A 60,948-nucleotide genomic window follows, 5' to 3' on the forward strand; every position below is an offset into this window, starting at 1 on the left:
TGCCGCGGAGCGGCTGGGTCCGTGCGCCATGGCCGCTGAGCCTGCGCATCCGGAGCCTGTGCTCCGCAACGGGAGAGGCCACAGCAGTGAGAAGCCCGCGTACCACAAAAACAAACAAACAAACAAAAAAAAGAAATGCTGATTTTTTTTTTTTTAATAAAATGAGAAGGAACACGTGTAAGGATTGGGGCACACCCTTCCTACAATGGGTTGTAAAAAGGTTGGAGCAACTCTGGGATCTGGTCTCTGCATCTCCTTTTTCCTTCACTGGCTTGGAGCTCAGAGGCTGGAGTTCAGGGAGGAGGAGGAGGAAAGGGCGAGGTTTCCTGCCTGGGCTCCCCCTGTACCCACAGCCCCAGCGCGTCCTGTGATGACTGTCTGTGTGTTTGTCTTCTCAGGTCGTTCACTTTGCAGCCTGGAAACTGAGGATGGAGTCAAGTTATGATTTATTTTTCAAACACACCTGCTGAGTGCCAGGTCCAGTTCTGGGGTAGCTCTGCCTTTCAGGTGTTCTGTGTAGAGCGCCCACCTGGAGAGGGGATGACCAGGCACCCCCGATGGGGAAAGGGCTTTTCCATGTGACAGTCCCTCTTCTGTCCCCTGGAGCATGCGCTGAGTCCAGCTGAGGCCTTTCGTGTGTGTCTGGGTGCCTAGGGCAGGAGCTAGAGGCAGTCTTCTTTCTCTCCCAGTCAGGCTGTTTGCTAAACACCACCCCCACCTCAGCTCTAGGGGCTTCCTTCAAAGGCTTTCCTCAGAATCCCCTGGACAAACACCTTCTGGCAAAGAGGAATCCCCAGGCCGAGGCAGAGGCAGGCAACAGGGCTCCACGGCACCTTCTCTTCATGGGTCATTCTCTTTGCTTCCTACTGTGGAGCCCCGGAGGGCGACCACATCTGCGCCGCGGGCAGTGCCCCGAGGGGCCACAGTCCCTTCCGCACCCCCCGCAGTGCGGCCCGAGCCCCAGGGCGCCCGCGGACATTCCTCTTCTCGGGCCCTGCAGGCTCCCTCCGTGCTTCTGCCCTTTCCAGCTCCCCAGGGGAGGCGCGGGAGCCGGAATTTGCAGGACCCGAGGAAGCAGCAAGCCAGTTACAGACTGGAAGGCCGCCAGCTTGGGGCCTGCGTTCCCCTGCCTGGGGAGCCGCCCAGAGAGGGCAGCGGGCAGGCCCGGGGCTGCTGCGGGGTCCCGGCCCCTTCACGGCTCCGGCCGACTCCGGGCAGCTGAGCGGAGGGCGGGCTCGGCCAGGACGGCCGAAGGTACACAAGGGCCGAGGTGCTGGGCGGACGCTCAGGCTCCCGGTCGCTTGACTCGCCGCCCCCGGTCAGAGCCGCCCGGGCTGAGGGGATCCAGACGTGGGCAGGGCCGCTGCCGGCAGGCCTCCTGGTCACCGGGTACCTGGCGGGGGCGGGGGGGAAGACAGAGAGAGAAAAGGGACAAAGGGAGCCCACCATAAAAGCAGCCGCAGGTCTGTGATCGCCAGAGCCTTTGTTTAGAGCTGGTTTAAACAAGCTGGGAACCTTAGGAAGGGGAGGCCATAAACTGAAGTGAAAATAAAAGTGTTTACAGCGAGGAACAGCGAGCTGCCGGGACCAGTGGGGCAGCCGTGGAGGAGCGCCGCGCACAGGCTGCCTTCCTCGGCCTGCGGGCGGGTCCGCACATCACGGGCTCCACGCAGACGGAGGGACGGGATGGGGGGGGAGGGGTGCCGCCCGCCCACCGGCCCGCATTCCAGGCGGGGGGCGGGGCGGGGGGAGAACAGGGCAGGGTGCCAGGTCCCTGTGACATCTAGAGATTCATCGCCGGGGGCTGGGAGATCTCAGAGTCAGCTTTTCCACTCCTCTAGGAATTCCTTCATAATGGACTTGAGGGGTTACACTAATAAGAGGGTTGGAGGGCAGTTGTTTCTGGAAGAAATGCCTCTCAGGCCCGACTTATCAGCCTGGAAAAGGTGTCGGGGAGGCAGGTTTCACCGGAGGGGACAACATTCCTCAGGGGAGCTGCATGCAGCTGTGGGTGGTGAGGTGCAGGTGTTTGTGAAGGTGAGGCGTCCGGGGGGCCTCAGCCCTGAGATGTTTTTGCGGACCCTCCATTCACTCAACACATGTAACCGGCACCTGTCGTAGGCCGGGCATCCAGGCAGGGGCTCGCCAGGAAATGGTGTACATATATACACTGCTGCTTTTTAAAAGATTAATTCTCCCCAAGGACCCATGTAACAGGATACTTTTGGAGAATGGTAGTACCAAAGAAAGCTAAGGCGATTCTTGGAAGTATACTGGGCTGAGGTCAGAGGGCATCATTTGTTGTCTGTGCTTAGAGGGAAAGACTGACAGACTTTTTTTGCAAAAAGTCACACTGAGCTCACCTTCCTACTAATAAGGAAAATGAGTAATCAGAGGCTCCTGGGCAATGCGTCAGGTTTTTTTTCCCTGTAAAATTTCGTGCTGACTCTGGCTGGTAACGTGTGGAAGTGGTGCTAAGCTGGGTCCTCCAAATGCAACGCCCAGATGGAGAGAGCTCTCAGATGGAGACTGGGGTTGGGGGGTGGATGCCACCACCAAGAGAGTGTGAAGGCAGTCAGCTCTCCCACTCAGGAGATCTTAAGAAAAGTGAGTCCGTGGGGATCCTGTGCCCTTGGTCCTGAAAAACCAGTGCTTTGGGCAGGGGGAAAACAGGGCAGGGAAAGGGTGTGGGCTTTGCAGTTAGACAGTTGGTTTTTGAACCCCACCTCCTCAATGTAGTAATTGGACAAATGGCAACATCTCCAAGCCTCTGTTTTCTCATCTGTAAAATGAGGATAATAATATCCCCCCCTCCACCCAGGGACTTGATATGAGGATTACGTGACATGGCATAGGTGGAGCTCCTGGCGTCACTTCTCCTTCCCTCTTCCCAGTGAAGCAAAATTTAGTATCGCCCCCCTCCAAATTCTGAAAAATGAAAAATTATAATAACAGAAGTACCAAAAAAAAATAGATGCGTTCTCCTTGTTTGAAACATCTCGAATTCCTTCACCAGTGACACGCACTTTCACTGTCCATATATCCTGATGACATTGGTTTAGGACTTTCAGTTCATTCATGTAGTACCTATCGTGTGCTAGGACTGGACTAGGCAATGGAGATACAGAAATGAATGGCATGGTCCTTAGCTACAAGACAAATAACACAGGAGCAGATAATTTCAAAGGCACAAAGGACTGGGGGGAAATACAGCAGAGCCCTGCTTTGCCTTGCTTGGGGGTGGGGTTGGGAAGAATGTGGTTCCTGGTTAGGTAAATCTGGAGAAAGTGATCATTTCTCTAGAAAATAAATCTCTAAAATTTCAAGATATGTCAACCAAAGATCAACAAAAGTAATTGAGAAATAATTAGTGGTAGATTCAATGATTATTTAATAAGCATTATTTGAATAAGAAGTTCTCCTGACAAACATTCATGGGGTGTCTATTTGCAAAACTGCACAGATATGAAGATACGATGCATGAAAATGAGCAACAAGAAGCTGGAGTCCTAACAAGTAAAAAACTGACTCTAATCAAAGCAGCTGATGCTATGCTGGGAGCACGTCAAAAGCACGATGAGAATGTGTGGCTTTTCATTTCCAAAGCGCCAGTTTTTGAGCCACTAAATTACTTTAGAGACCATCCTCCTCCACAGGTCAGTGTTCCTTTCCTGACCACTGCCCTGACCACCTTCATGGTCCCAGCTCTGGGGCCTCTGAGTCAGCGCCATCACCCCATCATTCAGTGTGCCTTAAGCATCACAGGGCACACACGTCAACAGGGATCAAATGTGGAAAGTGACTTAAGTGCTGAATGATGTGAGAAGCACAGAAATTCCAGGGGATTCGGAGAAGGAGAGCTCAGGAATCACAAGGGCACGGAGAGTGAGGTGGTGGTCTGGGGTGTAGTGTGTGGGAGGACAGGAGAGAGGCAGGCAGGCTGCAGTGGGGAGAGGACTGTTTGCGGGGGATGAACGGCTACTGGCAAATGGGGAAGCTGGGCATGGAGTCTGGATTCGATGAGGGGGGCAGTGGGGAGCCACGGCTGCTGTAGGAGTAGCAGAGGGTCAGCAGCGCGAACTCTGGAACAAATAGCCAAACGCGAACCTTGGTTCGGCCACTTCCTGGCTGTGTGATCTTGGGGTGTTACGTGGCCTTGCCGTGTCTGAGTTTCTCCATCCATAACATGGTCCCTAAGTGGCAGCTCTGTGGTGAGACCAGTGAGCACTCAGCGCTCTGTGGGTCGGTCACCAGGTGCAGTTGTGGAAGTGCTGGTGGGAGAACAACACAGGGACCAGAGGCCGGAAGTGCCAGGAGTCTAAGACTTCTAAAATTCAGTCTAAATTACATGACGTGCCATTTGCTTGCTTCATATCAACTTTTAAGTCACACGTAGCTGGTAACTGTATGTCTGCTCGGCTGCTGTAACAAAGTACCACAGACTGGGTGGCCTAAACCACAGACATATATCTTCTCACAGTTCTGCAGCTGGGAAGGCTGAGATTAAAGTATCAGCAATTCTGTTCTCAGAAGGCCTCTCTCCTTGGCGTGTAGACGGCCGTCTTCCTGCTGCAGCTCACAGGGTCTTTTCTCTGTTCCTGTCTGTGTCCTAATCTGCTCTTCTTACAAGGACACCAATCACATGGGATTAGGGCCCAGGACCTAATGTTAATTTTTTGTTGTTGCTGTTGTTTTCACTCTCTCTGGGGTTTCTTTTTTCTTTTTCTTTCTTAACATCTTTATTGGAGTATAATTGCTTTACATTGTTGTGTTACATAATGTTAACTTAATCACCTCTTTAGAGAACTTGTCTCCAAAGACAGTCTCATTCTGAGATACTGGGGTTAGGACTTCAACGTGTGAATTTGAGGGGGACACAACTCAGCCCCATAATTCAGAAACTATAAACTCTTCTAGGTGCATCCACTGGTGTGTGGAGATCTGGGGGCTAGGGGAGTGCACTGCGGGGGACTTGCCAGCCCTGTCCCTCTGCCTGGCCCGGACGCTCCCCTCTGCTGGACAGTTACCGCCCGGTGGGCTCCTCCAGCTCCAGTTCAAGTCTTGAAGCTCCCCAGGGCAACTTTTCTGAATCTGCTTTTCTGAAAAGTTGTAACCTGCACATCCCAACTGCAGTCAAACCAGCAGCCTCAAAAAAAGAAATAAAAAAGAAAAGGGAGAGAAGGAAAAAGAAAAGAGGGAAGTGATTGGGGTTCCTTGGTCTGTTACAGCGCAAGATAAGTTTGCAGAGACGCTAGAGCCTTTATCAAACCATCCTGAGTAGGAGAAAAGTTGTTTCTGTTCGTTGTGCGTTCTTGATGAGCCATTCTAGGAGACAGATACGAAAGAAGGGGAACAGAGCAAAGACTATAGCCCCTCAGGCTTGTGAAACAGACGCTTGAGCAGCTGGCCCAGGTGCGGGAGGAGCTGCGGGAAGGGGCACAGGACATGCCCTCTCAGGGGGAAGCAGTGCGAACACCGGGGAAGGTTCAGGGCCAGAGCGGATGCTGGCAGGGGAGGGGGAGCGGAGGTGGATGGAGAAGACGGGGGAGGAGAGAGGGAGTGGGGATGGGAGGGGAGTGGGAGGGAGTGAGGGGAGGAGGTGGGAGGCCCAGCTGGGAGCAGAGGGAGAAAGTTCAGTTTCTAGCAGATAAAAGCAAAACTGAATTTTTGGCATCTTCTATTCTTAAGGCTGCTTTGACCTACTTTGCCTCATCTGTAATCTGCTCCTGGTATCTAAGTAATGCATCTCAGCGCTGAGCTGAGATTGTTATCCAGGTAGTTGAGATCTGTTATCTTGTGATTGGAAGATGCTAGATGGGTTTCCTGTTCTCTTACCCACCTCTCCCTCCGCGCTGAATAGTGCTTGGTCATCCTGTTGGGGTCAGGCTCCGTGCAGGGTCCCACGTGCCATGCCGGGCTCGGAAGGTGGCTTCCCACAGGGAAGCACATGGACCACCCAGCTGTTCTGTCTAAACTCCCGGGGTTTTATAAAGAGGTCTTCCTCATTCATTTGTACGGCTGCATAGCTTGAAAGTACCACGTTTTATTCAACCAGTCCTCTCCTGGTGGTCATTTGGGTTCTTTTTAGAGTTTTGTTACTGCAAGTAGTTCATATATTTTTTCCTGTTTTTGCCAGTGCACTTTTGGGCGATCCCTTCATAGAAGGGGAATTGCTGGGTGAAAGAGTAAAGGCACAGATAACTTTTCTAGACATCGCCCAGGTCCCCTCCCACTATAAATGTAGGAGAGGCATTTCCTCACAGCCTGGTTAACATTGTATATTGTCAAACTACTGCATTTTTGCCAACCTGCCAGCAGAAAAACTGTATATCAGCGTGATTTTACTTTGGGTTTCTCTCGATACGAACGACGTGGGGGACTTTGTCATGACTGAGGGCCTTTTACAGTTCTTGTCTTGTGAACCATGTTCTAGTTTCTCATCCATTTTTCCATAGGTTTCTTGACCTTTAAAACCCTCTGTGATGTGATGCAAATGTTTTTCTTAATTTGTCTTTTGTCCTTTTACTTTGTAACAGGGCTCTATGCCATGTATAAAATATTTCCTTATTGTTGTTCTTTTATTTAAGCAAATTTATTAACTCCTTCTTAATTCTGATTTTGAAAACATAGTTAGGGAACTTTCCCCCATTTCTGGTTTATGGATTTGAGCTGTCTCCTTTATTGTATACTAAATTCTCATGTGCAGTTGGGTCAACTTCTGGACTTTCTTTTCTGGTCCATCTGTCTGCCTGTCCTTGGGCCAGAATTAAACTGTTTTAATTATAGAAGCTTTGTAATACCCTCTCGTGTGTGGTAAGGCTAGCCTTTCTTCTCTCCATCATTGCTCTTTTCCAGGGTTTTCCTAGTTCTTGCTAGTGCACAAACCATATTTTAAAAAATTTAAGGCGAATTTACACAATTACAATACATAGATATTGTTTAGATCCTCATTCAAACAAAAAATTATTTTAAAAATGGTTTGTATCAAAACCAAGGTAATACCCATACTATGTATTTGATGAAATTAAGGAATTATTGTAAATTTATGTGTGTGTGTGTGTGTGTGTGTAATGGTATCGAGGGTTTGTTTTTTTTTTTGAGTCCTTATCCTTTAGAGAAATATAGTGAAGTATCACACATTAACTCATAATTTATATTTGCTTCAAAGTAATCCTGGTGGTGGCTGGAGGAGATACAGATGAAACAAGATGACCATAAATTGATAATTATTGAAGCTGGGTAATGGGTGCTTGAGGTTCATTTTACTACTCTATTTACTTTTATATATGTTTGAAATTTCCCATAATAAAAAGTTCAAAACAGGGAAAGGGATTTCAAGTTCTAAAGTTTTTTGAAATGTGGAGCAATATGAAACTTTTTTGAAAAATAAGTTTTAGCAAAGAGTGGGTACTTTGCACTAAGGAAATTTGCAGTCAGAAGCCGGTAGTGCAGAGGACAGAAGTGGGGAGAAGATGTTGGCTGTGGTTACAGGACTGACTTGGCCCAGGGCCCGGTGCATAAGCTGGTCATTTTCTCCATTAAACATTTACCTGTAACTGAACTACATCCTTTTCTGGAATTAAAGGTCCAATATAGATAGGTGTGCCCTGATTTACACACCAGATGAGGTGTGTAATTTTTGTTCAGGGTTTAAAACTAGCACTCAATCCTGCGGCTTGATCCCCTCTCTTGTTTGAGTATCTTAAGACTGCTCTCCAGAAGTTAGCACTTTTGCAGTCCTTTTTAAAACTTAAGAGACTGTGAGAAAAAATACAGATAGAACTGGGTTGTTGAGGTGTGAGGGAGGAGGAAAACAAATATATACCCTTTATTTTAAAAAAATTCAGTACTGGCTACATATATTTCCTGTTAAACTACTTGGGGGACTTCCCTGGTGGCGCAGTGGTTAAGAATCCGCCTGCCAGTGCAAGGGACACGGGTTCGAGCCCTGGTCCGGGAAGATCCCACATGCTGTGGAGCAACTAAGCCCGTATGCCACAGCTACTGAGCTTGAGCTCTAGAGCCCGAGAGCCACAACTACTGAAGCCCGTGTGCCACAACTCCTGAGCCTGCGCTCTAGAGCCCACGAGCCCAACTACTGAAGCCCATGTACCTAGAGCCCATGCTCTGCAACAAGAGAAGCCACCGCAATGAGAAGCCCGTGCACCGCAATGAAGAGTAGCCCCCGCTTGCCGCAACTCGAGAAAGCCCGAGTGCAGCAACGAAGACCCAACCCAGCCATAAATAAATAAATTTATTAAAAAAAAAAAAACTACTTGGAAAAACAGTTCTTCTCTGACTGAAGGTAAAGAGAAATGACCCAGATATCAAGCTCCTAAAATACCCTTCAGAGAAATGCATGTGCCCCTGGACACAAGTACAAAAGAATATGCCAACAAGACTGTTCCCAACAGTGAAATATTGGAAACAATACAAGTGTTTAGCAGTAGCTAGACAGATAAATACGTAGCTGAGTACTGATGCATTGGATAATCATACAGCAACGAAGAGGAATTATCCATGGCTACATTCAGTAACATGGATGAATGTTACAAAGGCGTGCAACAAAAAGACAAACAAGAATACATACACATTGTTTATAAACTGTGTTGCTAAAGGATGCATACATAAATGTTAAAATAGAGAAAACAGCAATAGAAAGAGTGACAAATATAAGTATGTTAAACTCAACAGTCAGTTGGTGGATCATCATAGAATGCAGGATAGTGGTTATCTTAGTGGGAAGGAGAAATAAATGAGAAGGGACACATAGGAACATCTGGGGTTCTGGAAATGTCCTATTTATCAGCCTGATTGGTGAACACACAGGTACAGAATGTAAACTTATTTATTTATATGCTTTGCTGGATAGGTTTTATATTTCTCAATTAAAAAGTTTAAAATAAAGTTAATTAAAGGGCTTTTAAATATTTATGGGAGGGATTTCCCTGGTCGTCCAGTGGTAGAGAATCCACCTTCCAATGCAGGGCACGCGGGTTTGATCCCTGGTCAGGGAACTAATATCCCAAATGCCGCAGGGCAAGTAAGCTCATGCACTGTAACTACTGAGCTTGTGCTCTTCAACAGGGAGCCCACATGCCTCAAACTACAGAGCCCACATGCCACAACTAGAGAGAGGAAACCCGCATGCCACAACTAGAGAGAAGGCCTCGTGCCGTGACAAAAGATCCCTCATGCCTCAACGAAGATCCCGCCTGCACAACTAAGACCTGATGCAGCCCAAAATAAATTAAATATTTAAATTAAATATTAAAAAAATAAATAAACATTTGTGGGAAACATAATTTCCTTTGTATTGTCTATAAAAATATATATCACTTGTAAAACAGCCATTGTGTGCATAATTGTCTGTAACGTCACTAAATTTCTGAATCATATAACTCATACTTATGTAAAGAATGTTGGAGAAACGAGAGATGTATAAGGGAATGAAACATCTAAATATGTCATTAGCAGTGATTTTTCACTGAATTAACAGTTTGGAAATACACATCTGTGAGTCCACGTTAAATCATGATTTATAAGGGAAAACATAAAATGGAGAAAATAGTAGCTCACGGGGAGATTGAGATGGTTTAGGAAACAGCAAACCTGAAGTATATTGATTGTTTTTCTACTTAGAATAAAAGTCCTCTATTACACTTTGGTATGTGTTTGTAGGGCAAGGAAGAGGGGACTGTTCTGAGCAGCGAGGGGAAGTGACTTTAATACTGCAACTGCAGCCTCTGGAGGCCCTTACGGATTTGCCATGTGGTAGGCAGCCAGCAGAGCCCTTTCAAGACTCAGATTTTCACAGCTATCAGCCAGTCAGAAACTCAGTTTAGGATGCCTTTCTAGATTTTTGTTTGTTTGTTTGTTTTTTTGCGGTACGCGGGCCTCTCACTGCTGTGGCCTCTCCCGTTGCGGAGCACAGGCTCCGGACACGCAGGCTCAGCGGCCACGACTCACGGGCCCAGCCGCTCCACGGCACGTGGGATCTTCCTGGACCAGGGCACGAACCCATGTCCCCTGCATCGGCAGGTGGACTCTCAACCACTGCGCCACTAGGGAAGCCCGCCTTTCTAGATTTTAACATTGGTTAATATAGTACATACATATTCCCTGCATTGTGGATTGTTACAAAAAAGCTATGTTGTACTTCACATGGTACTGAGTTTGAGAAACGAGACCCAGTTGCAGAAATACAACAAACAATTCCATGTTATCAGCATAAGTAACAATCACTCTGAGCAAAGAGAATTGAGGAGGGAGCACCCGATCTTTATTGCACGTCTGGTACTGTGCCAGTCGCTTTTACATGTAATCTCACACAATCTTACTGGCAGTGCTTCCTGCAAAGCAGGTACAAACTCCAAAGGATGGACTGTTCTTCCCCATTTCACAGATGAGGAAACTGGGATTCAGAGTGGTAAACCAACACGCACAACATAAGTGGCAGCGCCTGGGGAAAGTGTGAATTTCAATAAAAAACTTAAACTGTAATAATAGACAAGATATCAAGAAAATGTAGATGCTTTATCTAATACATTTATTATATATGAAGACTAAGCACTCAGCTTAAGTAAGTAAATATTCAAAATGTGATCCATTGCAGTCTTTCTGACTTCAAGACTTATTATATAGTTACAGTAATCAAGAGAGTGTGGGACTTCCCTGGTGGCACAGTGGTTTTAAGAATCCACCTGCCAATGCAGGGGACACGGGTTTGAGCCCTGGTCCGGGAAGATCCCACATGCCGTGGAGCAACTAAGCCCATGCACCACAACTACTGAGCCTGTGCTCTAGAGCTCGAGAGCCACAACTACTGAGCCCGTGTGCCACAACTACTGAAGCCCGTGTGCTTAGAGCCCATGCTCCACAACAAGAGAAGCCACTGCAATGAGAGCCCGCACACTGCAAGAAAGAGTAGCCCCTGCTCGTCACAGCAAGAGAAGGCCGCACACAGCAATCAAGACCCAGTGCAGCCAAAAATAAGTAAATAAATAAATAAATAAATTTTAAAAAAAAGAGTGTGGTATTGGTGGAGGGATAGCTATGTAGATCAATGGAATAAAATAGGGAACACAGAGATAGACCTATACAAATACAGTCAACTAATTTTTGAAAAAGTTGTAAAAGTAATTTAATGGAGGAAGAATAGCTTTTACAAAATATGGTGCTGGAGCAATTGCACGTGCATAAGCAAAAAAAGGGATCTTGACCTCATTCTCACACCTTATACAAAAATAAACTTCAAATGGATAATAGTTATCAATGTAAAATGTAAAATTATGAAACTTTTAGAAGAAACACGGGAGAAAATCTTCAGGATCTAGGACTAGGCAAAGTCCTTAGACTTGACACCAAAAGCATGATCCATAAAAGGACAAATTGATAAATTTGACTTCAAAATTTAAAACTTTTGCTCAGCGAAAGACCCTGTAAAGAGGATGAAAAGACAAGCTACAGAGTGGGAGAAAATATTTACAAACCATATATACAACAAAAAACTACTATCTAGAATATAAAGAACTCCTAAACTCAACAGTAAAAAACAAAAAGTCAAATATCTAATTAAAATACAGGCAAAAACCATTTCACTGATGAAGATATACATATGTGAAATAAGCCCAAGAAGATGTGTTTAACATCGTTGGCCATCAGGGAAACGCAAATAAAACCACAATGAGATCACACTCCACGCTTACCAGGATGGCAAAAATAAAAAGCAGTGCCAACACCAGGTGCTGGTGAAGTTGCAGAGAAACTCAATCACACATACATTGCTGGTGGGAATGTAAAATGGTACCACCACTCTGGAAACAGTCCAGTGGTTTCTTAAAAAACTAAACATAAACGTACCACACGACCCAGAAATTGCACTCCTGGACATTTATCCCAGAGCAATAAGGACTTGACATTCACACAAAAACCTGTACACAAATGTTCATTTGTAACAGCCCTAAATTGCCACCAACTTCAGTGTCCTTCAGTGAGTGAAGAGTGAAACAAACTGGGGTCCATCCACACCATGAAACATTCCTCCACAATGAAAAGGAACAAAATGCTGATACACAGCACAACTTGGATGGATCTCCAGAGACTCACCTTCTTGGGTGAATGACTTATCTTCCATCTTTGCCATTTCCTTGGAACCACTGGACTTCTACAGTTCTTCATTCTTTGTACATCACGTGTCTTCAATCAAAGGCTGATTTAAGGCTTTGGCCTTAGAGGGTTTCATGAACAGTTTGAGGAAAATCCCTATTGTTGTCCAAACGTTCAAGTTAGCCTGCAGTCTTCAAAATTAAGGCTTAGAGCAATGAGCAATGTTTACAATTAAATATTTTCATGTCTTTCTAGTGCAGCAGTTCTGAAACTTTTGGATCTCAGGACCTCTTTACATTCCTGAAAGTTATTGAGGACCCCAAAGAGCTTTTGTTTACGTGGGTTATATCTACCCATATTTACTCTATTTGAAACAAACACCCAGAAATTAAAAAAATATTTTATTAATTCACTTAAAAATAACAGTAATAGGGCTTCCCTGGTGGCGCAGTGGTTGAGAGTCCACCTGCCGATGCGGGGGACACGGGTTCGTGCCCCGGTCTGGGAAGATCCCGCATGCCGCGGAGCGGCTGGGCCCGTGAGCCATGGCCGCTGAGCCTGCGTGTCCGGAGCCTGTGCTCCGCAACGGGAGAGGCCACAACAGTGAGAGGCCCGCGTACCGCAAAAAAAAAAAAAAAACAGTAATAAATCCTTTATCTGTTAACATAAATATTTTATTTAAAAGAATTATATTTTCTGAAACAACCAAACAGTGAGAATGGTACCATTGTTTTCCATTTTTCCAAATCCCTTTAACGGCTGGGTTCCCACGTTTGCTTCAATCTGTTGTAATCTGTTGGTTGAGGTGAAGCATATAAGAAAGCCCAGCCTCCCACAGATATGCAGTTAAAAAAGGGGAACCCGGGAGACCCCCTGGAAATGTCTTGGGCCCCCCAGGGATCTGTAGACCCACTTTGGGAATTACTGATCTAGTGGATTTCCTCAGATTTCATTTAAGTTCTTTCTTCAAGGTTTCAGAAGACATGCAAAGCTTGACTTTTTGTTCAAGTCTTTGGAGGACTTAGTCCTTGTAGACAATTTAGGGAATAGTAAACTGAAAACAGGATAACGAAGGAAGACAGCGTCTCCAGAAGGCTTTTGGGGGGAGGCGCAATGAGGTCTGTTTTTTCTTAAGAAGAGTACTCGAAGTCAAGGTCTCAGTGAGGGCCAGCTTTTGGGGCCCTGAACAAAGCTCCTGACCCAGCCCCAGGGCCCACGATGCACAGGTGACCCAGTCCTGGGAAAATGGGGCATTTCCAGCAGCTCTGGAAAAGCAGCGTCTCTCTTAGCTTTCCTTTTAATGAGATTAGTCTTGCTTTTCCCCTCGTCTTTATTTCACTGTCTGCGGGCCACCTCTTGGCTCTCACGGTAATGTGATTAGCTGGCCTGTGGCCCACACGGAGGCCACTGTCACAAAGATCTCTGCTTACTTGAGTGCACCTCTTTCCTGAAAGCTCATCTCGTGTTTATAATCACAGGGGTATTGTGAACACTCGGGTTCCAATAGAACAGGATATTTATGACACCCTCCTACCTCCCCCACCCCCATAAAAGTTGATTCAGGGAGACAGGGAAGGAATAGACAGAAGACAGATGTGTTTCCTTCCCAGATGCTGAGGAGCTTCAATTGTTCTGCATATGTAATGGCTTTTTACTGCTCCCTGCAAATGCCTCTTTTGACTTTTAAAAAGGTGCCAAAGTCAAATACAGGTAGTTTTGCTAATCTCACCGGATGCTCCAGCTGGCTAGAAATCCTCTATCAGAGGACACACAAAAAGCATACACCCCTTTCCCGTTTTTACAGATGTAGGTGTGATTCCTTGGTATTTATGTGTAAGACTGTTCAGGTACACACAAGAAGCGATAGTGTCTTATTTGGACAACAAATGTCTTTCATAAACATTTAATGATTCAATAATTGTTTTAAAGGCAATTTATGTAATTATAACAAAAAGAAAATGAAATTAATGGAGAATGTGGACCCTCATATGAAATTTTTTACAAATATTTTTACATATTTTTACATTTTACAAAAAATACATTTCTGATCTTGTATATAGCACTTTGCAGTTTACAAAACTTTTTGATGTGCAGTTAACTCATTTGATCTTTACAACCACATTGTTTTCAAGAAACTTCTTTTTAAAAATGTTAAATTATTTTTATAACTGAAGTATAGTTGCTGTACAATATTATATGTTACAGGCATACAATATAGTGATTCACAATTTTTAAAGGTTATACTCCATTTATAGTTATTATATATTGGCTATATTCCCTGTGTTGTGCAATATATGCATGTAGCTTATTTTATTTTTATTTTATTTTATTTATTTATTTATTTTTTTTTTGCGGTACACCGGCCTCTCACTGCTGTGGCCTCTCCCGTTGCGGAGCACAGGCTCCGGACGCGCAGGCTCAGCGGCCATGGCTCACGGGCCCAGCCGCTCCGCGGCATATGGGATCCTCCCAGACCGGGGCACGAACCCGTGTCCCCTGCATCGGCAGGCGGACTCTCAACCACTGCGCCACCAGGGAAGCCCATGAAACTTCTTTTCTTTTAATGCAAATCAATACATATGATAATCTCTGAAGGACAAGATTGGTTTTGGTGATTTTGATACTTTAGGTTGAGCTGAACAGGAAAACATCCAGGACTGGAGAATTCTGTCTGTGGTGCTGCATCTGATCAGCTTCTTGCTGTGCTCCTCTCACTTTAAAGACGGTCTGCTCAGAGTTGAACTCACTGGATTTGATCCCAGCGCACAAGGTCATCACTGTCACAGCCGGTGTGATTTCAGGGGGACGTGCAGAAGGGTACTGGGTGCCTCACGGATCTGCTCCCACTGTCGTTTCTCCTCCAAGGCCTGGAGCTCAGAAGCAAATCCCTGACTGACAGAAAAAAATGGCAAAAGAGAGCAGAACCCACGAGGAGAGACTCCCCAGACACAGACATTCTTCTTCCGCCTGCGAATCCCAGTTCAAATATCGTCTCATCTGTGAAATTCCTTGGTACCCTCCATCCCCAAATGCTCTTTTCGGGGTTCTCATCTCAGGCGTGCTCAGTGGTCTGCTGGTAAAGTTTAACAGCCAGCTCTTTGGGGGGAAAAATGAGCCTGATTTGTAGTGTTTGTGATGCCGTGGTGTAAACACTCCCACCCTGGCTGACTTCAAGCCACCACCATGATGTCACTGCCACTGGAGCTGAGAAGAGATGCATCCGACAGGCTCTTGCCCACCGCTGCACCAGTTCCTGCACCTCTGCATGCACTTCTGCTGCTTCTGCTTAATTATGCGTTAGGTGTGCACAGGTTTGTCTCTCCAGGGAAATCATAAGCGTGGTGAAGGCAAAGAGAGTGTCCTATAGGTTTTTACATCAGCTGCAGGGCCTGGCTCAGTGTCCCACAATAGCAAGTCCCCCATAAGTTGTCACCAAATTGCAGTATTATTACTAGTTTTTTAAATTGAAGTGTAGTTGATTTACAATGTTGTGTTAATTTCTGCTGTACAGCAAAGTGATTCAGTTATACATATATATACATTTTTTCACATTCTTTTCCATTATGGTTTATCACAGGATATTGAATATAGTTCCCTGTGCTTTACAGTACGACCTTGTTGTTTATCCATTCTATAGATAATAGTTTGCACCTGCTAACTCCAATCTCCCAATCCATCCCTCCCCAACTCCCCTCATTATTACTATTTTTATTGTTGCTGTTGTTAGTTAATACATTTTTAAAAATTAATTAATTAATTAATTTTTGGCCGTGTTGGGTCTTTGTTGTGGTGCATGGGCTTCTCATTGTGGTGGCTTCTCTTGTTCCAGAGCATGGGCTCTAGGTGCACGGCCTCCAGTAGTTGTAGCACGCAGGCTCAGTAGTTGTGGCTCGTGGGCTCTAGAGCGCAGGCTCAGTAGTTGTGGCACACGGACTTAGTTGCTTTGCAGCATGTGAGATCTTCCCGGACCAGGGCTCAAACCTGTGTCCCCTGCTTTGGCAGGCGGACTCCTAACCACTGCGCCACCAGGGAAGACCAGTTAGTACATATTGAATTTAAATTTACTCTTATAAGAGCATCACATTTATTGTCTCATTTGCTGATGATGGAAGTAAGAGTGTATTAGAGACTATGGAAAACAGTATAGTGCTTCCTCAAAAAGTTAGAAATAGATTAACACTATTGAACTATATACTTGGAAACTTGTTATGATGATAAATTTTATGTGGGATATTTTAGCCACAATTAAAATTCTTTTAAATATAGCATTACCATGTGATCCAGCAATTCTTCTTCTAGGTATGTATACTCAAAAGAATTGAAACCACAGACTTGAATAGATATCGCTTCACAGATATCACTACACCCATGTTCATAGCAGCGCTATTCATAGTAGCCAAAAGGTGGAAGCAACCCAAATGTCCATTGACAGATGAACAGATAAACAAAATGTGGTCTATATACAATGGAATACTTATTATTCAGCCTTTAAAAGGGAATCCTGACACACGCTACAACATGGATGAACCTTGAGCATATCCTGATAAATGAAATAAGCCAGTCACAGAAGGACAGATACTGTATGATTCCACCTATATGAGGTATCTAAAATGAGTCAAATCCATAGAGACAGAAAATAGAAGAAAGCCTGCCAGGGGCAGGAGCGGGTGGGAATGGGGAGTCATTGTTTAAAGGATATGGGGTTTCAGTTTTGCAAGATGAAGAGACTTCTGGGGATGGATGGTGGTGATGTTTGCATAACAATTTGAAAATATTTATTGCCCCTGACCTATACAACCTAAAATAATTAGGATGGTAAACTATGTTATTTGTATTTTACCACAATTTAAAAAAAATTTAAAGACTGTATTAGAGAGGATGAATATATTTGTTGAAAGAGTTGTTATCAGAATTATACTCATTCAGTGTCTGGAAACCAGCGAGTGAAGTTTTTGTTTCCTCATCTCTCCTCCTTTCGATCTTCCCCCTCCTCCGAGCACGTCTTTCTCCCTGTTCCCTCTTCTCACACTGTTCCCATCTCCATTCTTTATGATGTATGTGTGCGCACAAGCATTTGCAAATAATTCTCAGTCATCAGAGTGGTACAATTTTTCATCTTACCTACAATTATCAACATCACCTCCCTGAAAAAACACGTCTCTTGAGGCTTCTCTTATCAAGTTCCCTTACAAGGAGTTAGGGGAAGCCAAAGAAAGAGCTGCCTCAAATAAAATCTCAGAATCCCAGGACAGCAGACAAAGGATGGTGGGTCAGCAGTCAGAAGGGGGTTGGAAGGACCACATTTCTTTCAGGCCTGCCGCCTGTGTAGGGTCTCAGAAGAGTGTCTGGAGGCGCCTCCGAGGTTCTGCAGAGGGCAGCTTGAGCCTAGACACTTGGGGTATCATTTTGGCTTAGAAATCTCTCAACTACAGAATTGTGTAACTTAAGGCAGATCATCCCCCTTATATTCATTCAACATTTTAAAAAAACTTCCATATTCTAATTTGTTTATCTATAAACTGGAATAACACACTTTCTTATAATTTGGGGGGTAAAGTTCAAATATATGAGGTTGTGCTTTTTAAAAGCACAAAGTATGACATATGCTCACATATGTAGAGAGTGTGAGAGCCCTAATTACATGTAATGTGTAAGCACATTCATATGAAGTATTATTTTTTCTTTGGACCTTAGACCGGTGATCTCATGGCTGATACAGACCTATAGGTATTTTACCACACTGATCCAAATATATAAAACACTTATTGTTATCATTAGCATCAAACATGTTTATTTGTTAAATGTTCATTAAATGTCCATTTTGGTTATGCATTGGTCCCTATTGGTCTGGGTGATTATTTGTCTTTGAAAATGGTGACCGGAAATCAATCCTATTTAGCTAAACCTATTACTAATGCCTAGGAAATGCTCTCAATTCCTGGTCCTATAGGTGATGTCTCATCTAACATCTCCCAAATTTCTGGATTGGGCAGAAGTTATAGAAATTTTCAGTTTCTGTTAAGAGTTTTTTCCCTGTGTTTGTATTAATTTAGGCTGTTGTTTCCATAATACATAAGTTTATCCTGAGAAGTGAAATCTGATGAAAATATAGATGGAAACATTTTAATAAGAATTTTATTCCAACTATAGCTATTTGTCTATAGTTATTTGAGGCATATATCAGAGGATTGTTTTCTACTTTAGGTGAAATATCATTTAGCCAACAACTTCTTGTGAACGAATAACATTCTAGGATTCATGGCTAGTCCCCCGCAAGGTGCTGCTAATAGGCCGATTTGCTCAGTTCTTCATTCTGGGAAGGAGGTCCAGCTTCACCCCTCGTCCTCCTCATCCACCAGCCTCAGAAGGGGACTTGGACTAATGGTGTTTACAGACAAATGTACAGCCTGTGGTCCAACGCTGGACACCTGCATAAACTCATAGAAGAGCCTGTGGTTCAAACAGTTTTACATTCTTGGCCGATTGTGGAAACTCCACCCGCACTGCACTGGGGCTGGGGGAAGTTCAGATAAAGCATGTGCACACCCCCTGTCTTACTGGGCTGACAACCTCCCCAGGAAAGAAGCGGAGCGACTACTGTGTTAGGATACCCATCGCACAGGGGAGCAGACGGGGGCACAGAGGGAGCAGGTCCCGGCGGGGATGGCTCCGGAGCCCCTGGGGGACCTGGGCAAGCTGCAAAACCAGACACTTAGTCCATTGCTCCCCGCACCCTGAGACTCACAACGTGAGATGAGCTGAGAGCTAGATCTCCGAGAAGAAAGGGGACATTTAAACCTCATCGATTAAGCCCAGCAAGAAATGCTTCCTCCTCCAGAAACTAAAACGCATTTATCATCCAAAGATCTTTACACGAAGGCAGTTATGTCAATACGCCATCTGGGCACAAAGAAAAGGGTCCATTTGAATGTATGTAAATGCTGTCAGCATTCAGGTTGTTCAAACTGTGGGTGACAGTTGTGTTTCAGCCGGTGCCACCTGCACCCTTACCTCTCCAGTCCCTCTTGGAAACCAATTGCTGCATCTCAAGGTTGCTGTTTCTCCTGACTACAGGAAAGGAAGTTATGAGGCTGGCTGCTTTTTCAGGCTTCTCAGGTCAGGAAGAAGTGATTTAATTTTTCTTGTTCAACCGTTTACTTAATATCTACCATGAGTAGAAGGTACTTATTTAAATATAGCTTTCCTGTAGTGCTTTTCAAAGGGCAGATTTGAGTGCCCAAATCCAGGATGGCTTCCAAATTAATGATTTGTTTGTTTGTTTTTTCAAACGTTTTCTCCCAAGATCAGAGGTGAGGGTTCTTCTGAGAAGAGAATAGTTTCAAAGTCTAGGTACTTCCTTACTGGAAAAGCAGGTGGTGAGAACGGAGGCTGGGAGCAGGTCTGGAAGAGTCTGTATGGAAGGAGACCAGGAAGACGGCAGGACCTCCTCTGAAGGATCCCAGCTCATTCCAACAAAAAAGTGCGAGTGGGAGATGGAGAAAATGTTTTTGTCTGGTTATATTTTTAAATGAATGGGCCCTTGGTGAAAAACATTAAGACCTGTTGTCATTAAGAACTAGATATTATAAAAAATAAAACTTAAAAAATCTCCACACTTGACCGATAAAAGGGCCAGTGCAGTTACCCAGGGTGAAAAAGAACATTTTTAGTCCTTTGATAAAGCACTGCCAGATGTATGAATCATCCATACATATCCTTGGACATGTCCTTTGATATTGGAATCTGAGTTTTATGATCTGCCTGTAATTAAAGTTTTGGGTTAAGTTTTTAATGGAGAGAAAATTAAACACTTTAAAAGCCAACACCTTGTTTCTCAAGATGTAACCCGGGGCGGATTTTTATGGCTGCACTAGGCTTTCAGTCACTGGCTGGCACTTGCTTCCTAATTTTCAAACTGCTTCTAGCTTTTCCTCTTTATGGCAGGGGCTGTGCTTCCGGCGGGGCCGCAAGTGCAGACCTGCCCATTCATCCCCTGTAGACAGGCTCTGCAGCCACAGCTCCATCCTGGTCCCAGGGGCGGGCAGGACTGTGATGAGGGGCAGGGGCTGACACCGAAGGGGGTGGGCCAGGCCTAGAGGCAGCCAAATTAGAAGTTGAAGGAAGTCGAAATGGGAAACAATCACTGTGTCTGAAAGGATAAAGAGTTTCTCTTAAATCACGGCTACCTTCACTGCCACACACGCAAAGGTGGACCAGGCCAGCTGGTGCAGGCTCCCGAGAATCTTCAGGAGCCTTCCAGTCAGTTATTAAACATAGCCATTCTTAATAATAAATGATGTAAGAAAAGAAGGTGGTAATACTCAAAGCTGATCACTTACTATTTGTCTTTTACTGCATTTTACTATCATCTATGTTCTTGAGATTATTTGGGTTATTGTGGAAACCCTATAAGGGTGTATTACTGGGCACCTCTTACCAACCCCACGTTCAGTGATGTTATGTCAGTAGACAGAAACCGGCCTTGGTGGGACTGTGTGCACCACAGAAACTGGCAAGATGCTTGATTCATTGTTAAATCAATCAGGGGTTTATTATAAATCAGGGCCGGATTTATTAGTTTGTTTTTTTTTTTTTTTTTTTTTTTTTTTTGCTGTACGCGGGCCTCTCACTGCTGTGGCCTCTCCCGTTGCGGAGCACAGGCTCCGGACACACAGGCTCCGCGGCCATGGCTCGCGGGCCCAGCCGCTCCGCGGCATGTGGGATCTTCCGGGATCGGGGCACGAACCCGTGTCCCCTGCATCGGCAGGCGGACTCTCAACCACTGCGCCACCAGGGAAGCCCTATTAGTTTGTTGATTGTCTAGACTTAAAGTGATGGAGAAAATGTTAATACTGCAGATTAAACTGGAAAAGTATATTATGTGTATAGCTGTTAAATTGTGAATAGCTGAAAAACTCAAAATGTGTCCTTCCAGTATATGAAAATATTATCTGACGAAGCAAAGAATTCACACACATCATTGATAAATAACTGAAGTTTTGATATAGTCTTTGTTGTTTTACTTTTACTGTTAAACAAAAATCTCAGCTAACAGTTCCGTTGGAACTACATTTGTTCATCAACTGCACGTATAGATTGGCTGTGGATACAAGCAACAAAAATCAACTGAAAGCATTCTGTGAGAATCAACTAGCTAAATGGAATTTACAATCAAGAGTATTACATATTTTTAAAAATTTGTAAATTGTGTCACACATCTACATCAGTAATAATATAAAATAAACCTATATATTATACATTATACAATAATAATGTACAGTAAACCTATATATTATGTACATTATATATACACACACACAACATACACACATTTTTACCCCTGAGAGCTGGTTGCTTAATATCTACTGCATATCACTGTACACACTAGTGCAACATAATGCCAGACTTGTAGAACTCTTAGCAACCCACTTTGACAAACTAAATCCCTTATGGCCTACCTACCTCCATTGGTTTCCATATGACATAGAAAAAGAGCTCCTTGGATACATTCAGCAGAATTATGCACACATTTTTTTAAAAATTTTATTTATTTATTTATGGCTGTGTTGGGTCTTTGTTTCTGTGCGAGGGCTTTCTCTAGTTGTGGCAAGTGGGGGCCACTCCTCATCGCGGTGCGCGGGCCTCTCACTTCGCGGCCTCTCGTTGCGGAGCACAGGCCCCAGACGCGCAGGCTCAGTAATTGTGGCTCACGGGGCCAGCTGCTCCGTGGCATGTGGGATCTTCCCAGACCAGGGCTCGAACCTGTGTCCCCTGCATTGGCAGGCAGATTCTCAACCACTGTGCCACCAGGGAAGCCCCTGCACACATTTTTTTTTAAGATTTAATTTTTATCTGTTTTTGGCTGTGTTGGGTCTTTATTGCTGTGCGTGGGCTTTCTGTAGTTGCGTCAAGCGGGGCTACTCTTGTGGTGCACCAGCTTCTCATTGCAGTGGCTTCTCTTGTTGAGGACCATGGGCTCTAGGCACGTGGGCTTCAGTAGTTGTGGCATGCGGGCTCAGTAGTTGTGGCTCGTGGGCTCTAGAGCGCAGTCTCAATAGTTGTGGCGCACGGGCTTAGTTGCTCCGCGGCATGTGGGATCTTCCCAGAACAGGGATCGAACCAATGTCCCCTGCATTGGCAGGCGGATTCTTGTCCACTGCGCCACCAGGGAAGTCCCTATGCACACTTTTGACTTTGCAGTAGGGGCATTGGTGGTTCACACTGGAACTGCAATGCATTGGTGCGTTACCGTGTAAAGACTGGGAAAGTATAGGCAGATGCTAACGTACCCCTACATACCGCAGGGCTAATCAAACAAGCCACACCAAACTAAGTACACGGTAACAAAGCTAAACCAACAGTAAGTTATAATTTAAAAGCCAGAAAAGCGGCAATTGTAAAGCACAACCTGCTCACGACAGCCTGATAACAAAGTGTTCCTCCCCCAAACTTCAGGAATCCCAGCTATGCTGCAGGCACCCCAGAGCCAGGCCTCGTGGCAGCCAGGCCTCTGGATTGGGGGGACCCTGAGTGGGACTCTCAGTGTATCCAGCCCTGTGGTAATTTTAGTTTGTGAATAATACATTGTGCTAATTCCTAATGACTCACTGTCGGGTCACAAATAGTTAGGCATGAGTCATCTATAAAAGCAAAAGTGTCTGGAATGGCCTGTTATTCATACATGACAAAGGAGGGAAGGACCTGGATTTTGCCTCATTTCCCAGGTGGGCGGTGGGTCATGGAAGCCCCTACCTCACAGGTCCTGGGGCGTTCTGCGGACCCTGTACATCTCACACGTAAACGCTCTCTCCCCCAAATCAGACTCAGACTTGGAGTCCTCGTGTTCAGTCTGGTCTGTGCTGGCAGCCCCTGACGTAAGTGTGGAATCTTTGTGGAAGCGTCACATCCTTCTGGTGGTCATCACAGCACCTCTGGGGCCAAGTCAGTCACAGCAGGTCTCAGGCAGCACCCGGCTACTGTGCTCCAGGTGGAAGGCCTTCCCTGACCGCTGGTCACTACAAAGGCCCCGCTGCACCCCAGATGAGGGGGCGCTTGGGCAGACAGCCCTCCATCCTCCAAATGAGGGCCAAGTGGCCGGTTATCTCTGCTTGGGAAAGTCCGGGTCTGCTTCGTGGTGTGCTTTAAAGAGCTTACCTTTCTGCTTATTTGTTTCTCCTGATTGAAACAGCTTTGGTCCACTGACAAACCGGCACCCGGAACTGATCCAGCAGCCGGACCGCCTCAGCCTCGGTTGAGACTTGACTTGGGGGTTAAAGTTTACACTTTTTGAGAAAGGTAGTAAAACATTAATGATGGGTAAAGTTCTTTCTCTTTTGCCCCATACGTTAACTGGGCTATGCTGTTTGCTCTATAAAGTGAACTGTATTTGCTAAGGGTAATTGAAATCGGCAACACAAACGACCTCCCTGATTTCCTGCTGCTTTTGGCCTCTGTGTCAAGTGAGCATTGCCACGTGTTATGAGGCAGCTGGAAACAGCCTTGTCATGTCCAAGACCCGCTCTTCATCAAGTCCCCGCCACGGGACAAATGCTGCATATTTTGTGAGAACCGCTGGATCAGAGACTGGGGTGCCTCAGATGCAAGGAGCCGCGGGGTTCCCAGAGCTTACACCCCACCCGCAAACGTACGTGCGTGTCCCGTGGTGCACGAGAAATCGGGAGCTGGGGAGTCTGATTGACTTTCATCATTGAAGACTCTGATTTTATTCCTGTCTCCGGCCCCCAGGCTCCTGGGTGACCTTGGACCATGCTTTGGATTTGACATCTAGAATGTGATGTATCTCTTTGTTCAGGAATGTGTTCCCATGCTCAGAGCAGTGCCTGGCACATAGCAGGCACTCAGTAAGTATCTGTTAGACCAACAAATGAATCCTATTACCTATTCCACACTGGCTGCCCATGGCTTTTGTGGCATTTACCATCCCCCTGGGGAGACGTGGCTGTTACATGGCGCACAGGAAACAATGAGACAACCGAAAGAGGCCAGCAGAGCTGGGTGCCGACCCCCGGCACAGCCTGCAGGCCTCCGCAGGGAGTCAGAGGGCTCAGAGGGCTCAGAGGCCCTCGTGGGCCCAGGGCTGAGGCCGGGCAGGTACCTCCGCGTCTGCTGGGCAAAGATCAGGTTGGCCCAGGTTGGGTCTGGACCAGCGTGGAGAAGCAGGAGACATAGTGTGGGTTGCCCTCTGGGTACGGGGAGCACAGCTCATTTTAAAAATTGAGCTGAATTCTGTCTTAGCTGACTTTAAGAGTGTGGCCAAAGCCATCTGTGACAGGTTATCCCCTGATCTGGGCTGGCGATTGTTCCTTTGTGCCTGGAAACACCTACTCCAGCTGAGGCTCTTAGAGTTCCATGGCCTGTGGTCCTGAGGCTTGGCTTTGCTAAGCACAGCCCCGAAGGCCTCCTCTCTCAATGCCAGGCCGGCTGCTGAGCAGGGGCCACATCAGTGGAGGCAACGGAAGCTTCTTCACTCTCCGGGCAGGCATCCCGCATCAGTCACCACATCCTTAAAAAACGTCTCTCGTAACGAGAGTTCAAGTTGGGGGCTTAGGTTTGCTTATTTGAGGGCCGAAGTTTGTGTACAGAAAAGCACACAGGCATCACCAGTCACAGCTGATACGTGTTGGCAAAGCTGTTTATGACAGCCATGCAGACGCAGGTGACATGGGTGCTTGAAGGAGCAGACAGCCCGAGCTCAGGTGGCAGCCGCACTCTGAAAGTCGCCCCCCGTGTGCATTGCGGGCGGGGGGGGGGCTTCTCTCTGCGGGCCTCGAGAACGCAGCACATGCAGCTGTTTGCACCCCAAAATGGCCCCCATGAAATGATCGCTGCTCCCAGGAGCCGCAGCATGAGTCCTGAGGCCTACAAATGGACATTCTGCATCTCGTATCATCTCTGATGAATTAGACGCAGAGTGTGGCTGCACAGCTTTCGACAGCCTTGGACAGCAATCTAATTTATTATTATTTTTCACAACATAAAAATCCAAACCACATGGTTGGGGCAAATAATAAACGTTTGGGGATCATGACTATCCAATGTAGCTGTTTACTTCGATCAAATCACAAACTAATGACCGAATTTGGATTCGATTATGTGCCTATAAAGATAACCGAGGACACAGTGTGGGTAACTGTCCGTCAAAGTCTCTTCTGAAAACAGTGAGCATTATAGCACGCCAATAACATTTTTATCAGGTAGTTAAGTTAATTACCTGTGGTAAATGTGTTAGCGGGACAAGTGTAGATTGCTGTCAACATTTGCCGACCACTTTAAAATGCTTCCCGACCGTGAGGGAGGGATCAAGGGTATGAGAGTATGCAGATGCATTTACACCCGCCCATGTCATATAGAATCGAATACAAGTTTTAGGCTGAAACCTGTGCATCGTTTTTCCACCACAAGATGGCTCTGTATGGTTTCTTCTCAGAAGAAATCTGCGATCGCCTGGCAAATCTGCGTTTGCGAAGTCGCAGCAAGCCCTGCTGCTTGCTGCAATTGTATAGTCAAAACTGGACGGTCCGTTTTTTAAGGACCCTCCATACTGTTCTCCATAGTGGCTGTATCAATTTACATTCCCACCAACAGTGCAGGAGGGCTCCCTTTTCTCCACATCCTAGCCAACATTTGTTATTTGTAGACTTTTGATGATGGCCATTCTGACACGTATGAGGTGATACCTCATTGTGGGTTTGATTTGCATTTCTCTAATAATTAGTAATCCATCAATTCCACTCCTGGTACATTCCCCAAAACCCCAAAACACTGTTTTGAAAATATACATGTACCCCAGTGTTCCTAGAAGCATTATTTACAATAGCCAAGACATGGGAGCAACCCAACTGCCCATCAACAGAGGAATGGATAAAGAAGATGTAAAAAAAAAAAAATATATATATATATATATATTCAATGGAATACTACTCAGTCACAAAAAAGAATGAAGTAATGCCATTTGCAGCAACGTGGCTGGGCCTAGAGAATATTATGCTTAGTGAAATTAGCCAGACAGAGAAAGACAAATACTGTATGATATCACTTATATGTGGAATCTAAAAAAATAAACCAGTGGATATAACAAAAAAGAAACAGACTCACAGATCTAGAAAACAAACTAGTGGTTACCAGTGGGGAGAGGGAAGTAGAGAGGGGCAAGATAGTGTTATGGGATTAAGAGGTATAAACTACTATGTATAAAATAAATAAACTCTAAGGATATATTGTACAGCACAAGGAATGTAGCCAACATTTTACAGTAACTATAAATGGAGTATAATCCTTAAAAATTGTGAATCACTGTGTTATACATCTGAAACTTACATAATATTGTAAATCAACTATACCTCAATAAGAAAGAAAGAAGCAAACAAACAAACAAGCAAACGAATAAACAAACTTGGGCAAATGTTTCACGAGAGTGCTAAGGGCAGAAACCAGAGCATAGGATACAATGAAAGACAGATAAATGGATAAATTGATAAATAAAAAGCATACATGTTTAAAAAGAGAGCAAATTTTAAAAAATTTAAACATGATAGCAGAAGATATAAAAATAAAAAACAGTATAGAATATTTGAAAAACTCAATAGAAAGGTTAGAAGATAAAGCTGGGGCAATCTTCCAGAAAACAGATCAAAAAGAAAAAAAAATAGAAATGAACAGATGAAAACATTATAGGATTTAAGGGCATTATTTAAGAAGTAATCCAAGAAAATCTCTAAAGATTCAGGGCATGGATTTCAGATTACAAGAGTCCACTCTGTGCCCAGCCCAATGGTGAAAACAGGCCACAGCGAGACACAGCTCTGTGTATCCTCGTGAGATGTCAGGACACCAGGAGAAAGAGAGGACCCTCAGAGTTTCCAGTTTCCGTAGCAGGTCCTGGGAGCAGTCAGTCCAGATGGGAACAGGTCAGAAGTGCTCCAGGAGAAATTTCTCCAAGAAGATAAAGCTGCTAGAATGCCTGATGTGTTGGAGCGTGTTGAGAGAAGCTTTAGCTGACTCTTGGCAGTTAGGCTGAATTAGAGATAAGTACAAAAAACACAAAAGACCAGGTAAGCCACGTCAACAAAAAAAAACCAGTCAGCTTTTAAACTCTGGCTAAATTAAAAAGTTTTGCAAGAAGGAAAGAGAAATCACAGTTTACTACCTGGATCAGCTGTTGATAGCACTGATATAATCATATTAGTAAAAATCCTGAAGTCTGGTCTAACCAAAGTTATGGCATAATCCCAGCCATATAACACCATGATTGAGAGCACAGACCCTGAGGCCAGACTGACTAGGTTCAAATCTTCACTCAATCATAATACTCCACTTATGAGCTGTGTGGGTGGGCAGGCTGTTCACTCTGACTTAGTTTCCTTATCTGTAAAATGGGGATCATAACAGAACCTATTGCATAGGGTTTGGGGGGATAATAGATGAATTAATACATGTGAAATGCTTAGAACAATGCCTGGCATGTGGCAAATTCTATATAAGAGTAACCTAGCAGTATTGTTACTTCATAACCATTTAGGAGAATGGAGAAAGTGTGTGTGTGTGTGTGTGTGTGTGTGTGTGTGTGTGTCTGTCTGTCTGTCTGTCTTAATCTTCATGTCCCATAAGGAAAAATCAGTAGAAGGTGCCTAAAACTGAAAAATCAAGAAGTAGCACTATGAAAATGTTATTTAGAGATGTAAAGGAACATACCAAAAAAAAGAAAAAAAGAAAAAAAGCTGAGATGAATGTAAAATTGTTGCTTCTGGAGAACAAGAGGTTGGAGAGAGGCTGGGTGGGGCTGGCAGAGGCCTGTTGTTTTTTGGAATAAACCTTATAAAATGATTTGAATCTCGGTTCGCCAGAGCAGACCCTGAGACTGAGTTTGTGGGCAGGATTTGTGAAGGAAGTGCTCCTAGGGGAACTTAGCAGGGGACAGGGGATGTGGGAGGGGGAGGCAGGGCCAGGCTCCCACCGCTGCAGGCTGGGCTGCTGGGCTGCCTCTCTTACCCCTGGCCAAGGCCAGGTGGGGGGCCTTGCAGCCCCAGGGCGCGCCTCGGGAGTGTTCTGGGTGCTGGTGCCCAGAAGCCTGGTGATAGGCCTGAGAAATGTAAAATTATCTGGGAGGTGGCTTTTAAATCGCTAAAGGTCCTAAAAATCTAGTTCAAAACTCTCCAATTTGCACCTCCAGCCAGACTCTCCCAGACTCCAGGGGTGAGCAATAAACCCAACTCGTCCCCCCCGCGGCTCCTGGAGTCTTCACACCCACCTTCCTGGGAGTATTTGCTGGTTTCTTTTCAGGTACCCAAATACCTCAGTGTGTACTTTCAAGCATGAAGCAAAGGACCATTCGGGGCCAAGTTCTTCCTGAACCCCTGGAATCACGGGGTGCAGACAGCTCCTCCTTCCGCAGGGGGCTTGATGCTGGATGGCTGCCGCTCGGGAAAAGAATGCTCATTATATATGGTCTGCCCCACCCCGTGCAATTAAATAGAAACAACAGTGCTTAATACATTTCAGTACAATTTTAGTACACATTTTAATACAATTATAACACTCAAACAGCACTTTTTTGCAAATATGACCAGCAACAAAAAATTTTTTAATGCTCAGAGTAACTTTGAAAGAGAAACCAGTCCTTTTCATTTTCTCCCAGATTTACATACTTTCATGTATTGCTCGATAGAAGCTTAATGAAGAATTTGTATGTGATGTCATGATTAAAACACAGAAAATCAGGACTTCCCTGGTGGTCCAGTGGTTAAGACTTTGCCTTCCAACTCAAGGGGTGCAGGTTCGATCCCTGGTCGGGGAGCTAAGATCCCACGTGCCTCGTGGCCCAAAAAAACAAAACATAAAAGAGAAGCTATACTGTAACGAATTCGTCAAAAAAAGTCTTAAAAAAAAAACACATAAAATCTTTCTCCACCAACCTTGCTGCAGACAAGGGGCGATCTCACTGTAACACATTTAACCGCTCACCCAGCACTGGCCCAGGCGACTTTGAGGTGTTGGCTCGGAGGCTCCGGGGTGCAGTTCCTGAGCACCACGTGGGGCTGGCCCGGCATCTCACACAGAGGGCCCCAGTTAACAGCTGCAAGAACCAACCTTGAGCCGTTGCATGCAGGTCTGCCCGCCGTGTCGCTCTGTGCCGTCACTGAGAGCATCACAAGTGTCATGACTCTGGGGGGAGGCAAGGACGTCAGCCACTTGCTTGTGGACGAAATGCGTTGTCACAGACCATCCCAGGAAGAGCACACTCCCTTCTGGAAGTACTGCCTCTCCCCGGACGCCCACCCTTTGGGGTTCTGGAGGAGCCACTGCGCTGGAGACAAGCCCCACTGGGAACAGTCACAAACCTCAGACTTGAAATCGTACCACAGAAAGCAACCAAAAGATCGAAAGTTCCAACCAGCATGCCAGCTCCATTAGTCTCAGCTGCCCCAAGTGTTACTTTTGAAAAATCTTTTTCTACTCACCCTCTGGAGCAGGAATTCTTAAGCTGAGTCCACCCTCCATTAAATTGTATGCAGTATCTGCTGAGATGTGTGTGGGTATTTTCTGAGGAGAGGACCCTGGGCATGACGCCCCCTCCCCCCAGTTGTAATGATGGGCTCTAAGGGTGACAAAGGAAGAGCTTTTGGTGTGCAGTGGAGTATATATTTTTTCTACATTTGGTAGAGGAAATACCCATATAAACCAGTTTTTTTTTAACATCTTTATTGGAGTAGAATTGCTTTACAATGTTTTGTTAGTTTCTAGCTTTATAACAAAGTGAATCAGCTATACATATACATATATCCCCATATCCACTGGGTAAAAGAATGACAAAAGGCCTGGAAAAGAGAAGAATGGAACAGAACCGTTTCATTCCTCTGCAGCTGCAAATAGATGAAGGCATTTCCTCTTTTTATGTAGGGGCAGGGACCTACACAGGAGAGGCGGCAGCTGTTTCCACATGCGCTCAAATTCCTGTTTCTAGAAGACTAATACTTGAGACCAGGTAATTTCTCTTCTCCACAGATAAGTGAATATTAATAGAGGTCCTTTTAAGGTTCCGGGGCAAGTTTGTATCATCACAGACATTAGAGCCGTCGTTTTCCAGGATACACTCTGCAGGTTCTGAAACACGGCCCCAGACACCCCAAGGGGCCAGGAGACCCCTGCCCTTCCCATCCTCTCTCCACACAACCCTCTATCTGAAAAGAGATGGTTCCTGTTTCTTCATAGCAGTGTTGGGAAATCTGTAGGCTCCATCGAGAAGAGAGAGTGATACAACCCTGAGAGGAGAGTATGCGAGGAAGTGGGTGGTGGGCAGGTAGGTGTGAGTAATGAAGGAAGCTCAGCGGGGTTGGACCGAGCCGGAGGGGGGCTTGGGCCAAGTGGGAGGGGTGCGAATTGAGGCCGTGCAGGGTACAGTAAGGAGTCGGGGCTTTACCCTAAAGGCTCTAGGACACCACTGAAATCCCTGGCATTTGGGAAGGATCCCTTAGCAGTCGTGTGGAGAAAGGACTGGAGAGGGGGACCCTGGCTGCAGGATGCACCTGGAGATCAGGTGAGATGATGGTGGACTGGACAGAGATGAGGCAGGAAAGGGAGATGGATGGATTCCACCCCTAAGGTAAACCAAGCCGCCATCCATAAATGGGGCGAGGACTCCCGCTCAGCTCTGCCGGAGGCGTCTCTGGGCGCTGGGTGAAAAAAGCTGATGGAGGAAATTATCAAACGCAAAAATCTTGCACCGGCTGTGGGTGGAAACTGTGAGCATTCAAGCACCTGACCCTGTGTGTAATCAGAGAGCAATTAGGTCTCGCTGACTAGATGGAATCTGGCTGCTCCCGGCTCAGATGGGTTTGAAGTGGGCGGGAGTGATTAAGCACCGGCCCGTGGCGGTACCCTGGTGGGGCAATTACAGCTGCAGGAAAATTCAATGATCAGACTGAAGCGAGAGGACGGCTAATTGGAGAAGCCAGGCTGGAACTGCACGGTGAGTGGGCAACCAAGAAGGGAGGTGTCCCGCGTCTCCCACTGTCCACTGATGGTTTCAGGGGAGGTCGTGGCGGGGTGGGGGGTGGTCCAAGAACAGATGCTGCAAGAGGGCGAGGACTCTGCTGACACAGGAGCAAGGACAAAGGTACAGGTGATGCCTGGGGGACCTCTCCTGACTGGTTAGATGATCAGTGACCCCGGAGGCTCCCTGAGGGACGGGGGAGACGGGCTATATTGAGGATGTGGCCGAGGGGTGGAATCTCTCTTGCTCAATCCTACCTTGGCCATCCTTGGGCTGACCTTGGCTCATTCACTTTTGGTTTGAGCCAATATTTGAGAACCTAGTGTCAGTAACAGTTTACAGATGGCTAGCACTTGATGGTGGGCAAAGGTGTTTTACGTGTATTTTCTTGTTAATCCTCACAATCTGTGAAGTAGGTACTATTGTCCTCAGTTGGCTGATGAAGAACTGAGGCTCAGAGAGGTCAGTTAACTCGCCAGGTTCCCATATGATGCCCATAACAACTGTGAGAGGAAGGCAGGGTCTCCTCGATTTCACACACTAGGCGAAGCAGGTTGCGGAGAGTTGCCCCAAGTCACACTCAAGTAGTTAGTGGCAATTGGGGCTGAATCCAAAAGTCTGTCTCAGCATGCCTGTAAAAGAAGGAACGGAGCTTCAAGTTAAAGGTGGGTTTCAGGGATGATGTCCTGGTGCTTTGCTTGATCTGCTAGGACAGTGGCCCTAGCTGACCACCTTGGCCGTGCTGGACCAAACCGGGGGAAGTAAACATTAGAAGATAAGAAGAAAATCGGGATTAAAGGGCCCACATATTGAAGGGTAGTCCACGTTCAAGCTATTTTGTCCAGTTATCACCGTAACTACATGGCGTTCTTGTCACACTGTGTGATTTTTGGATAGGAAGAGACTTGTGTGATGGTTGGATGCTGGGTCAGAGCCCCCCTCCTGTCAGAACTCTCTTTGTTCAGATGCCCTCTCCTTAGTGTGAGTTCAGGACTACCAGGTCTAGAGTTATATTGTGTAATGTAATTATGCGTTAGTTATGCTGCATGACAAATCACCCCCAAATTTAGTGGCGTAAACAAACACACACTTATTATCTCACAACTTTTGCAGGTCAGGAATCTGGGCATGGCTTACCCAGGTTCTCTGCTTCAGGGTCTCTCCCAGGCTGCAATGAAGGAGTCAGCCAGGGTTAGGGTCTCATCCCAAGGTTTGGCTGGGGCAGGATCTGCTTCTAAGCTCACATGGTCGTCAGCAGGATTCAGTTCCTCCAGGGCTGCTGGACTGAGGGCCTCAGTTCCTAGTTGGCTGTTGGCCACCCTCAGTTCTTTGCCCTGTGGGTTTCTCCAGTGTGGTTGCTGTCTTGTCACAGGGCACAAGCCCAGAAGGGAATGAAGGTCTGTTAGGAAGGTGAAAGCCCCAGTGTTTGTAACCTAATCACATCCCATCATCTTTGCCTTATGCTATTAGTTAGAAACAATTCACAGGGTCCAGTCTATCCCAAGACGGGGTGGGTAATCACACAAGGATGTGAATACCAGTAAGCCGTGTTCACTGGAAGCCGTCAGAGCGGCCTGCCAACCACAACTCAAGGGTAAGAATAGAAGGCATAAGCCAGCAGCAAGTGGGGAAAAAAATAAAGGCTACTAATTTTTGATTACTTACTATGTTGAGCCCTGAGCTAAGCACCTCACATGAATTAATTGTGTCACATAAATCTCCCAGCAACACTGTGGCATAGATATCATTATCCCCATTGTACAGATAACACACACTTCAGAGGAATTAAATAACTCTCTCGAGGCCAAATAGTAAATGGTAGAGCCAGGATTCAGAGTTGGGTTGCCAAACTACCAAGCCCATTCGGGGCCTGGAGGGGGCCTGAGCCCGGGGACCCCATTTCCCACCTGAGTGCTTTTACCTGAATTGTAGGAATAATAGCTAAGAGGAATAAAAATGCTTTGCAAATGCCAGTCTTGCAAACTTAAATCTAGAAAGTCTCAGGTGTTTTACGGAGAGATTAGAGGCAGGAGAGTGTTAAGGTAGGAAAGCGGTTGAGAGGCTGGGAGGGAATGGACAGGCAGGTGCACAAGTCGGCCAGGCCAGGGATGGGCAGATGGAAGGAGAGGGGACAGGGGCTGATTGCACTGGTGCGGGTGGGGCCCAAGAGACATCCTTTTCAGAAGCTCCTGGTGACTCCAGTGTGCTGCCAGGGTGAGAACCACTGTTCTACATTTTCGTGGGTGGCAGACAGGGTCACACTGCCAATGGCAAGAAAGGCAGGGAGCAGGCGGGAGGGAGGGAGTGTAACCAGGTGGAGATGGTAAGATTGTTTCACTTGCAAATAACGTTGAGTTGGAGGTGGCTGCTTGATGCTTTTTACTTTAGTAAAAAAAAAAAAAAGAAAAATCCACTCATTTAGAAACGTGGGATGTTGAAAACACATTGAAGAGTAAACTGCAGAGAGGGTAGAGGTGGACGATGGATCAGTTCATAGGAAAGAAAGAAAAAGAAAGAAAAGGCACGGCCTGGATTGTATCAGCTTCTTTACATGCAGAGTTGTTGGGAGAGCTAAGAGTTGCTGGTAAATGTGCTTGGCTCAGCGGGCGGCACGTAGTAAATGGAACTATCGGTTAATACAATCGCATTCACTCCAAGAATGATTCCAATGGTCCAGCTTAAAGGTAAGAAAAGAGATTCAAAGAACCTTATCCAACGTCCTACAGGGAGTAAATGCAGACCTAGACCTCAAAGTCTGTGCTCCCCGCTACAACACCTCACACCAGAGGGCTGAGCACGAAGACGTGGGTACCAAGAAGAAGGTGTGAAGAACAGTTGGTTAAGGAGACGGGAGAAGTTGGGAAGGCAGGAGCAGAGGCACGGGGCACGGTGCGCGTCAGGAGGCCAAGAGCAGGGCGGAAGAGGAAGAGGTTTACCATGCGACCCCGTCACGGCCAGGGGGCAGCGGAATGTGGAGGAGGTATCCGGAACCGGCACCAGGGAAACCATTTAAGATGTGCAGAATTGTAGGAGGGATGTCTGCGGACTTGTCCCCCGAAGAGGGGTTGGACCAGCAAAGGAGAAAAGCAGCCTGTGGATGCGTGTCCCAGACTCCCTCTCCCAGCCCTCATGACACTCGACAAGACAGGCCATTATCCTCGTGGGAGTCCTGGTTTGTTTTCAGAACTGCACTTCTTTGCAGGGACTGCTCATCACCATCAGACAAGGGCTTGCCAAATGATTCAAAGTGATGCGGTTTGTGGAAAGTACACACCTGGGGGAACATCAGACTATCCTGTCATTGTTATCCTCATCCAAGGATGTCCTTTAAACATGTGGTCCCCATAAACAAAGATACCCATACCATTTAAGCCTCTGAACAGTGCTTCTCAAATTCCAGTGTGCGTCAGATCACCTGGAGACCTCTCCGATTCAAGCAGGTCCGAGGTTCCGATTTCTAACGAACGATGCTGCTGACCCGAAGACCACACTCTGAGCAGCAAGGCCTCAGGGCAATGGTCCCCAGACTTGTCTGAACGTTGGAATCACCTGGGGAATTTCCAGACTATGGATTCCCGTTCCCCACCGACAGAAACTGTGATTTAATTGGTCCGGTATATGCTCTGGGCTTGGAAGTTTTAAAAGGTCTCCACGTGATTTTAAGCAAGTTTAGGATGCACTGCCAGGGGGCTTGCAGAGGGAGCATGTAGAGAGCTTGCGGGAAATGAATCCATAAAGAAGACAAACCCAGCATGTAGTAAGAACTGGATAGTTTAGATCATGCAAGGGTAGTACTTTGAAAAGGGTGGTGGCGGATGGGAACACATTTTTTTTTTTTACATCTTTATTGGAGTGTAATTGCTTAACAATGGTGTGTTAGTTTCTGCTTTATAACAAAGTGAGTCAGTTATACATATACATATGTTCCCATATCCCCTCCCTCTTGCGTCTCCCTCCCACCCTCCCTATCCCACCCCTCCAGGCGGTCACAAAGCACCGAGCTGATCTCCCTGTGCTATGCGGATGGGAACACATTTAACAGTCGCCTCGGGGTCCATCACAAGGCCTGCGACTCGCGGGCACCTTTTGCTGGGGTGAGGATGAGGGCTTGGCCACTTTTTCCTCGCTTCCGCTCCTGCCCCAGGGCGGGAGGGGCGGGGAGCTTTCAGAGCATGCGCGAACGCAGGCCGGCGAGGGGCTTCTCGGAGCATGCGCGACTGCGCCGGCGCTCCAGCCCCGCCCCGCCGGGGCCGCGCTACCGGAAGTGCAGTCGGACCGCGCGTAGGATCTCCCGGAGCGGTCGGTCGGCCTCGGTTCGCGGCACGTGGCTCAGCACGTGGCCTAGTGCCTGACCCCGGGCACCCTGGAGCCGCCGGCCTCTGTCGCCGAGGCGGTGTCGTCCCTGACCATCGCCGACGCGTTCGTCGCGGCCGGCGAGAGCCTAGCCCCGCCGCCCCCGGCGCCCCCTCAGAGGTTCATCTGCTCCTTCCCCGACTGCAGCGCCAATTACAACAAGGCCTGGAAACTAGACGCGCACCTGTGCAAGCACACGGGGGAGGTAACGAGGCCGAAGGCGTGGCCGCGGGGGGCGTGGCGTCCAGGCCGGGGGACTAGTGGTGCGGTGCGCGCCAGGTGGGCGCTGCCCGAAGGTCCCGCGCGTGGGTGCGCAGACGCGTTCAGCTTTGGCCCCCGGGACCACACAAGCGAACAAGCCATGCCTTAGGGCAGGGAAGGACTGGGGAGGTAGACACGGAGTTCTAGGACCGAGATATCCTTGCCGTGGGCTCAGGGCTCACTAAGCAACACCTTCCCCTTCTTTGACCTTGAGTGGTGGCCAGTCACCACGTCCCCATAACGTGTAAATATTTGCAAGGTTGGAATACTCTCTCCCACGCCCACCCCCAACCTGCCTTAAAAGGCCCCGCCTCCTGGGACCGGAATAGAGGAGAACTTTAGAGCACTGGAGGTTTGCAAGCAGCATGTGTTCGTTCATTCATAGTTCAGTACCGTCCTGGCCCGGAGAGCAGCAGTTACGACAGGCAAGGCTTCTGCCGTCAGGGACCTTATGCTTTAAGCGGGAGGACAGCGGAATAAGTAGGAATGCGACGCAGTGAAGAGAGGGCTGCAGGAGGGTGATCGGGAGAGGCCTCTCTCTTGACCTGAATGAAAAGGAAAGGTCCCAGCCCTGCAGATATTTGAGGGAGAAACAGCCTGGGCAGAGAGAACTGCCAGAGGAGCGTGTGGTCCTGGGGGTGGATGCCGGCCAATGTGATTGGGTGGGGGAACCATTCAAGGGGAGCCTGAGGGGCACGCCTGGAGGGTCATTTGTAGGCCAGGGTACCAGTGGGTTTAGAGCCTGCGTTTTGTTTTGAGCACAATAGGAAGCCTTTGAAAGGTGACAGGTGAGCAAAGGGCGGCTCATGGAGGCCTAGGAATTGGCCGAGTTTCCCGGGGTTTGGCCGAGTCTGGCTTTTCAGGGCCTCAGCTGAAGGCCCTTAACCGGGGTGCTGCCGCTCCTGCCTCCGCTCCAGCAGTTTCCTGCCTTTCAGGTCATTCCTCCGTGTGTCCTCACGCTGCCCGTCCCCCTGACCCCTGCAGCATTTGAAGGCTGACCGTTCCCTCCCCGGGACCTTGTCCCGCTCACTGACCCTTTCCCCTGGCTCCTCTCCCGCCCTCAAGGTTCTCCACCTGCCCCACTCTCTTGGCTTCTACCCTGTGACTGGCTTCCTTCATGTCATGCTTTATGCTTCGCCTCCCTCTCTTTCCTCTCGCCCGTTCAACCCCCCTAAATTCTGGGCCCTGTTACCAGGATGTCCAGACTAGACCTTACGTTTCCTTTCAGACTCGTGGGCTGTATTTAGGATATTGGCACTCCCAGCTTCCTTCACACAGGCTAGAAAACTTGGAGTCATGTCATCCCAAATCTCACATTAATTTGACAGATATTTTTCAAACGTCCTCCATGACGGGCTGTGCAGAGTTCTGTGCACCTGCCCTGGTAACGCAGCTCTTCTCTTCCTGTCCACCTGCTTTGCTACCAGTAGCGTCCTTTGAGGCCTTGGTACCTCCTTCCTGGACTGTCTGGGACATGTTTTCCATAGTTAAGTGCACAGAACTGGTTATACGGGGGACATGTTTTGGCTTTTCCTATGGGTTCAGAGTGGAGGCCCTTCCTCCCAACTGCTGGGTCCCACGTGGTGGTTGCACTTCGGGCCGTGAGCTGTGTGTGTCCCGGCACCTGTGAGCTTCCTCGGATGTGACACACTTCTGTAGCTGTGCCCGGTGTTCTCTGAGCAGACAGTGGGCTTGTCCAGATGAGACCGCCTGCCCTGGGCTCTGAACGGATGCGGAGATGCTGTGCGGGAGGAGAGGATCAGTGCGCGCAGGCCGCGCTGAGAGCTGGCAGGAAGTCTTTAAGGGGGTCGCTGCTGAAGCCTGGTGCAGGTTAGGATCAGGTTCACAACACTGTACGGTTCCTGTGAAGGCTGCCCGCCGGTTTCACACGGTATTCCTAGAACAGAATCTGCTGCAGCAGCTGTGAGCTCTGTGAGCAGAGCTCACAGTCATGTGAGCTCACGTGTTACACTTGTCGTGTAACCCCAGGCGGGAGATCCTTGCCTGGCCTCCTGTAGCAGGTGCTCAGCACTTACTGGGTGGAAACCACCTCTACAGACAGAGTCCACGGCTTTGCCCATCAGATAGTTTAGGGCTTAAAGTAACGCCAGAGCCACTGACGCAGGCAGGATTGACGTGCTTTTTGTCGCCTTCCTGCTAGAGACCGTTTGTTTGTGACCATGACGGGTGCAACAAGGCCTTCGTCAGGGACTGGCACCTCAGCCGCCACGCCCTGGTTCACACCGGAGAAAAGCCCTTTGTGTAAGTAGAGATCTGTCTTCAGGCCTCTGAAGTGGGTGGCGTTTGGCACAGAAAATTGGCTGATGACCTTCGAGGTGAAGAAAGCGGAGCTGCTTTCGCCTGCATCTCCTGAGACAGGGTTTGGAATGTGCGAAGAGTGTCTGGGGCCTTGTGGGTCATTGCGTGTGATAACTTCAGGGACGCGTTCATCAGAAGTTGTCTTGAGTTTGCATCCCCTCGTCTCCCTTTCAAGTATATCCTAAACGGGAAATCAACCTCCTAAAGTTCAGACCAGATGGAAAATGGTTCCCTGGCAGATTCTGGGCTCGCATCCTCAGGGTCTTTACGAACCAATCAGCTGCTGGGTTAAGAGACCTAGGCACGAGGAAGTAGAGCTTTAACAGTTTACCTTCTCTTTCTTTCAATTAAGCCCCCACTCCTCTGCCATGCCAGTGTTAATTTCATTCTTCTCTCATGGAGTTGCTCATTATCTCTGAAAAGGTAGATATTACTGCTTTTCTTTTAAATCAGCTACTTTAAAGCAGTGGATCTCAAATTTGGGGTCCATCAGAATCACCTGGAGGGCTTGTTAAGTCACAGATGGGAGCAGCCCGCCTGCTCATCAGTAAGGAGCAGTTAAAGTATATCCACACCGTGGAATACTATACAGCGGGAAAAAGGAATGCAGGTGTTCCCTGTGAAACTAAGAAAATCTCTGGGGCTTATTAGTTGAAAAACCAAGGTTTGGAAGAGGGTGTATTTCGGGCTACCTGTTTGTGTGTAAAAAAGAGCAGGGGAGGTAGACAAGAAGTCCTCTATTTATAGTTGCTTCTGTTTGTATAAAGAAATCCTAAAAGCTACATAGCAAAACTAAAGGGCATTGTTGCCTGTCTTGGCAGTGGTGGGAGTCCTGGGTGGGGAGGGGCGGGGTGGAAGGAACCATGCAGCTGTGTCCCTTTCCACGCTTTTGGTTTCTGAGCTAAGCGACTGGATACTATTTAAAAAACGAAGTCTTAAATAAAAACGGGGCTGGATATGGATGCGCGGGTTGGAGAGAACGGCGAGGGCTCCTCCTGCTGGAGCAGGACGACGGCACTGTCTCTTCCGGCTCGCTCTCCAGCCCAGATCCGTCTCGTTAGCGCCAGATCCCCGAGTCCAGCTGCTTGCTGGGCGGCGTTATTTGGCTGTCTCCCTGGTTCCATGGGGCCCAGGTCGCTGACAGTCCACAAGCTTTGTCTCTGGTCTCGTTCTTGTCAGGCGGCATCACTGCCTGCTTGCTGACCCGCAGGACTCCTCGTACTTCCCTCCCGTCCTCCACAGCAGGAGGTCTGCAAGGGCTGTCCTTACCCCTCAGGGCCTCTCCCCTCCCCCAGCTGCCGGTGTCTCCGTTCAGGCGCTGGCCTGCACGCCTCACTTGAAGGCTGTCTCCCTGGCCTTCTCTCACGTCACCCTCCAGATTGCTTCCTTTCCTAAAACTGGGTAGTGGTTTTGAGCACTGCTTATGTAATGACCTTCGTGCCTGGGCACTTTTGTGGTCTTGCCCCATTTGCTGGACTCTGACAGGAAGTGGTGGTCCAGCTCTTCTTAACTGGGCAGCAGCACTCCCACCCCCAACTTTGCCAGGGTGTCTCACGCCCCCTACCTCTGCTGTTTGGTTCCTGGCAGGACTTTCCTGGCCCGTCCTGCCCCACAGTGGTGTTGGGTTAGATGTCTGTGTCAGGATTGAAGTCAACAGTGACAGAAAACTCAGCCCAGTAGAGGCTTAAACAGGATAGTCTCTGTTTCTTTTGCATAACTAAGATGCAGAAAGGCCGAGGTGGATAGAGGCTCTTCCTAACTTCCTCTGCAGTCCTCATGGTCCAAGATGGCTGTCGGAGCTCCAGCTGTCACATAAGCATTCCTGCCACCGGGATGGAGGGAGGGGCAAAAGAGGTGTGCCCCCTTTTTAGACACCTTGTGGGAGCTGAGCAGGATGGGCCAGAACTTAGCTGTGGGACCACGCCTCATTACAAGGGAGGCTGGAAGAAGCTCTGTTGGCTGTGAACCTAGCTGAAAGTCAGCATTTTGTTCCTGAGGTCAGAAATAGCACGTCTTGGAACTTGGGGTGGGTGGTCTCTGCCACAGCACCCCTCTTGTATCCTTCCAGTGGGCCTCTGGGCATTTCTCCCACTGTCACTCTGCACTGTTGGTCTCCAGCTTTTTCTGCCTGTCCCTGTGGATAGCGTGGTGCCTGACAGGAGTGTTATTCAGGGTTTATTGGTGCATGATGGGTAAGATGAGGGCTTGTAAAGGAAGTCCTGCTTCATCCATCCGGCTTGTGAAAACTCATCACAAAAAGAGCACATATTAAAAATCACAAAGAATTTAGATAATTCAAGGTCAAGATATAGAAGCACTCATTAAGGGGAACTACACCGGCTTGGTGATATGTCACAGGGCCTAATGGTTTATGGTTCTGTAAATATCTGTTTTTTACCTCTAATGATAAGCTGAAACCAGTTTTTTTGTTTGTTTGTTTTGTTTGTTTGAGGTCTTTTTGGAAATGTAGTTTGTAGAGACATTTCAAGCAAAATTAAAGTTATCAGATTCTAAACTGAGAACAGTTTAACTTAAGCATGATTTAAGTCTCAGCAGGGTTTAGACTTTTGGAACTAGTGTTTTTCGTCTTCCCTCTGCCCACTGTATAATGTCTGCTACACTGTGCTTAATTTCAGAAGCCTAACAAGAAAATGCATCTCTCGTTATATATAATCACGTCAAATTGAGAGTTATTATGTGGTATGGCTTAACACTTTGGAATTTGTTAAAGACTTTTTTATTATACTTTGGAATAATTAGCTTTTATAAAGTGGGAGGATGTACACATCTTAAAATTTCTCTTCCCTTTGTTTGTTAATATTTTGGTTTATACAATTTCCTAACAGTTGTACAGCTAGTGGCTGTGATCAGAAGTTCAACACAAAATCAAACTTGAAGAAACATTTTGAACGCAAACATGAAAACCAGCAAAAACAATATGTAGTAAGTATGAATGATTTTATATGCTTAAATTCTGACTTTTTTTATGTTTATTGCCTGTGTGTCTAAAATTTTCATCAACCAAATTTTGTCTGTCAAATATCTGAATTTAGTTTGACACTAGCTATCATAATAATGGCTTATTTTGAAAGCAAACTTTTTTGCTAATTAAAGTATATTATTGGTAGACCACCCCAAATGAAACATTTTTTGCTGTTTCATATGTGTTACTCTTCAAAGCTTCTTGAATTTTACAGTAACTAAATGGGTGAAAGTAGCAAGTATGTAATTTCTGCGATATTTTTATCTTGAGAGGATTCTGTTATGAACTGTTCTTGAATTTTTTTGAAACTAACAAACCTTTACTTAAACAGTGCAGTTTTGAAGGTTGTAAGAAGACCTTTAAGAAGCATCAGCAGCTGAAAATCCATCAGTGCCAGCACACCAACGAACCGCCGTTCAAGTAGGTACTTTACATGGGTGAAAACCTCTTAAAGTTCAGGTGGGGATAAGATGAAAATGCATAGGTTGCATACCAATGCTCAGAAACAGTTTCTTAATCAACATTTTCCTGTTAAGTTGTACAGTGTATGCCCATTTATGTATTGGGGCATTTCAAAAGTTTGTGCTTTTGTTTCTCTAAAAGATTTGATGTGTTTCAGAATAATTTGTGAAATTAGTACAATTGTGGTTAAGCTTGAAGGGAAGGGTTATGTCTTAACTATTCAATAGAGCCTGTTCAATGGTGTGAAATGTCCTTATGAAGATGCTAAGTATTCCTTTCCTGTAGAACAAAGCTATCTGGGCTTAGCCTGCATCAGAGAGGGTTTCAGGAGAACAGGGAGAGGTGACTGGACATGTTGGAAGACACCCGCAAAGGGCACCTGCTGATGGCTGTCCTGTGAGCCCTGGCTGGCGCTGTGCGCGGCTGGGCTGTCCCCTGCCTGGGACTTGTGGCCGTGACAGTGCCTGTCCCTGCTTGCAGCTCTGCCGCCTCTTCCTGTGCCGCTGGTGGCCTGAGCGCAGAAGGGGCACCCAGAGGCCATGCGTCTGCTGCTGTGTTTTCTTTTCACACCATCCCATGGCAACATCATTAGAAAAACTAGACACAAATGACTCCGGATGACTTAGGTGTTTACCCGAGCCATCTTTCTGTTGCCATGAAAACGGTATATTTTCAGAGGTATAAAGATGAAAACGGTTTAATTTGATCACATAAGCACACACACACAAAAAGTAATGACTTTTTTCTCTCAGTCTGTTCTGCCCAAGGCTGGTGAAGTAACTTGCATTTCACCTACAACTAGGTCTGAATTTGAAATCCCATTTTTATGACTGGTTTGGTTGTGGGAGGAGGAGACGGGCAGGATGAGGACGACATACTGTTTAAGTGCAGTTCTGTCTGAAAACGGATCAGCTAACGCTCATGTGTTGTTGACTCAGGTGTACCCGTGAAGGATGTGGAAAACACTTTGCTTCCCCCAGCAGTCTGAAGCGCCACGGGAAGGTCCACGAGGGTGCGTACTGGTGCCCGCTCTGACGGGCACACCAGCCGTAGAGCGTGTTTGTTTAATTCTCTGACTGCTGGAGTCGGTGGTCATCCCGAGAAGCTGAAACTGCGTGGGCAGGGGCTCCATCTGCTTGTTCAGGTTTTATGCTCTTGACCAAAGAGCTGCTGGGTGTCTTGTCTGCCCTTCCACTCCCTGTTGTTGCTGTTGAGAGTTAACGTTTATTGTCTACAGCCGTGCCTGCTTATGCTTCTTCCTTGTGAAAGGGTTGGAACTCGAGCTGTGGCTTTGCTGCTTCAGCTGCTTTTAACCTCTTCTCTTTCCTTTCCTTGTTGGCATTCAAAGGACTTGGATTATAGTTTGAGGTTTTTGGAGTAATCAGATTGTAACTTTTTTCAGAAAGACTTAAGCCAACAGCTTGAACCTCTTCTGTTTCCATGAAGGATTTTTGAAACATATTCCAGTTTCCCAAGCCTTAGAATTTATATGACTTTTTAAAATATTTATTTGTTTATTTATTTATTTATTTTTGGCTGCGTTGGGTCTTCGTTGCTGCGTGCGGGTTTTCTCTAGTTGCGGCGAGCGGGGGCTACTCTTTGTTGCGGTGCGCGGGCTTCTCCTTGCGGCGGCTTCTCTTGTTGGGGAGCACAGGCCCTAGGCGCGCAGGCTTCATTAGTTGTGGCACATGGGCTCAGTAGTTGTGGCTCGTGGGCTCTAGAGCGCAGGCTCAGTAGTTGTGGCACACGGGCTTAGTTGCTCCGCAGCCTGTGGATCGTCCCGGACCAGGGCTCAAACTTGTGTCTCCTGTATTGGCAGGTGGATTCTTAACCACAGCGTCACCAGGGAAGTCCCCCCCCCCTTTTTTTTAAGACGGGACTAGTTTGAGTCTTTTAGTTTCTATCTGGTATTTAATTGGGTGAAGCTCAGGCTGACTGTTACACTGACTAATCCAGTTCAAGTGCTTTGCACAGTGTCCATTTTTGATCAGGGAGTTTTTCTCTGGAATCTTGTTTTCTTTTTTCCCTTAGCTGCTGCTTCCTAGTTCTTTTTTGCAGCATGAAATTTACAAGATATTGACACTACAGGAAGCTGGGGGTGGGCAGGGCTATCCTTGGTGGTTTATCCAGGGCAAAGGGCTGAGTAAAAAAAGAGGCAAAGCTAAAGCAGGGAGAGGGGAAAGGGGCCTTGAGCCATGGAGGCGGGGTTGGGGGGGGGCATCACAGCAGCTGGGAGTCCCTGGGCTGTGTACCCAACCCACTGAGAACAGGAGAGGGAGGGCCTCCTCATGAAGCCCTGCTGAAGGGAGAGCCTATATGAAGGACCTTGACATGCAGTTGTTTGGTTTTACTGTAAAATAAACTTTTTAGTTTTCATAGCTATCTTGCAGTCTAATTCTTTTTGATAATTTGCTTTTTTATGATAATTATTTTCCTTTCAATCTAATTATGATTGGTGTTTATGCCAAGTATTCACAAAAGGCAACGCACCAATCTGTGTTTTTTTGGGTTTTTTTGAAATAGGCTATATGTGTCAAAAAGAATGTTCTTTTGTGGCAAAAACATGGACAGAGCTTCTGAAACATGTGAGAGAAGCCCATAAAGGTAAGGCAGGCATGAGGGGCACAATATAAATATCTGCCCCTGTGGAACTGATTGAGTGCTTTTAAAGGGTGAAACATTAAATATGCACTTGAAAATACAGAGTTTCTATAGTATGTCTGGTTAAGTGCTGGGTACCTCAGCTGTTTGACACGTGAGCAGAGATCCGTGGTCCTGGGCCGAGGCCTGTACACATTTTAAAGGCTCGGGCAGGTGAGGCCTCCGGGGAGGCACTGGCTGGTGTCTGCGGGGCAGTGTGGGAAGCGTGCCCTGTGTGTTGGGGGACACGGAAGAAAACTGGTCCGTTTAACTCCCTCCCCTTGCTGTGCCCCCGGGTGGAGAACCCCAGCTGCTTGCATACGAAAACAGGGATTTCATGTCATGTAGGAACTTGGAAAAATTGAGGCCTACTTTCAAGCAGTAAAAACTGGAGTTAGCTTCCTCTCAGATTTCTGATCTATGTGTCCTCATAAGGTTTTGGGCATCGAATATGTCGCTTGATACATTCCATATTAGTTTTTCCTGTATGGTAACACCTGGGAAGTGGGCTCAGTTTGCTTGTCTGCTCCCGCAGAGGACATAACATGTGACGTGTGCCAGAAGACGTTTAAGCGCAAGGATTTCCTGAAGCAGCATATGAGAATTCACGCCCCAGAGAGGGACATGTGTCGGTGCCCCAGGGACGGCTGCGGCCGCACCTACACCACCGTGTTCAACCTCCAGAGCCACATCCTCTCGTTCCACGAGGAGCGGCGCCCGTTCGTGTGTGGGCACGCCAGCTGCGGCAAGACATTTGCCATGAAGGTGAGCACCCTGCCCGGGCGCCGTCCTTGGGGGCTGCTGGGCTCCAGGGAGCCTGGCTCCAGGCGGCAGATGGGGAGGCTGGGGGAGACTCCGGCCCTTCATTCCTGCTCCAGCAGGAGTGGTTCTCCACCAAACTCTGCGAACAGACAGATTCGCCCCTGCCAGTGGTGCTCAAAGTCTGGCCCTCAGCATCGCCAGGGAACTTGGGAGAAATGCCCATCCAGGCTCCGCTCCAGACCCACTGAATCCGAAGTTTTGGGAATGGGCCCAGTCATTTTTGTTTTAACAAACTTTCCAGGTGATTCTTCTGTGACGGAATTTGAGAGCCAGTGGCCTCTGGTACCATATGCTTATTATTTATGAGTCTGCTGATATTTGGGGTGTCCTTCTGGGCCGCCATCATCTGGGGATTGAGAAGGGGAGCAAGAGACAAGGACATGGGGGACCTTAGAGCCTCGGGACACTCATCTAGACTTGGAGACCGTGACCCAGGTGGAGGGGCCCGTGCGGCTCCGAGGACCTGCGCCTGGTTGGTGCTCTCACAGGCGCTCGTGTGAACAATGGTAGAGACTGAAGTGGGGGAGAGGCTGGCTTAGCACAGCCCAGACCGAGAGAAAACCACCGAACTGCTGGTGGTCAGTGTTCATGCCAAAGACAGCAGGACTTGGGTCAGATTTTCCACTGGTGTTTGGCGACGCTGATGACACAGATTCAGTAAGAAGAACCTCCTTCAGCTTGGAAGGGTTTTCAGAACTGGCCCCCCAAACCCCTCACTATGAAAGAACTAGGAAGCCACAGGCGCACGTGGTGAAAATGTATACATTCCTAACCTGGGTCCTTGGAAAAGGCAGTGATTTTAGTCCAGGACTTAAGGAACAGTTCTGCTCCAGTGGTAGAAGTCAGATCCCTCAAGAGAATGTAACAGAAAGAAGGCTGTCCGTTTATTTAAATGACTCATGGGGTTTTCATATTAGCAGACACCAAGTACCAAGTGGCAGTGTTTTACAAATAAAACTGTTTTTCTTTTTCCTTCATTGTAGCAGAGCCTCAGCAGGCATGCCGTTGTGCATGACCCTGACAAGAAAAAAATGAAGCTCAAAGTAAGTTGAGACTTAGTAAGCTATTAATTTTAAAACATAAATTGCTTAAACTAGATGCAATCTATTTAGCATATTTTCAACTACTTATTACTGTGTGAGGCTGTACTACTATACAAAGCAATTGTGTGGATTTCACTTTACTTTACAACAGTAGTTTTGTTGTTGTATATACTGTGATAGTTGTATACCTAATAAGTATACGATTCCAGTAGTTTTGATTTTGAATTCGAGTTACAGTCGTCCCTTGGTATCCATGGGGAATTGGTTCCAGGAACCCCCAGGATACCAAAATCCGCAGGTGCCCAAGTAAAGTTATATGAGGATTTTCGACTGCACAGGTGTCCACGTGCCTAACCCCCCCAAGTTCAAGGGTCAGCTGCATTTGCATATAACCTCCGCACATCTTCCATATACCTTAAATCATCCCTGTGTTACTTACAATACCTAATACAATGAAAATACTATGTAAATTGTTGGCACACGGTAAATTCAGATTTTGCTTTTTGGAACTTTCTGGATTTTTTTTTTTAAATATTTTTGATAAGCTGTTGGTTGACCCACAGATATAGAGGCCTGCCTGTAATCTGTCTTCCTCATTCCCAAAGGTGAGACCGTCTCGTGAAAAACGGAGTCTGGCCTCTCGGCTCAGTGGGTACATGCCTCCTAAAAGGACACAGGACCAGGGTGTGTCTTTGCCCAGAAACAGGGAGACTGAATTGCCTTCTGAACTGCACTAAAGGCAAGGTGCCCTCCGCCGTGGCGATGCTGGCCCCAGGTACACACCAGACTGCTTTGTTTGAAGGACCGCAGACCAGTCAGCTCAGTTACTTTCTCTCAGAAGCACGTTTTTATTAAAATCACTGGTGCAGAGCATTGGATGCTCCGTCGTTTCCATTTCCTCTCTTCAGAGCGTCTCCTCTCTGGGTCCCCAGAGCTGATCTGCACTCATTCTCTTCCTTTTGGCTCAAGGGACGAAGCACACACATCACAGCCTTTCCCCCTCTGATGAGCTGTGGCCTGGATGAGAAGGTAGCTATTCCAGGCATAGTCTGGAGTATTTGATTACATATCTCCTCCTAGAAAAGGAAAACAGCCAAAGACTAATTTAACACCAACATCTTTGATTCTTCCCTGTGTTAATGCTCTAATACACATAAAAACCAGCATGCTTGAATTGCTGCTGTTTAAGGGATTTGCTGAATCGAATCGTACATACCTGGGTTAAGTTGACTGAAACCTGTACAATAAGCAGGCAGTTACACAAACTCCATGTAACTAGGCTAATGCACTAAAGGCTTGATAGTTTTAAATCCCGTCATGGCACTGAGGGGCTATGTTTGGCCCAGACCACCCTCTCGAAGAATGTGCAAAGCAGTGGGTTTGGGCCCTGGCAGAACCCCTCCTCTCCCCCCAGGTGGTCAGCCCAGTACCGTTCCCAGCACTCATTCACAGAGTCATTGGGGTGGTTAGAAAAATACAGCTCAGTCCTAGAGATTCTGGATCGGCTGGGCTGGGCTGGGCCGGGCCGGGCCCTAGGCCTGAGTCATTCTCACGTGGAACTAGGGTTGAAAACTGCTGGAATAAAGGCTGCCTTTTAGATGCTGCAAGTTGTCTAACTCCAAAAGCGAAGTAGATGCTCCACAGACTTATCCTGGGACTGTGAACTGATAGACACTTTCTAGAAGACAATTTGACTTTATATGGAGTGTTGCTTATAGGCCTTTATAGAGAGGAAACAGACTTTAAAAGATGAACCCATAAAGTTTCTAACTTTTCCTATTTAAGTGTTGGATACTCTACAATTTGCAAAATAGAATAGCATATAGCCTGTAAGTTATAAAAGAGGATTTTATTTATTTATTTATTTTTATTTATTTATTTATTTATTTTTTCTTTTTGCGGTATGTGGGCCTCTCACTGTTGTGGCCTCTCCCGTTGCGGAGCACAGGCTCCGGACGCGCAGGCCCAGCGGCCATGGCTCACGGGCCCAGCCGCTCCGCGGCATATGGGATCCTCCCAGACCAGGGCACGAACCCGTATCCCCTGCATCGGCAGGCGGACTCTTAACCACTGCGCCACCAGGGAGGCCCCAAAGAGGGTTTTTTAATATAAATTTATTTTTATTTATTTTTGCGTTGGGTCTTTGCTGCTGCATGTGGGCTTTCTCTAGTTGCGGTGAGCAGGGGCTACTCTTCGTTGCGGTGCGCGGGCTTCTCATTGCGGTGGCTTCTCTTGTTGCAGAGCAGGGACTCTAGGTGTGTGGGCTTCAGTAGTTGTGGCTCGAAGGCTCTAGAGCACAGGGCTCAGTAGTTGTGGCTTGGGGGCTCTAGACCGCAGGCTTAGCTGCTCCGCGGCACGTGGGATCTTCCTGGACCAGGGCTCAAACCTGTGTCCCCTGCATTGGCAGGCGGATTCTTAACCACTGCGCCACCAGTGAAGCCCTGTGAACTAGAGTGGTTTCACGTGGCGAAGTATTTATGCTACAATGGAAAAAGTAACGTGTACATTTTGCATTTTGAAAAACAAATTGGAAAGCTACTACCGTCACTGGGTAGGATTAGTAGTTACTTTTTTTTGCCTTTACATTTCCCAGATTTTCTACAGTTGAATTTTTTTTTTTTTTTTTTTTTTGCAGTATGCGGTCCTCTCACTGTTGTGGCCTCTCCCGTTGCGGAGCACAGGCTCCGGACGCGCAGGCTCAGCGGCCATGGCTCACGGGCCCAGCCGCTCTGTGGCATGTGGGATCCTCCCAGACCGGGGCACGAACTCGCGTCTCCTGCATCGGCAGGCGGACTCTCAACCACTGCGCCACCAGGGAAACCCTACAGTTGTATTTTTAAGATCAGAAAGAAAACAAAAACACACAAGCAGTCAGTCACACCTGCTTTTACTTACCATTTTGTTTTCTGGCTCTTCTGTATTCTTCCCTTTCTTTATTGTAATTTGAACTTTATACTTCTTCTCGATCCAGTGCTGAATCTGTTTACTCTTTGTGTCCAAATCATGTTGTCCAATATTTGAAGAAAAAGTCAGTTCCTTTGTCAGGGTGGGTCCTGGTTTGAAAGAGTGAGACTTGGTGCTAGTCTGTGTGAGGCTTGTGCTTCATCACATGCTCGTCCTAAGTCTACATTGCTACGGGGGCCCTAAAAGTCCTCCTGTCCGGTAGTTTCACATGCCAGTAAACATTTAAACACAGGAGACAGACACAGGTAAAATACCAATTTTTTACCTGCCAAGTAAGAGTATTTCAATATGGAATGCTTCTGTTTATCATTACCATTGTCTGATGAAAGAACAAAGAAATGGTCCTTTAAAAGGAACCAGTTAATCCTTATTCTTCTTAATTTGGATGGTGGGTAACAGGTGTTTATTATATTTTTTCTTTAGGCTTTCTTTTCTTCTTATATTTTTTCTTTAAATAAAAGTAATTTTTCTAAAAAGGAATTCTTTTATTAACACCTTTTTGCTTCCTTACAGCTCCTACCAGCTGGTCTGAGTTCTCTGTCAGCCCTTCAGCCACCTCTGAACCAAGCTTCTCAGGCTGTTCACCTTTTTGTTTTAAATGTGACATAGTTTGATGTCCTTATCACCCTAGCTGGCCTCTTGTGGATAGTTTTTTGTTTTCCAGTCAACATCCCTGTTGTTAAATGTGGTGTCAGGAAATTGACATGTGGCCTTACTGTGCAGCTCTGGAGCCAGCCTTCTGACCTCTGTCCCAGTGTGTTTTCCATAATGATCAGCACTTACTAGGAATCATGAAAAGCAAACCTCTTCACTTAATATCCGACTCACGGCTTCTGTACGGTTTAAATGACAAGTGAGCTGGCACGTCACGTGAGTGTTCCCACCCTTACTGTAATGAAACGGGCGTGGGGCACGCTCCAGGGATCACTTCAGAGTTAGGGAGCGCTTCCGTTTGAGTAACTGCACACCTCCCCCCCAACCTTAGAGATGACGGGAGCAGGGGAGGAGGGCGCCCCGACAGGTGAGCGGCCCAGGACAGGACCAGGAGCCCGCCCCACCTGTCCGCGTCGTCACGCCCATGCGCCACTGTGCCGGGCCGGGCACTGGGAGGCCAGGCAGCCGTCGGGGGTTTAAGGGTTCCCATTATTTTGGTGGTGGTCACCTTGTTTTCCCCTCATTTTACACAGGTGTAGAGGAAGACATGACGGACACAAGAGTAGAAAGGAAAATAGAAAAAAAGGGATAGAAATATGTGGACGAAAAAGACACTGGAAATGGTGGTGAAAGGACGTCTCAGTTTCTCACTGGCCCGTTGTCACAGGGGCCCTGGCAAATGCCAGACCTCAGCTGCGGATCTGCAGTCCTGAGGACCTTGGGGGCAGACAGCAAGGTACCTACCAGGCTTGGGCTCGGCCCTCTCCATCCCTCTGAGGCGGAGCCGCTCCTGGTAGATCTGCGTGCCCGTCATGAGCTGGTACCGCGGGGGCTGGGCGCCGGGGTCCCTCGGCACCAGCCGCAGGTCCTGCTCGGCCATGAGCCTGATGACGTTCGCTCGGTGCATGGGGCCCAGGTCGTTGCCCTTCTCATCCAGCACCTGAATGATGCGCTCGTTAATTTTTCTTCCAACGTTACGAAAAGCTGTTTCCTGCTTTGCTTTCTTTCCTCTCTTGTCCTGGTCGACTTCAGTACTAAAGGTTGCTGTGTGAATGAGGCAGGACGGTCTCGGGGCGGAGGCGGTGTGGGGTGGCTCCGCCAGCGCCGTCTTCCGTACGACGTACGTACCCAAACGTCTTCTAATGCAAGTATTGTCCGTTTTCATAGTTTGTAATGTTAGCCTCTTTAGAAAAAGAGCAGCCATCCTAAAAAGCAGGGAGAAAAGCTCACTGAAGTCTGATCACTCATTCCCATGGGTCGGTGCTGTGGAACATGGAGGGTGTGTGTGAGCCTGTGGGAACCTCACCTGTGAACACTGCAGGTCCATGCGCAGGAAACTTAAAAGTTATCTTAGTTGACTCCGTTCCCCATGGATCTCACAGTGCCAGCTCCAAAAGCAGCTGTCACCCTAAAGCTTTCTTTAGGACGATGCAGAATAGTGAATCCCTGGGGACTCACAAACACCTCTTCATGAACGTAATGAACAACTTATCAGTACATCTGACGGTCTACAAAAGGTAAGAACACGGTTATGGGAAAGGGGACCCTCCAGGAAGACAGCTGACCCCCTGGAAGAAAGAACTGGGACTCTCAGAAAGGAAATGCCCTGACATTGCAGTGGCCTCATAAACTACATCCATCACTCACAAGGCAGGTGCTGCACTGCTGCCAGAGGTGGGCTAAAGCGTCAGGCGCATGTGGTCTGACTTCATGGCTATGAACGCTGCACTCAGAAGGGGCATTTTGATTTTTTAGTTGCTTGTCCACCATAATAAGTGTCCCTCCTACCATCCACTTGACAGGTAGACCTGAGAAGTGTCTGAGGGAGTGATGAGAGGACCCGTTCATCTCATCTAGGGTTTGCTGAGAAGCACAAGAGAATCAAGAACTCGGAGAGGTAGGTGTGCGCGGCTCGTCAATGAGAGAGAAGAGGATGCGGTGCCTTAGACGGTGCTTCTCAGAGAAGGCTCCCTGGGGCACCTGCTCGAGCATCACCTGGGGCGTGTGTTCAGACTGGAAGCTCCCTCTGGTCCAGCTCTGATCCCACTGGGCTGGGTATCCCACTCCTACTCGTCACCACCAACCACGCCCATCGTCGACCAGTGACATGGGTGGGGGGAATGAACAGCAAACTATGGAAAGTGATGGGAGGCGCACGTTCTTACCTCCCTCCCCCGCAGGTCTGTCGCTCTGGCTCCAAACCCACAGGCCCCCCAAGAACGCCACCCTTGCAGAGTTAACTGCCCACCCAGGCCCTCCACACAGATACCCAGCGGGCACCCTCAAGTCCGCACGGCCAGAGCTGCATCCCACCTGCCCTGCTCCCCGCTGTGTCCTCCCGTGTCCTGTCCTCACATACACCCTCTGACGCTCAGGCCCAGAACAGCTGAGTGATCCTTGACCCTTCTTTTTCAGCATATCCCATTGTTCGCCCTCTAAAAATCGGCAGGATCCAAGCATTCCTCACCTTTTCCCTTGCTGTCTATTGCCCTGCCCCTGAAACACCCTCAACTCTCACCTGGATCAGGTCCCAGCCTCCTGACAGTCCTCCCCGCTGCTGCCCCTTAAAACATGGAAGTCAGGCCGCGACGCTCCTCTGCCCACAGCCCTCTGCGGCCCCCACCTCGCTGCAAAGCCCCCGGGACCAGGCCCCCACCCACCCCTGCCCACAGCACCCACCCCGCTTCTTGTGCTCCCTGTCCCAACTGCATGGGCCTCCCTGCCATTCCTGTAAACGCCGGGCGCCCCCAGCCCCTGCCCCAGGTGGGATTCTCTCCCTCAGACGATGCCAGTTCATTTACTTCTCGGCGAGGCCTTCCCTGTCCACTCTGTCAATGGCACATCCCATCCTTTCAAACTCATGACCTTGCCTTTTAAAGAGATTCACTGCCGACATACACTGATCTACACATGAACACTCACAGTCTTTCCTCACTGGAACGTAAGCTTCATGAGACGACGTCACTTGTCTACTTCGTTCACTGCTGTGCTCCCCACACTAGCGCCTACAGCCTGTCTCAGTACGTACAGCCGTCCTCGGTATCCACGTGGGACTGGTTCCAGGACACCTGGCACGGACACCAAACTCCGAGGATGCTCAAGTCCCTTATATAAAAAGCTGGATTGTTCGCACGTAACCTATGCACATCCTCCTGTACACCTTGAATCATCTCTAAATTACTTATAATACCTAATACGATGGAAATGATATATAAATAGTTGCCTGGCACAGTCGCTTTTTGGAACTTCCTAGCAATTTTTTCTTTTTCAAGTATTTTCAGTCATGGTTGGTTGCAGCCACGGATGTGGAACCTGTGGATACGGAGGGCTGACTGAACGTGCTGAATGACTGCGTGAGCCCAAGGAAACCGCCAGGAGGCAGGCGGTGTTTGGGGGCAAATCTCCAGGTCGTCAGGTGCATCAGCGCCCCCCACCGCAGATGTGCTGTAAGAGCACTCTTTTTATTCTAGAGATATTGAACTTTCCTCTCTATATTTTCTTCCTTTATGCAAAATCTAGGGCCCTTTTTTCCAGGAGTATTCAATCATACCGCTGTATCAGTTTTCTTCTGGTGCTTTTCTATAGTATCGTGAGAATATATTGTCAGATTTATGAATAAACCTTGAATAAAATGATCCATGCTTTACAAAAAAAAAAAAATTCCCAGCTGGCATTTCAAATGTCACCAACCTCAGCGAGATCTACGGCCAGATGTTTCATCCACAATGAATGGGTTACCTGACGGTCATTAACTGGGGATGCAGATGCTGTAAAGGTTCTACAGTGGGACTGAACTGGGTTTTAAATAGCTGAGATACATACTGTTCAATAACAGACACTCAGATGCTTGTTGCCATGTGGTAGAAGCCGGCAAACCAAACAGAAAAGTCTGAAGACACTGGAGAAGACTTTTCCATTTATCCTCAGAAGAAGAGCAGCAGCAGCAAGTCCCAAATTTCACTATGAGTTAGGATGAAACTAGCAGTTACAGACGAAAGCTATAGTGTGCCCTGTGTAATGAATTATCAACACGTTACATAGAAAATACTATTTCAATAGGTAGGATTTTGTAAAACAAGCGAATAAACAAACTAGGCACAGGAGAAAGATGAAAAGAAATTTAAGAAGAACCCTGAGGTTTCCTTAAGGTTGAAGACACAGTAATTTTCTTTCCCCTATTCTTCCTAATTTCCATTATTTCTCTAATTTTTTATAAGGAGGAAGTATTTTTATACTTTAATAAATTCTATTTGTTTACAAAATAAAAACTATTTCAGAAAGATAATGTAGATTTTTTTAAAGCTTTAAAAACACTTTCCAAGAAGAGGAAAAGGTAGAGTAGAAAAATTATAATAACAATAATTGAATATATTAATATATAATTATATAATTATATATTATATAACTATATAAATTATACATTAATTTATATAAATTATATAAATTATAATTTATATAAATTATAAAAACTATAAAATATATAATGCTATATAAGTATATATTATAATTATATAATTATAATATATAATTATTAATGTAATAATTAAAAATGATTATATTTACCTTTACTTTTTTAAAGGTTCTTTGCTATTATTCAAATTTTAAAAGGTTTTAAATTTTCTTGACTTACACAGCAATTATGCTTCAACACTAGCTAAATTTTGGCTTTGGATCAGCAAAGAGGAAGATATACCTGTTTCTTCAAAATAAGCTTTTCATAGATAAAATATAAATAACAGAGTTAGGGAAAAACCTGTGATATGAAATTTGAATCGGAAACATCAACATAAATTCAAGTAATTGAGAAACTTATTAGGAAAATTCTCAAGCATATACAGAAAAAACAGCAAAATAAAGGCCTAAGCACCCATCACTTAGCTCCTTGATTCGCAGCATGTGGTCCAACAGGCTTTCTCTCCACCAGCAACTACTCCCGGGACCCCAGCATCTGTGAACTACTTCCGAGTAAATCCTGTGTCATCAGTAAACACTCCAGTAAGAGCTGAGGACTCTTATCTTTTGAATAAACACAGTAACACATCCCAACTGATAATCATTCCTCTATATGTTCAAATATCCAGTCTTCAGGTTTCCCTGATAGTATTACCATTTTGTTTACATTTCATTTACAGTTTGATTGCATGAAGAGACTCCCACGGGCCAAATGTGTGATAATTTAAACATCAGTGACTGAAATTCATTTCCACACACCGAATATGCAAAAATCTATGAAAAAGAAAGACAGTTAGCCACAACTGTATGTGACTGCTACTCTAACTCCTTACTCTGGAAATTGGTCATTGAAAAAGAACTAAGCATTTATCCTACCTTTTTAAGAAGAACTGTAAGCCCAGTTGATGAAGAAAAGTATTCTTTAGAGGAGAATGCCAGCTAATACATGGAGAAGAAAAGTAATTTGAAAACCACCATTTTGTCATCTCCAATCAAATCACTGACTCAGGCAAAGATGGATGCAAAAATCATTAGGTAAAAAGCTGATGAGGAAACAAGGTATTCAAGTGGTGCCAAAGGGTGACCCAAAGAATACTTCCAGACTGAAGCGGGAAATGCGCACTCTGGCTGTCACCCCGTAACAGAGGTCAGACTCAGCACCTGACAGTCTAACACTCACCTCTTCACGTGATGGATGGTCCTTCCGTGAAGCAGTCCTGCCAAAAAGATTAAACCTGAACTGTGTCAAGCCTCTAGACTTAACTTCTAGTTTCCAAGGATACAGGGGCCAAACTAGAGAGGAACGAATGAGATGACACTACAAGGAAACAGTCTGACAAGTCCAGACTGGGACAAAACCACTGGCCTCAAGTCTTAAAAAAAGACTTAAAAAAAGAAAAGTCAGTGTGCCTGGGAACTTGAATTAAAAGACTGGAGACACATGGGACTTCCCTGGTGGTGCAGTGGTTAAGAATCTGCCTGCCAGGGCTTCCCTGGTGGCGCAGTGGTTGAGAGTCCGCCTGCCGATGCAGGGGACACGGGTTCGTGCCCCGATCCTGGAGGATCCCACATGCCGCGGAGCGGCTGGGCCTGCGAGCCATGGCCGCGGAGCCTGTGTGTCCGGAGCCTGTGCTCCGCAACGGGAGAGGCCACAGCAGTGAGAGGCCCGCGTACAGCAAAAAAAAAAAAAAAAAAAAAAAAAAAAAAAAAAGAATCTGCCTGCCAATGCAGGGGACCCAGGTTCAAGCCCTGGTCCAGGAGGATCCCACATGCCACGGAGCAACTAAGCCCGTGTGCCACAACTACTGAGCCTGTGCTCTAGAGCCCACAAGCCACAACTACTGAGCCCATATGCCACAACTACTGAGCCCGCAAGCCACAACTACTGGAGCCTGTGCTCTGCAACAAGAGAAGCCACTGCAATGAGAAGTCCACGCACTGCAACAAAGAGCAGTCCCCACTCGCCACAGCTAGAGAAAGCCCATGCACAGCAATGAAGACCAACAACAGCCCCTAGGAACTCCTTAGGGAGCATGTCATGACATCTGCAGCTTACTTTGAAATGGTTCGGCAGAAAATATAAATGTAATTATGGCAAAATCTGCAGAATCTACGTTATGGTTATATGAGTTTAGTTATTAATCTTTCAACTTTTCTGTATAAATTTTTTTTCATAATTAAAAAAAATTTTTTTTAAAGAATCAACAACCTACAGGGAGGAAAAAGTTCCCTAGTCATGCCAATATGACTATCCCAGTCTGTGTAAGTTGTACACTTACTGTAATTTAATAAACGGGCACTCTGGCTTTATATATCTTTAAAAAATTCCCTTCATTAGTTGTAAGTCTATGTCTAAGTGAAGTCTATGTGTAAGGAACTTTACAAACTTAATGGCTGATTTTTTTTAATGCAAATTGCCTTTTTTTTCTCCATCTGGTTTTCATCAAATCAAGACTAAAAGTGTTTTACCATCATAAATGGTGATGGTTTCAGTTTAAGGTACTATGTGAACAATTTGTTGTTAACCAAAACAGCTAAAAGTTAACACAAGTTCTCTATTTTAGAGAAGTGGTTCTCAGAAAATGGGAGCCTACCAGCATCAACTGGGGATGCTTTTTTCAAAATACAAGATGTTTCCTCACCCCACTCCTGTTAACAACCACTGGGTTGGGCCCCCCCCCCGAAAAAGATGACGTTAAGAAAATGAGTAATAAAACATTATAACGTAAGTGGGTTCAAGTAATTTAAGCTGGGATGTATGGGGTTACCCTTAACCTTTCCAGGCTGATACAAAATAGGGAGCCAGTTTCTCTGATGAGATGTCTTTGATACCTCTGTCAAATATATACAGACCGAATGAACCAAATCTAAGTCAAAATAATCACTTACTAGGAATCATGAAAAGCAAACCTCTTCACTTAATATGCAACTCACAGCTTCTGTACGGTTTAAATGACAAGTGAGCTGACAAAATACGTGAGTGTTCCTACCCTTACCTCCACAACTGGCATTTCTGAGACATCCAAAAATATTTTAAAAGCCAGTTATCTTAAAGTCAGTTACCTAAAATGCGCAATTTAATAATATGAGAGATCCATTTCCGATTCCATGATTACTCAGACCTTATTGAAATCACGCTGTGCTGTACGAGCTGCATCTATTGGTAGTTTTAGTTCAGGAGCTAACTCCATATTCTAGAAAGAAACACAGGATTTCTTTTTCTTCGTTGTTCTTTACTTACTTGAGATTGGATCATTGAAAAACTCCACATCCTCTAAGCACTGGAGGACAGACTGACAAATGTCCCCAGAGTCCCTCTCTCCTGGGCTGTGGTTCCTCTCCTGCAATTCCTGCTACTTTGCATCCTCACTCCTCTTCTTGGACCTCTTCAGCATCATCCCTAGCTGTCCCAGGATGATGTAAGAAAAAAATGTCAATTACATTATTCCAGATGTACACAACGGAGTAATTTTAGTGTTTGACCCACATATTACAATAAGAACTGGAAATAATTTAAACATTAAGTCATAAAGTGGGCAATTCTGAAATAAATATGTGGTACTTCCATATGCTGTGGTTCTCAGGTGAGCTTAGGGCTGCATCCTTTATATTTTCACATTAGTCTTCAGTTGCCTGAAAGGAACCACGTTCTTTGAGGACTGTTACCAAGTCCAGCTCGTGCTGCTCGCCACATGACAGGCCAATAAATCGAGAGACGAGTTGTTGGGACAAGGAACAGTGACTTTATTTGGAAAGCAGCAGACCGAAAAGATGGTGGACTCATGTCCCAAAGAACCACCTTCCCCGAGTTAGAATTCAGGCTGCTTTTATACTAAAAGGGGAGGGAGTAAAGTCCTGGTTCCGGCCAGACTCTGGAGGGGATGTGTTATTTCTTCCTCCCTGCAGCCATTCACAGGTGGGCCTGGTCTGGATATTTTCTGTGATCTGAACAAAGGTATTTTAGCTTCCAGGCCTTTATTTTGCCTTGGAGGCAGGGTTCCCAGAGATGGGACATTATGTATAGTTTAAGCTTATAGGCAACATCCCTTTAGTGATTAACTAGAATACAAAGGTTCTTCCCTATTATAGGACTACTTTCCCCAACTTTTATTACGAAAATGTTTAAACGTTCAGAAAAGTTGAAAGATTGTATAGCCAACACCCCAATACTCATTCACCCAGATTCCACTGTTGCTCTCCTTGGTTTATCTATCCATCTATTTTTTCCTCTTTCCATCCATTTTATTTATGGTTTGATACATTTCAAAGTAAGCTGCAGACACTCATACACTTCATCCTCAAACACCTCAGCATGCATATCATTAACTAGAGTTCAATATTCATTTACAATTCTTTTCATTTTGAGGCAAAATTTACATACAATGAAATGTACAAATCTTAGCACATAATTTGACAACACCTTTGTTACCAAACTCCTATCAACTGAAGAGATGAAAATAACTTCTATTATTTGTTCACTCCCTGCTTTTCTTTCCTACATAGCTGACACTGTATATTGATACCTATTCTTTCCAGGGAGGTTGAATCAAAAGGTACATGGATTCTAGTGGACTAAATATTTGTGAAATTAATTTTGCCAGTTCTGATGACTTTAAGAATCGTATCTCACACCTTCCAGAGGAGTTTCACTAAGTCTTCCTGCCTGCTGCCCTGCCCACTGCCCCACCTGCCCCATTCCAGCCCGGGGTGAGCACTGCCGTCACCAAGCCTTCAGGTTGCTGTCGGCTGGCCCTGGTTTTGTACAAAGTACTCTCCACACTGACGAGCTGCTGACGAGCTAGAACACTGATTAAAACACTGGAAAAAGCTAACATATATCTTGGCCAATTACTTAACTACATTTCTTTACCCATAAAATTTTAAATTTATTTTTTGGTTATTTTACTGAAATAAGTTAACCATCCACAAAACATTTTTTTGAAAAGCTCTTAAATCCTGAGCTCAAGACTCAATATTAAAAGTTGTACTTATTCCTGTATATTAATTTTCTAAACGGTCATCTCACCTTCCAGAACTCCCTATCTCAGTGACCAGCATCTCAGTCCGTCCAGAGCCACGTCGTCTTGTCCACTTCTGCTCTCCCGCACTCTCACAGCTAATCCAACACCAAGCCGCCTCAGCCTTACTTCCGAACACCATAAATCCACCTACTTCTCTCCATATCCACTGCCACCACCCTAGTTTAAGACATCTTCCATCTCTCCTTTGGATTCCCATCAGTCTCCTAACTAGGCTGTTACACCATGAGCTCTGCAATCAGTTCTCCCCTCTGCAACGCTGGTGGTGTCCCCGCACCCAACGCTCGCCCACCTTAAACCTGCCTGAAGATTAAAGGCCAAGAGCTTTCAGAAGGCCAGAAGGTCCTTCGCACCCTCCTGGCCTCACTCCATTCCAGACTCCCATTATGCCTGAACCACCCTGGCCTTTCCGGTCTCGAAGTGCTCTTCCCCTTGGTTTAGGAAACTCCATTCCTGCCTAGCGGGGTCTTAGGGCGTTCTTCTGATACCTCCCAGACTAGGCCAGCTCTCCCCTGGTCAACCCCCCCTCTCCCCGTCCCCCGCTATCTGCTTGTTGAGCTCAGCGTTAAGTGCGTCCACAGAACAGCTCATCTTTCCACGATTATAATTTTGTGATTATCTTATTACTGTTTCTCTCAGAGGGTTAAATTCTGTGAAGCAGGGAACGCATCCGGTTTACCCTTCCCTGCATCGCGCTGGGCACGGTCAACAGTGGCTGATTTTCCAGAGCCCTCCACTCTGCACTTCCTTACACTGAAGCCTCTCATAACCTGTACTTGGAACAGCGGCTCTTCAGTAAGAAAATGTATTTACTTCTTTCAGGAGTCTTATGCCGTGGGGCCTAGTAAATGGTAAATGGGAAAACAAGAAATCCCAAATCACTCAGCGACCTTCCCCACTACGGGGCCACCTTCTCTGGCTGCAGAGTGCAAAGAGCCTGCACGCCCTCCCCTGCTCCGCGCTGAGCCAGGGAGTGGAGAGTTGGGGGGGGGGAGCCCCGCCCGCCAAACACACCGGTCACGTGCACCTGCGGTGGCCACGCCCATCCGAGCCCCGCCCCGCGGCGCGCCTGGGCCGGAGCCGGCCGTAGCGACGTACGGCCTGCGTGCGTGCCCGTACGTGCACAGGGATAACTGGGCGGAAGGTCCAGGGGCCTGAAGGACCGTGGACGGCGGGTCTAGGTGCTGCGGCTCCGGGTGCGCGGACAGCACCTTCGGCTCGAAGACGGCTTTACAGCCCGGCCGAATCCCCGAACCCGCGGCACGGTCTGCAGGGCCTCTCCGCTGGCGGGTGGGCGGCACTGAGCTTCCAGGGACTAGGACACGGCCGAGCGCAATGCCGCGTCCTCCGCAGGCACGTCCCTACGACCCCGTCCTCCCGCCGCAGGTCCCCTCACCCGCGCAGCGCCCCTTGCCTTTAGCTTTACCTGTTCCGGGCCGCCGACTGGTAAGGTTTGGCAGAAGGAGCCCGCAAATGGGCTCCGCCGTGAGACCCTTTCACCTTCCGTAGTGGGCGGGGCTTCGGCCTGCGTCTTTAAAGGAAAGGTGACGTGAGGAGGAGCGCTTTTCCGGCCGGCGGCCTAAAGTCCTCCGACAGAAAATGCCGAGGGCGACGGGAGGTGCGTGCGGGCAGTTGCTGTTCACCTGGCTCCTGCCGCCGCAGGTGGTGCGGCGATCGGAGCTTCCCATCCCCTCGGTCCATTACGTTGGCGCCGACCACGGTGTGGCTGTATTCCCACTAGGCTTAGAGCTTTCATACACGTCTTTTTTATTTAATAAAATACTATTTTGATAGAATGCTTAATAAACGATTTCATAAACGTCTTTATAATTATTGTGA

General features: G+C 46.8%; 2 protein-coding genes across 5 annotated transcripts; one reads left to right on the forward strand and one right to left on the reverse strand.

The window, feature by feature from the left end:
* The first annotated feature begins 3,970 nt into the window (after positions 1-3,970).
* GTF3A (general transcription factor IIIA) lies at positions 3,971-47,044 on the forward strand. Its single transcript, XM_060080298.1, has 11 exons — positions 3,971-4,050; positions 35,262-35,394; positions 35,463-35,675; positions 37,893-37,993; positions 40,897-40,993; positions 41,365-41,453; positions 42,434-42,507; positions 44,019-44,099; positions 44,671-44,900; positions 45,941-46,000; positions 46,606-47,044. Exons 1-11 carry the CDS (start codon positions 3,971-3,973, stop codon positions 46,735-46,737), a joined length of 1,290 nt encoding a protein of 429 aa, XP_059936281.1. The 3' UTR covers positions 46,738-47,044.
* MTIF3 (mitochondrial translational initiation factor 3) lies at positions 46,825-60,631 on the reverse strand. Of its 4 annotated transcripts, XM_060079883.1 has the most exons (6): positions 60,536-60,631; positions 57,312-57,474; positions 50,925-51,126; positions 50,363-50,823; positions 48,896-49,053; positions 46,825-47,076 (listed from the first exon to the last, which is right to left on the reverse strand). In XM_060079883.1, exons 4-6 carry the CDS (start codon positions 50,820-50,822, stop codon positions 46,858-46,860), a joined length of 837 nt encoding a protein of 278 aa, XP_059935866.1. In that variant the 5' UTR covers position 50,823; positions 50,925-51,126; positions 57,312-57,474; positions 60,536-60,631; the 3' UTR covers positions 46,825-46,857. The 4 variants fall into 4 exon arrangements, with proteins under 4 accessions (XP_059935866.1, XP_059935868.1, XP_059935869.1 ...); XM_060079885.1 differs by lacking the exons at positions 57,312-57,474; positions 60,536-60,631 and adding an exon at positions 53,441-53,649; XM_060079886.1 differs by lacking the exons at positions 50,925-51,126; positions 57,312-57,474.
* Between the last annotated feature and the right edge of the window lie 317 nt (positions 60,632-60,948).

Source organism: Mesoplodon densirostris, chromosome 17, assembly GCF_025265405.1.
Source record: "Mesoplodon densirostris isolate mMesDen1 chromosome 17, mMesDen1 primary haplotype, whole genome shotgun sequence".
Taxonomy (NCBI): domain Eukaryota; kingdom Metazoa; phylum Chordata; class Mammalia; order Artiodactyla; family Ziphiidae; genus Mesoplodon; species Mesoplodon densirostris.

Excerpts from the sequence above, each read along its gene's own strand:
- GTF3A (XM_060080298.1), top strand. The coding sequence starts at position 3,971 with ATGAACGGCTACTGGCAAATGGGGAAGCTGGGCATGGAGTCTGGATTC. Across the intron at positions 35,395-35,462 it reads ACCGGAAGTGCAGTCGGACC|TGCCTGACCCCGGGCACCCT; the intron begins GCGCGTAGGATC and ends CACGTGGCCTAG. Across the intron at positions 46,001-46,605 it reads AGAAAAAAATGAAGCTCAAA|GTGAGACCGTCTCGTGAAAA; the intron begins GTAAGTTGAGAC and ends TCATTCCCAAAG.
- MTIF3 (XM_060079887.1), bottom strand. The coding sequence starts at position 59,308 with ATGGGAATCCAAAGGAGAGATGGAAGATGTCTTAAACTAGGGTGGTGG. Across the intron at positions 49,054-50,362 it reads GAGGGCCGAGCCCAAGCCTG|GACCCACCCTGACAAAGGAA; the intron begins GTAGGTACCTTG and ends CTTTCAAACCAG. Across the intron at positions 47,077-48,895 it reads AAGAGCCAGAAAACAAAATG|GAGGAGATATGTAATCAAAT; the intron begins GTAAGTAAAAGC and ends TTCCTTTTCTAG.